Source organism: Salvia miltiorrhiza, chromosome 2, assembly GCF_028751815.1.
Source record: "Salvia miltiorrhiza cultivar Shanhuang (shh) chromosome 2, IMPLAD_Smil_shh, whole genome shotgun sequence".
Lineage (NCBI taxonomy): Eukaryota > Viridiplantae > Streptophyta > Magnoliopsida > Lamiales > Lamiaceae > Salvia > Salvia miltiorrhiza.
In genome coordinates this window covers 58,485,143-58,557,231 of record NC_080388.1, presented here as the reverse complement: position 1 = coordinate 58,557,231, position 72,089 = coordinate 58,485,143, and the positions used below count along the sequence as shown (strand labels likewise).

Here is a 72,089-nt window from a genome sequence, read left to right as displayed (position 1 = left end):
TGGTTCATTTTGTTATCATCATATCGATTACAATACTTTATTATAATATATTCAAATAAAGTATATGTTATTTGACGCTTCTCCTCCAACCAATAGATCGGGAGTTCGAGTCACCCTAGGAGCTAGAGTGTGAATGGGTTTTTTCCTTTCTTTGGTTGTAACAAATTTAAAAAAATTAAAAATAAATAAAGTATATATTATATAGTTTTCCGACCAAAATCCCTGCGTATGTTTCATTTTTTTCCATTACTCACACTATAGTACTTCATTTTCTTATTATTATACCGCGTTTAATAAAGTACTTATTTAATTTTTCGATCCATGTCCCATCATATGATTCATATTTTTTTACAACTTCACTATTTTAATTGAATTAATTAATTCAACTTTAGTTCATTGAGTATAATTATTTCAACTTCGTTATTTACATTATAGTAGTTAATTTTCTTATTATCAAATCGACTTCAATACTATATTATAATACATTGTCTACAAGTATATGTTATATAGTTTTCCGAGCAATATCCCATCGTATTCACAATTTTTTTTCCAACTTCACTAATTTATTTTATTTAATTAATTAAACTTTATTTCTTACTATTATATCGCGTTAACTGCATTATTATAATACTTTTAATCCAAATATATGTTATTTATTTTTTCGATCAATACCCCATCATATGATTCATTTTATTTTTATTTCTAATGCTTCACTAATGCAGTTGCCACTACCGGACAAGGTGGCAAAGTATAACTCACATATTATTGAGGTCTCCCAGGTTCAAATCCACCAAGCACCTTTTTCTTGTATTTTAGATTTTTTTTTTCAAATCATTATCGATTTTTTTAAAAATATTGGAAAAAATATATATAAATGAAAACAAATCTAGGATTATTTCCCCCAAACACCTTTTTCTTGTATTTCATTTTTTAAAAAATAAAATCATCTTCAATTTTTTTTTTTAATATTGGAAAATATATATATATATATATATATATATATATATATATATATATATATAAATGAAACAAATCTAGGATTATTTTGAAGGGAATCTCTAAATTAGTAGAAACAAATAAAATTAACATAAAATTCACAAAATAAAATATAATAATAAAAAAATAAAATAAATGTGGAAATAAATATAGGATTAGTTTAGGAGAATCTCTAAATTAGTGGAATCAAATCTAGGATTATTTTTTGGAGAATGAAAATCTCTAAATTAGTGCAAACAAATTTAGGATTATTTTAGGAGAATCTCTAAATTAGTGGAAACAAATCTAGGATTATTTTAGAAGAATATACAAATTAGTGGAAACAAATAAAAATAACATAATTTTTGAAAAAATATAAAAAAAATAAATCTCCGGAAAAAACTAACATGATTTTCGAATATAAAAATACAAAATTAAAAAAAAAATTCGAAACAATAAAAAAATAATATGTGGAAACAAAAATAAGATTATTTTTAAGAGAATCTTTAGTGAAAACAAATAAATAAAACAAATTTTTGAATATAAATAAATAATTTAATCATCAATAAAAATAAATAATATTAATTTCAGAAAAAAAAACTGGAAACAAATATAGGATTATTTTAACAAGAAACAAATAATCAAAAGAATTCCAAAAATAAACTTCGAATATGATTTATATAATTTTTGAAAATAAAAAAACCAAAAAATAAGGAAACAAAAAAACAATACATAAGGTAACTGAAAAGCAGAAATTTCGGATATTAAAAAAATAAAAATACAAAACAATAAAAACAGTATACTTAATAAGGGATATTTGAGTAAATAAACAATTCTCTCTAAAATCGGCTAATCATGGATTAATGAGAATCTGCCGGTTTTGACCGAGTGTACATGACACTCGGTGTTCAATTAGCATTTCCGAATTTAAAATACCCACCTTCATAACTTATATATCAAAAATACCCACTTTCACAAAACATAAATCAACCATACCCAACTCATAATTAATGACAAAACTACCCCTTAACAAATCCTCTACATATTCATCATGAAACAGTTTCATTTAATAGATTAATCAGGCCCAACATGCTTCCGTAACACTTCAAAATAATTCTTAAATTAAACCAACATTATACCTTTGTCGACTGGTCTTCTTCAGGAGTCGGTCTTGTTGCGTTTTACGGCTCGTCTGCCCACCCGGCACGCACCAACCACACACTCGCAAGAGATGGTTGCAACCCTCCTCCTTCACTAAGTGTCGACTCAATACTTTGTTGGAAAAATAAAGAAAATATTTTTACTCAACCGGAATAGTTGGACAAAAACAAAGTGCATGTTTATAGAGGAATTATATGAAAATTAATTTATTTCATAAAATACTCCCCAAGGGAGGAGACGACTTGTTTAGCTACTCATAGTAGCTAATACTTGTGTACATAAAAATTAAAAGGAACTAAAACTAAAACGAAAAAACTTTGAAAACTAAAATTTAAAATTACAAAGATAATTTTTCTAGAGCGAAGAAGTGGTGTGTGAAAATGTGTTCTGAATTTTCGATGATCTTCTTCTCTCCAGAGCTTGGGTTTATATAGAGGTTTGGACCCCTCTATTATTGCTCGGTAGTTGGCCTTGGATTCCTTCCTCGTGGCCAGCTTGCTTGGATGGTGATAGCCACCTTCTTTTGTCGGCCATTATTGCCGACACTAGTTAGTGCCTTCACATGGATGGAGTTGAACCTTCCTTTATCTTTTTGTGATAATGGTTGGTGAGGTCCAGCAACTTTTCCACCATCCTTGTCTTCTTCTGATGAGTGGAGTTCCTGTAGAATTACCCACTTTGGTTAGTGGGTAGTTGGCCTGTTTTATCATCCGCCCACTTTCGTCGTTTTTCTTTTAGTGGGTGGTCCTCCTGTCTTGAGTCACATGACTCCTTTTTCTTTGTCAGGCCCCTTACTTTTTTGGTGCCCGTGGTGCTCGTCCACGTGGAGTCTTGTGCTCCTCGTACTCGTCTGACCGGAATTTCTTCTTGTTAGGCTTTGGGAAGAAGCCTTTGCCGAACTCCGGTTCTTTCTGCGTTGGACACTCCGTGCAGATGTGATCTGTCCAATGGCCTAAATGAGCCATGTTACAGAACTTATGACGGGTTTCTTTGCTTCCCGCCACTTTGTTTCGCCAGAGTGTCTGCCTCTTTTCTTCAAAGGCCTTCTCCGCAAAGCTTGTAGTTTTTCCTGTCATAGAATTTAACAGGAAAGATCCAAGTCCTGCATTATGAGAGAACTTGAACTGGTACTTTACTTTGTCCATCTCTGTGAGACAGACCCATAGTCCCCATGCATGTCTCGTGGAGATTTGATCCTCCGTGAATGTTGTGACAATGGAAACTTCATGATTGGGTGCCTTAATTCGGTTTAAGGCCTCCGTGTCGGGTCTCCGAAGCTTAATAAAATGAAAAGCTTCATGATTCCCTTTTCCTGCTGGTTCTGGAGCTGCGCTAAGGAAGTATAGCTCCAGGACATCTCCCCGGTTAAGGGACTGGTTGTTCGCCCAAGCATCATAGACCGTCTCTTGGATCCACCTAGGTAGACCCTTGATTTCGCTAAATGTTGGCGAAGTAGTATAAACTGAGGCTAATGCCCCAAATTCATACCACTCTTTGACCTCCTGAGGATTGGCTCCGGTGGTCATCCATATGCGAGGATATTTTCCCGCAATATCAACCCGGCAATAGCTCGGATTGAGTCCTTTTCTGGTATTGAGTTTTTCCCATCTGGACTGGTACATCTGCCAAACAGGAGAAATATCAATAATATAAGTATCAATCTTAGATTTGCCCGTCAGTGGCCTAAGACTGATCTCTCCCTCTTTTACCCCAGAGGTGGAGGGTTGACATGTTGGTTCGGGCGGTGAAGCCTTAGCAACATCTTTTTCTCGAGGATCCGGTTTTAACACCTTAGCCTCAGAACTTGTGCTAGGGGTATTGGAATCCCCTGCTACAGGTAATCCGGCCTGTACGGTAATGCCTGCTTCGATCATGGGAGCCATGATCCCGCGCAGGAGCGGCTTGTGGGTTGCATCATTAAGATTTAACATCTTTTTGATACATTCTCGTATGCGGTTGGTTACTTTGGATTCATCATCCGTTTGTATCCTTCCCGCTTGTTTGGCATGGAGTAAGCACTCTTGCCATTCTTGTTGTAGCATCTCCAGGTTGTCCAGGAGCTGCCTCTGGTACTCCATGATAGAGTCAACCTCAGTTGGCTCCATCTCTTGTAAGGAAATCTGCAAGAACATTTTGATCAGATTTCAAGATGACAATATCATAATCATAATATTGGCATTCTGCTTGCCATCTAAGTAATCTAGCCTTTTCAGGTTTAGATTCAATCTTTTTTGTTAAGAAAGCTTTAACGTTAGTGTTATCTACTTTCAAAACGAATTTTTTAGCAAGTAGGAAAAGCGGCCATTTTTTAAACGCCTTCCGCACTGCAAAGAATTCTTTCTCGTTAATGTGCCATCGCACAGCTTCGTTGTCGGAGAAAAGACCGCTACAGTATCTGCAAGGTTCTTCTCCATAAGGGGTGATCTTTGTGAGCACAGCTGCCCACCAGGAATCACTCGCGTCGGTGTAGAGGACCAAGTCATCCTCGTCTTGTGGTATTGAAAGTTTCGGGAGATTTTTACAAATCTCTTTCAACTTCTTCATACCCTCCCGATGCTCCTCCTTCCATATGAATGGAACATCTTTCTTCAGTAGTGGACTGAAGACTTTTCTTTGTTCTGCAAGGTTTTTGATAAACATCCCTGCAAAATTGACAACTCCGAGAAAACTTTGGAGCTGCTTTTTCTCCTTGAGATCCTCCGGAAATCCTTGGACTTTTTCCACAATATGATCTTGTAGAATTATCCCAGATTCATCGATCTCAATCCCCAGAAACTCCATCTTCTGGGTGGCTATGACTGCCTTCTTTTCAGACAGCACTAGTCCTTCTTGTTGACAAACATCCGCAAAGATCTCCAGATGTCTGACATGTTCATGAATGTTCTTTGATGCAATAAGAATGTCATCAATATAAACAAACATAAACGAAGAATAATCTTTGAAGAGATTATCCATCTTCCTTTGGAATATCTGAGGCGCGTTGGCTAACCCCATTGGCATGACATTCCAGACATAATGTCCTTGTGGAGTTGAGAAGGCTGTGAACTTCTTACTTCCTTCCTCCATGCGAATCTGGTAGAAACCTGATTTGCAGTCGAACTTTGAGAATACCCTTGCACTTCTGATGCAGTTGATAAGGTGTTCTCTACTCGGGATGAAATATCCGTCAAACTCAAGAATATCATTAATCCCTTTGTAATTAATGACCAATCTTGGTTTTCCTCGCTTGATCTCCCCATGATTTCTCACCAGAAATCCAGGACTGTTGTAAGGCGACTTCCCTGGTTCGATCAGTTTCAAATCAAGGTGTTCCTTGATTATACTTCTCATATCCTGTTGATCTTGAGTGTTCATCAGGATAGGTCTGAACCTAACGAACTCATGCTCCTTTCCAGTTTTAACCTTCAAAGTTGCTCTGAGCTGGTTCTTGTCCCACCATGCCAAAGGATCCTCGTGGTAACATTTCTGAATCCTCCTTTTGACGTCGGCAATGAACACCTGTTCTTCTTCCTTGATATCTTAGTGTGATATCAGGGAGACTTTGAGGATTTGAATTTCTTCATCGGAGAGATCTGGGAATCCCTTAGTTCTGCATTTGAGCAAAACTTCTCCGAATCTCCTTTGATCCTTCATTTGGGGTCTCCGGAGTCTGCCATCATCACCACGCTTGCTGCGGAATTTGATTGGCATCGAACGATGAAAGGCTCCATTGAGCCTTTGCACAATGATTTTGTGATCACAATTAGTTGTGAACACTAGCCTCCTGGCTTCATTGTCTTGTATATACCGCTTCTTGTCCGGCTTGGCCTTCGGTCTGAATTTCAAAACCTCCAACCTCCAGAGTTCCGATGTATCGGTTGTCTCCTGGATTTGCCAAATAATACAACGAACTACAAGGAAACTTGTTTTCCCTGTTTGTTGTATCGAATCTTGTGGAAACTTGTCTCCATCCTTCGGGACATTTGAGCTTGATTCTCATGTCCGGAACTGGTGTTTCCTGGATCGCCCTTCTCTCATACGAATGAGAGAAGCTTCTTGTTATAGGCCCTGAAGTTAGCCTATTTCCTTGGAATGATAACCTTGGTGCTCCCAATCTGAGACCCTGGGTATGACTGAGCACCTGCTTGTCTCCAATATCGATGTCGATTTCTCCGATCTGAGGAATCTCCACTCGGTTTGGATTGACAGCCTTGGCAACCTCCTTGAATATTTCTGGAATTTCAATAAATTCCTTTCCCAGAAATAATTCCGTGTGATGGGAATTTGATAAGGCATACGAGACTTGATAAGTCAGTGAGTATGGCCTATTTCCTCCCGTCATAAGCTCCTTCTTTTTGTAGTCCTGATAGAGGGTCAGGGCTCGGCTGAAGGATGAGTCCTGTAGATTATAAGCGATCTGTGGGTAGAACTCGGTTATAATCCTCTTGGCATAGAGATTGCCTGAGAATGCTCCAAGAACTGAAGCTCTAGCATCTCTGATTCTTTTGTCGCAAAGTGCGACATCAATTGGTTGGTCTGTCCCTGGGGAGAGGGACGATTTGATTACCAACTGAATTGCTCCAATATGAATCCATTTCATCGTGCTTGCGACTTCTGGCTTCATTTTCTTAAGATCCTGCATAATATCTTCGGCAGGAACCAGTTGGATCTCCACCTGATTACTTGTAATCTCAATTGGAAGCGCCATTTCTCGGTTTGTGACACCAAAATAGACATGATGCTTCCTCTTGGATGGAATCAAGCTATTTAAAACTCGATTCAATCTCCCATTGGAAAACCCTTGGTATGTCTGTACCTCTCCGGTTTCCCTATTGAGTTTCTTCACGAGCTTCTTCACCACTTCTTCCTGTGGAATCAGAAAATGGCTAGTAAATCCATTCTGATCCTCCTTCTGGATGTGGTGGACCTCGTGTTCTTCTTTAGTCTGATTCGTATCCGGTTGATTCATCGGTCATCTCCGAATCTTCAGAACTAAAGACTTCTTCTTGCTCATATATGCTCTCATCAGAGGATATATCTTCAAACTGATACACGGGTATCAGATTCTGGTAAAAGATAGCATCTTTGATATCCTGTGTGGATTCAAATCTTTTTATCCCTTTCTTCTCGTTGTCGGGGCAATTGGTAGAGATATGCCCCTTTGCACCGCACGACCAGCAGTTGCAATCCTTGAAACTTTCATTTGCTTTGGCCTGAGTCCGCCTGAAAGTTTTTCTTGCCGGGATTCTCTTTTGATTTGAGAATCGGCTTCTTGATGGTCCGCTCCGTTGGCCTGATTTGTAGGAGCGCGCCTTCTGTCTGGTCCACATAGTTCTTGGCTTCCAAGAACTTCTTCTGGACTTTCTTTCATAGGGTTGATACCTATGTTTCTTTCGGCTCTTCCTTTGATATAGCAGTTCAGCACCAATCTCTGTTGGAAGATCAATGTTGTCGCACATCAATGGAGATTTCTTATTGAGTCTCCTCAATCTCTTGAGATTCCTCTGGTCCGCTGCCTTCTGGCATCATTCGGACAGCTTCTTGTGGACATAAGACATCCTCCTTGAAGCACTATCAAGTGGATATCCTCCTGGTGATACATATTCATTGATGAGCATCTCCCTCCATGGACTTGGAAACTTCGGGAAGAAGAGATCCATGGCTTTCTGATCATCAACAACCCCCATATGAACATATAGGGTGTACAGGCGTAGAAATTCATCGAGAGCTTTTGGCTCTAGCACCATCAATCTTAGATTGTAAAGTGCCTGTTGATATTTCTTGCGTTTCTCCTCTGCGGATCCTTCTAAAAAACCCATTCCCAAGAAATGGATTTTTATCTGTTTAGTAGTCTCCTTTATGATTTCATAAATTGACGTGCTACTAAACATTTCTTCCCTTGCTGAGACTTCGATTTTATCCCAGTATTGTTTTGCCATGCCCGCCAAGCTTGCTTCGAAGATTCTGGCAAATTCTTTTTTGTCGTAATCTATTGTGGCAATCACGACATTCAACGATGAAGCCCATTCGTCGATGAGACCCTCCCATTCTTTGAAACTGGCTTCGTCGAGGTTGAGAATCAATCCATATGGATGGATTGGTTCTAGTGTGACCTTTCCTACAGGAGTATCCTGCATCTGAGGCCTCCGTCTTTTGGTCCGCCGGAACTGGCTAGTATCTTCTTGAGCCGGTCCCTTCTTTGACGGTTCTCCTTCTTGAGGCTTGGTTTTAGGCACCTCATCTCCTTGGTTCATCTTTAGATCAACCATATTGAGGTTAGCAAAAGATTATGCTAACTCCTGTAGATCTTCTAATCCGATTCTGTCAAGGCTATTCATGATATTTGCCTTTCATGATTCGGATTATGTCCTTCGGCTGCAACTCCTTGGGTGCTGCATCGAATAGAGGTAGATACGTTGGGTCTTTGGACCATTGATTCCGAATTTTTCCGGAACATGGTTTTCGCCTTTCGATCTCCTCCACCTTCTTCTGGATATCACGCAAGAGGATAAGGATTTCCTCTTGTTTGAGTGATATTCTGCTTAACTCCATCGGTAGATCATATAGCTTTACGCCAAAATATTCCACCGTTCTTTGGATCTCCCGCAAGTTGACGTTGTCGGAAGAATTTGGCTCGATCTTCTGGTAGCTTGGATAAGCTACTCCCGCCTTGTCTTTGGGTTCCATCAAGTATGATATTGATGGAGGTAGGCTCTAGCTTGTCTGTTTGCCGCTTTGGCCACGGCATTCTCCAGTAAGGCATCGAGATGCCCCCGAAAGTCCGTAATGATCTCACGAACAGTCTCTTCGTCCTCGGTAATGTTGAGCATGAGTGCTCTCCAACACCATCTTAGTTCACCCAGTAGGTGACGTGCTTCTCTTTCCAAAATTTGGAAAGATATCCTGTATACAAGACATCTCGGACATTCGTCCGGATCCATTTTTAATTTTAATGGAGTCTCCTCCCACATAGGTTAATCCACTTAGGTTAATTATAAAATAAATTAAAAATTACATAATTCCTCTATAAAAACCCGCTCTGATACCATTTTGAGAAGCGCGGGATCTAACTGTTTTAAACTGTTTTTTGCTTAAAAGTACGTGGCGTTGTCTCACAGTCCAGACCCAGATTACAGAGTAACCTATCGGGCACGAGGAAAGTTTCCAGCCGATATACCATTTAAGCCCAATCAAGATTATTAAGAGAGATTAAGTGTAAGGGTAGGAATGGTATTTCACTATGAAGTGGATATTTTTCATAGATGTTTTATAAGGGTAGGTAGATTTGATAGATATATTATAAAAGTGGGTATTAAAAACCATTTGCCCAATTTAGAATGTGTAAGTGTATAGATACACTTAGGGATGTATTAGGAAGGAGAGCGGTAAGAAGACAAGAGAATGATGGGAGAATAATGATAGATGTGGAAATATGCAACCAACTCTCTCAAGTCTTTTCTTTTTCTCCATAAAAGGAAAAGGATAGGATAGGAGTGACAACCTTGTACACATTCATAGCTAAGCTTTCCAGCTCACCCAACCTCCGCAAAAAGACAAACCAATAATTCATTCTCCTTTTTTCTTCGGAACTCTCTACTCACATATATGTATCTATGATTATCTAAAGTTTCACATCTCAAAATCTATTTTTATTAGTTTAATATTAATATTATCTTTATGTCCTATCGGCATTATTGCGACCGAATAAGAATAAGTTATTTTTTTAGGAACGAATAAGTGAATTTCTATTTACACTTTCATTAGTCAATCAAATATATATTGCACTGTAATTACTCTCATATTAACAATCAAGACGATAAAGCGTAAGTGGTTTAAAAAAAAACAAAACAAAACAAAGACGATAAAGCGTAAGTCTATTGATAACACATTTATATTCTACATTTCTAATTAAAAAATTTAAGGTTTAAGTGTAGGTAAATATTTGTCACTATAAATAATACTCCATCAGTTCACGGAAAAGAGTTTCGTTTTAGGGTGGATATGAATATTAATAAAGTTATTGTAAGTAAAATAAATAAGAATAGTATTCATACAAGAAATTAGAATAAAGATATATTATTAGTTAAAAAATAAAATAAAAATACAAATTATAGCTAAATATAGGAGAGAATGTATGATATGATTGTTCAAAAGTGAAATAGGGCTGCTTTTCGTGGAAAAAATGCGTAAATAAGACTCTTTTTTGCGAACGAAGAGAGTAAAAAATTATAAACGTTTATCATGAAAAAAGAGGGATAAAAAAAATACTACATCATTCTCAATCTAATAGGTCACAAGGCCTCGACACGGATATTAATAATGAATAGTTTATAATAAAAAAAGATAGATAAATTAGCTTTTTTGGAGGGCAAATTTGTAAAAAAGTAGGAGAGAGAAATGAAGATATTATTTAAGTGAAAGACGACATAATTTTGTATGGGCCACAATGGTATTTGGGATAAATAATGAGTTGTGAAGGTGTTTGTTATGTGAATTATGTCTATGATTTTTCATTTTAAGAAGTGGTCTATTAAATTGGAACGTACAAATAAGAAAACATGGTCTATTGAATTAAGACAGAGAGAGTATCACTTTAAATTTCCTCTTTTTTTCCCTTATTTTCTTCAAAAGAAAATTTCACCTTCCGCATTCATCATTTTCAGTTGAAGGGAGATAATATAATCACACAAAAAAGAAAATGATAATACTATCACTTATTGGAGTGAAAAAAAAAAAAAAAGAATGGGAAATGACATGAAATTGTCTTTTTTAGAAAATGAAGGTAAAGAAAAGAGATATTTAAAAGGAGAAACTTTTATTATCCCTCATTTTTCATGATAAATTTATCAATCAAAAGTGTGTTCTCTTTTATGGGAAATTGTGGGATACATATATTTTCTCATTTTTTCCACTCTTTTATTCGAGCAAGAAGGAAAAATTTTCTGGCAACCCCTTTTTACTCCAATTCATGATAATATTATCAAAAATTATAATTGTGATAATATTTTTCATATTGTATATTTTTATAATCTTTCAATTTTATCTTCAAAATTTATTCTATATCTCTCTATCTTACTAAATATCTAATCACTTCTTCACTTTATTACTAAATACATTTAAAATATAATTTTTTTAAATCTCGTGTTAAAAATAAGTTGATCAATTTAATTGGAACGAAAAGAGTAATAAACTTACAGTCAAATAGAAAGAGAACATAAGCTAAATAGGCAAATCTAATTGGAATCGGAGAACATAACCTAAATAGGCAAATCTAATTGGAATCGGCTTTTGTCAAAATAAGGAGATGTGATTTTGGAAAGTTTTTTTTTTTTTTTTTAGAAAGATTTTGGAAAGTTCGTATTATAGATTATACGCCGTTTAGGATTAGATATCAATTAGTATAATGATGCTAATGGTTTAATAGGGACAGATGGACATGCAAACACTGAATTCATGACGCATTCTGTGTGTGTCTATCTCTCTCCAGTTTTTTTTTTTTTTTTTTTGCTTTCTCTTTTAAGTTAGGGGAGATGAATTTGGAAATTGAACTCTCATCAACTACTTTCATAATAAATGTGAAAAACCAACTAAAATAATTACTAAACTGCACAACTACCTTTATGTTTATTGATCTAACTTATACGCTCTCTAAATATAAAAAATAAGGGATAATAGCAAATAAATAATTGAATTTTAGTTTTTTACGCATGTTAATTATATGTTGAATAAGATGGAGATAATTGAAGATATCGGCGAAGCATTCGAAGAGATTCTCAAAGAGAACACTCTCTACTTTAGGATGTGGGTATAGAGGAACCATATGTGGAGGCGAAGGAGCAAACAAAAAATGCGAGTTTGTTTATGCGATCGAGAGAATTATCTCACGTTATTTTTAGTGGGAAAATGTTGTGATAAAGTTTATTTTTTATTAAATTTTAATTTTTCTCAGTTAGCATCACATACATATAATTATCTCACGATAGTAACAACTCAATTCTAAATTAAGGGTACAAAAAAAAGGTCATAAGTTCCTTTTTAGGTTTGAAGTTTATAATATATTTAGTGTAAATTTAGTTATTAGATGTAATTAATTAAATACGATGCTATAAGCCTATTAAGGAGGGGACATGGAGAGCGTTGGGCCCAAATTCAAATTTATTGAGTATAGCATTAAGCCCGACTAGTTGACTCAGAAAAGAAAAAAAATCCTTGCACTTAAGCCTCCTTATATTTTTTTCAAAAGATATTAGCACGCAAATATACAAATTTAGGAAGGTTTTGAAATTACATATGATCTTTGTTTTTAAACATAAATATCCGATCTTTTACTTTTTATTTTGCATACATTTTTAATTGAGTTGATAGTTAAACAATTTAAGGTGGCCAAATCAAAGATGAGAAAAACGACATAATATTAAAACACCGTTGTTTATAATTAAATACGAATTTCTAAATTCATTAAATGGCTTCATTTTCCATTGATGAGCTCGATGATGGTCTTGAAAAATATGAGATCCCTTCAAAAAATATGTGGTCGAATATGAATCCTTTCTCGACGAGTTCAACGATAGTTTTGAAATTTAACCGTCAATCTTGTCGTGAATCCGTTCTTGAAATTATCCTGAATATGCCCTAATAGTAATAGCCTTTAATCGAATGAATTATGAATTTGAAATGCATATTTTAATTACAAACGACGATGTATAAGCGTTTTCCAATATTATGTCATAGTAGTTGACACTTGACAGTAGTGGTTCAGTATATGCATTTAAATTGGGTCTGCTCATTATAATTGAACCTTCCCATTTGGTCCAAATCTGTTAAATATAATTTCAACTTGACAAATGACAATTGGGCTTCAAGAGGATACAGACATCTAATTTCAGTTGGACCAATAATTTTTACCGCTCCAAAGCTGCAATTTTATTATATTTGCATAAACTTATTTAGATGTTCCGTGCATCAATTATAACTGGTACATCCGCCCGTGCGATGCACGGCAAACATAGTTTTGCATCAAAATTAAACGATGTAACGTGTGTATCGGTTAAACGATTAGGAGTTAATGTCTAAAACCGAAGGTCTTGGATTCGAGCCCCCTGTGGCGCGGCCTTTAAATTTCTTTATTTAATCATGTTAATTTATCAAAAATAAATAAAATTAAATGATGTATCAAATAAATAAAAAATAAATATTAAATATAGTTAGAATATAAGTAAATGTAAATTATTTTTTCTTAAAAAATAAAATAATCTACATCAATTACTCAGTAAAGATCCTTAATTTTATTTTATAATTTTGAAAAGTATCATTTTTAATTTTTCATCTATTTGATGGAAAACTTTATTTTCTTCCTTAAAATTATAGAATAAACACATCATTCGAATTAAAAGAAAGGAAGAAACAATAAGAAAAGAGTTTTCACATCACAATATATAGTTTTAAAACATAAGCTAATCATGCATAAAATTAATTTTTTCTAAGTTAGCTCATTACCTATGTCATCTTATTAGAAAAAGCTTCAATTGATAAATAGGAAAATAAATTATATTATTAGAATTTATTAGAATACTAATAAAAGAGTTGAATAATTATTTGATACCAAATCAAAGATCTTACATTCATCTTTAATTTAAGATATATATAGAATATTTTTTATAAATAAAATTTGATTTTTTTTAAAAATCATCAAAATATGAAAAAGAGAATAAATATGAGAGAAAGAGAGAGAATAGAAAATTGAAGAATGCGTGTGATGAAAGAGATGAGAGAAGAGAGAGAAAATATATGAGATATGGGATTTGTTGAGTTTTATAAATACCCTTCAATTGATTCTTTAATTACAATTTTGCCACAAACTGTGTTTTCATATACAAATAGATTATCATTTATTATTTTTTATTAGTTAATCAAATTTAATTATCATGTGTGTTTCCTAATTCCTATATATGGTTAATTGGTTATTACTATGGCACCAGAGGTACCAAAAATGCCCAAAGCCCAAAGCCCAGTGGTTAAGCCCAGAAGCAGCCGACTATTCAAATTGAACACACAACAAAACTGAAAATCAACTTGCTTTAATATTATTTCTCCCTTTTATAATAAAAGAGCCATCAGAGTATAGATATTCTCAATCCCCAACTTGCTTTAATATTATTTCTCCCTTTCATAACCGAACCAAAACTAAAAAACCGACAACAGAACCGATCCCCATCGATTTTTATACTTAAAAACCGAACCGAACCGACAACCAAAAATTCTAAAACCGAACCGAATCGGAAATGATCGGTTCGGTCGGTTTTTTTCGGTTCGGTCGGTTCTATGCTCAGCCCTACCCATCCTCCAATTTAAAATAAAGGTAAACATTCTAATTATTTCATAGACACTTAGAACAATAATTTTAAATACGATCTCTTAATCGAGAATAATGACTATAAGATTAAAACTATACTATTAATTTAATTTCACGGAATATAGTTTTATGCTATTTTCCAGATTACAACATAATAAATAATTTATCTCAGAAATATTTAAACAAGAGAGATCTAATCGAGCATCATCCACACCTTATTGAACAAAACCTCATAAGGTCATAATTGAAAGAAAATAAAAAAAATACTCATCATCAGAGGATAATGCAAAGGGAGGAGCCGCCGGAATCGGCGGCGGAATTATCGCCGGAATTGACGCCGGGCCAGGCCTTGCAGTTGCAGTGTTGACCTTGGGGAATTCGTTTGTGCACCGCCGGAACGTGGCGGCCGCAGCCGCCCCAGCTAGTTTTGCCGCACTTGGAGCAATTCACTTCGTAACACATCTTTCGTTTCTTCTTTCTCTCTCTCTCTGTATATATATTATATCGAATTTTTAAGTCAATTGGTTTTGGTTGACGATAAAAGCAACGACCTATATTGATAGTCTTGTAGTGGGGACGTTCTGTGCACCGGCTTGCATTTACTATAAATTGAAAATTTAATGGATTGTGTTGTTGGATCGTAGATATCAATGTACCATTGCTACCTTAATAGTCCATATATATTAATAAATTAATACTTTCTCTGTTTATAAAAAATATTCTTTTTTATCATTTTGAAATATTTATAAAAATTAATCCCTTCTAATTAAAAGAATATATATATATATATGGAGAGGTTCAAATAAGAACCACTAAATAAAATTAGAACAGAGAACCATTTTAAACCATTCGATCATCAAGATCTACGGTGGATGCATCATCTTGATGAATGAATGCAGATCCTGGGTTCGAATCCTGAAGGGAGCAAAAAATTTATTATTTTCGGATGCATTAAATTTAATAGCGAATGCATAAATTTATATAGTAGATGCATTGATTTTAATGGTTCTTATGTTCTCACGATAAGTGTGGTTCTCACTATAACCGCACCCTATATATATATATATATATATATATATATATATAGGAAGAGGTTCAGAAAAGAACCATAAATAAAAAAAGAACGGAGAACCATTTTCAGCTATTCGATCATCAAGATCTATGGTGGATACATCAGCTTGTTGGTTGAATGCAGATCCTGGGTTCGAATCCTGAAGGGAGCAATTTTTTTTTATTTTTTTGAGTGCATTAATTTTAACAGCGAATGCATTAATTTTTACAGTGAATGCATTAGATTTGATGGTTCTCCCGTTCTCACAAATAATGTAGTTCTCTCTAGAACCACACCCTATATATATATATATATATATATATATATATATATATATATATATATTAAGATTCAATTTTAAATAATACTTGCCTCAAACATAAATTTTACACGTTGAATAACAATTGAAACTATGTAACGCTAATCTATACCTATATAAAAAGAATTTTGTTAGAAAATTGGTTTTTGCCTCGTTATATCCCTAATCTACATTTATTTAATATATTACACTAATGAAGCTTAATATTCACTTTTATATTTCATAACTTTTTCTACAATTTTTTTTATTTATTTAAAGAAAGAGGAACAATGTTGAATCAATAAATCTCTCTATTTACGAGTAAAGTCTTTACGGCTTGAATTTCGAAAGGGACAAATCATACCTTTCTTAATAATGTTGCTTTTTCTTTTTTAGACAAAAAACTCGCAAGATTATAACTTATGATTATTCCGTATAATATCCCTGAGCCACCTAAGGAAATTATGAGTCCACAACATCGGTTGCTCAAAATCTCACGCAGACAACGCTAAATAAAATTTGTGTTTAAGATTTGGACCTAGATACTACCAAAAAAAGGATTTTACCAGATTTTAATTCTCTCCTTCTCTCTCTCTCTCTCTCTCTCTCCTGTATATATATGCATATATAGGATTGCATTTTTCGTAAGATATGAGAACCATTATAACTAATACATCTGATGTTAAATTAGCGCATACGCTATTAAATTCAATGAACTCGAAAAAGAAAAAAAAATCCGCTCCCACCAGATTTCGAACCCAAATGATGCATTCATCCAGCAAAACGATGCATACACCGTAGAACTTGGTGATCGAAAGGTTGAAAATAGTTATCCGTTCTTATTTTATTTAGTGGTTCTTAGAGCATCTCCAGCCCTTTCTTGGAGTGCCAGCTCGAGTCGACACTAATGGAGGGGTGGCGGGCTGGAGTGCCTCCTTGGCTTGAGGGTGACATCATGCTTCGTGCCTCGGCATGAAGAAGACAGAAGAAGGCGCGTGTTTCATACGCGTTAATTTTTTTTTTAAAATCTGAATTAGAGCCTTTATTTGTAGATTTTTCAAACGGTATTTTTTTTTCTTTTGACCGTTGCAGATTTTTTTTTCTTCCTAATTTTTCTTCTATAAATACTACACTTTCTCTTCTTCCTTTTCATATATTCTACAATCTCTCTACACTCTCTCTAAATTTCATCACAATTTCAAGCAATGGGGAAAATTTAATGAATTTTTCAAGAAGTATTTTCAAGATGTGGTCGCTCTGACAACTAATCCGATAATGGGGTTCGCTCATTTCTCTCAAGCGTCCAACGCGTTAGAGGTGGGCAACGTTCCACCCACGGCGAACCCTCCCTCGTTGCCGACAAAGTGAAGCCGAAGGCTACAAAGAGATTCTGTAGTGGCTATACCTCCGTCGATTCGGAACTCATATGCATGTTGTGGGCAAAGGCTACCCACAACTCCATAGTGGGAGATGCTCAAATGGCTACCGAATATTGGGGTAGCATCATGGAAAAATACAACGCGAGAAGGCCATAGGGAATTATTTATCGTGAGCTCCGGCTTATCAAATCACACTTTCAACGCGTTCAAAAGAGTGTTAAAGCTTGGGAGGCGTTTTACAACAAGTGCAAAGCCAATTGGGGAAGCGGGATGAGCAAAGACCAAATCACTGAAGCAGCACAAGAAATCTACGAGTCCAACCATAGATCTCAATTCAAGTACATCAAATGTTGGCACATTTTGCGCGAATGTCAAAAGTTCGCATCTCATGGCGAGAATGTTCATTCCTCCAAGAAGTCGAAGGGATCCGACAGAACGGCCACTACAACATCCTCGGAGCTGAGCATCACGACGCGGCCCCAAGACCAGAAGGACTATATTACAAACAGGTAAGGCTCCATGCAACTAGAATAGAGGCGATATGAAGTGTGATCAAATGCAGATTTTGTATGAGTCTAGTGTGGTTTTTTGCAAGTCCAAATGTTAGTTGTTATATTTAGAAAGTGACGGGATGGAAAAATAGGAAGCTATCCTTGGCTGGGCGAATTACCTTGGTGAAGGCGGTTTTGCAAGCTATTCCGATCTACCAACTCTCATTTTCTTTCATTCCTAAGGCAACAGTGAAGGAGATTAATTCAATTTGTGGTGAATTTCTGTGGGGGGGGGGGACTGGGGAATCGGGAGTAATTTCGTGGGTGAAGTGGAGCGATTTATGTTCCAAAAAAGGGCAAGATGGGCTGGGTTTTAGGAATTTAGAAGATTTCAATTGTGTGTTGGTTATGAAATGGATATGGAGGTATCTTGGGGGGAGGGATACGTTGTGGGCGAGGGTAGTGAGGTTGATTAACACTCATTTTACATAGTTTTTATGGCACTATATCTTGTGATTTATGTCAAACTTGTGCCCATTGTGTGATTGTTTAGAGTTAGTTTCATGTTATTTTGTGATTTCACGTTTGGGTATAGTTTTGGCTGATTAGATGCAGGAATGGGTGTTCTTGGAGCATGTTGAATGAGGAAAGTGTCTAAGAAAGGATGTGAGAGAGAATCGAGCCTGGAAATCGAGAAAAGACGAAGAATTTGAGCTGAAATCGAGAAGGAGCAAAATCGACGGTCAAAGGAGTTGGCCGCTGAATTTCGGCCGTTTGAAGAACAAAAACGGCGACCAACTCGGCGGCCGCCGATATCCCTGGATGAATTTGTGCTTTATGGAGAAAATTCGGCGACTGCCGAATTTATGATGTTTCAAGGGCAAATTCGGCAACCGCCGAACAGGCAGCCGTTTTGTCCGCATTTTTCCGCTTTTCAATGTTATTTTCGAATTAGAACTCTGTGTTTTACTCTAAGACTATAAATAGGTCTTCTTTTGACCTATCTAGGGTTCCCAGCTTTTATTTTCAGTTTCATAGCTTTAGATTTTATTGCTTTCCAGTTCTTAGAGCATCGGATTTTGATTTCTGCAAGATTGGAGATTCAAGCTGTTACATTCATTTACTACGGTTTTATATAATTTAGTTTTTACAATTGCTTTCTTATTTATTATGTTTATGTTTTCTTTTACGATGTATGGCTAGTTCTTTTATCTGAACCTAGGGTTTGTACAAAGTTGATTTAATATGTGTTTGATTTGTTGATATCAATTTGCCCTCCAACTTGTGATTCATGATTCATGGTGCTTGTTTTCTTGTGAATTACCTGATCAATAATTTGCTTGTCTAGCTGTTCAATTTGAGTCTTGAATGCGATAATTGTTCAGCCGATTCAGGAATGCATGATATAGTGTTAGCCTTGAGTCTTGAATGCGACATGTGAAGCTATATGAAGCTATTCTTTGTGTGCTATTTGGAGTTAATTTATTCCTTGGAGTCTTGAATGTGAAAAGGGGTAAATTAATCTACATTCATAGGTGTTCGTTAGAGAAACATGTGAATAATATAGTGATCTTTCATCAGGGTTGGATTAAATTGATAATTGAATTAATAGATTGAATGGATGTGTTTGAGTAACGATAGTACATCCCTAGGGTCAGAGTTTTTTTTTTTATTTGAGTTTTTATCCTGTTTTATTTTATTTTGTTTGGATTTTAGTTTTATTCTTCGTTCTTATGGGAGTTTGCCTGAATACTACTAGAGTTTACTCGGGATTACTTAGAGTGATTCGTTATAATAGTCCATGTGGATACGATACTCGATTTTTTAATTTGTTTCTATGCTACGATTACACTGTTTAGTTGCAGTTTTTGTTGCTATAAAAATAGTGATCAGAGGTCGATTCACGGTGACTTGGAGTGGGGAGAGAAGGGGATGTGGTGTGCTGGGCATAGAAATGGAAAAAGGGGGATGGTGGCCGAAAATTGTAGCTAAGGGAGGGGGTCCGAGTGGTGGGTGGTTCTGGGAGAATCTGACTAAAGGAATCGGAAATGGTCAGAATACTTTGTTTTGGATTGATAAGTGGGCGGGCGAGAAACCTCTTAGGGTAGTTTTCCCGAGACTTTTTCATTTGTGTCTCAATAAAGATGCTTTGATCGGGGATTCCGGGAGATGGGAAGATGGGAAGTGGGCTTAGGATGTTAAGTGGAGGAGGGAACTGTTCGGGAGGGATCTTGGGGAGCTTAATTCTTTGTTTTTGGCTATCTCTCCTTTCTCCCTGAATGCAGGAATGGCGGATCGCTGGAAATGGAAGGCGACCAAGGACGGGGTTTTCTCTACGAAGTCGGCATATTCCATACTGACGGAGACTAGGACCGAACCCTCGATGTCGCCCAATGTCAAGAAAGCTTCCTCCAAGGTGAGGAAGGCCCCAGCGCCACATAAGCCAAAGGTAACTGCTTGGAGGCTGATCAAAAACAAGCTACCAACTTGTGACGAGTTGTTGAAGAGAAATATCCTGCTTGCGATCGAGGAGAGCTACTGCATTTCGTGTGTAGCAAGTAAGGAGACAACAAACCACCTGTTTCTTCTCTGCCCTAAAGCGGGGAAGGTCTGGGATGAAATTCAGAAATGGCTCGGGATGTATACAGCCCGTCCTCAAGGTATCATCCAACATCTCTTATCGTTTTCAAATTTGGGAGGAGGAAAGAAGAGCTGCAATTTTCTCAAAGCACTTTGGATGTGTACCATTTGGCTTCTTTGGAAATGAAGGAATGAATGTCGTTTCGAAGGCAAGGTTTGGGAGATCCAATCTCTGGTTCAGGAAATTAAGGGTAGACTTTGGAATTGAAAGAAAGTTTTTAAAATTATTGAGTTGGATTTGAGTTTCTCAGCTTGGTGCTCGGGTGAGCCGATCTCTCTGTAGCTTTTCTTGTGCATCTCTTTTGACTTTGGTACCTCCGGTACCCTTCTGTTAACTTTTGAATTTTTTGATAAAAAAAAGTTGTTATATATATATATATATATATATATATATATATATATATATGTGTGTGTAACAAATGAATAAGTCAATATACAGTGATGAATAAGTCATATATAGTGATGAATAAGTCAATATATAGTGTTATATAAATAACAAAATTCAAAAAATTTATAAATTTTTTGCTCCCTAGCCTTCAGGATTCCGACCTATGTAAGTCATAGACCTATGTAAATCCCCCTCTCAAATAAATATTAGTCATATAATATATTAAATCAACACTTATAAATCAATCTAAGATCCGACTATATATAAAGGATCTCATTAAAATCATTCTCATCTCATTAGAATCATTCCCCCTCTTTCTCTCTATATATATAAAAGGCACGATCCAACCATAGAGAGGTACCGTTGGAATTAAGAGCACATCATTACTGGCTTTAGTGGAGAAAGAGCAACACCCGTAAACGACATGCATTTCTTGCAACCCCTTCAAAACTATAATCGTTACAAGAAGGTTACAGATTTTAAATAGTAGAAAGGATCTTCCATTATTTCTCACTCACAATATAGTGATTTCCAACATGTTATGCATAACATGATGTTTGAGAAGTTGTTTAAGACGCATTATGCAAATTGGCTAGGGGATTTGCAGCCATCTGTGTGGTTTGGTTTTGATAGAAATTGATAATTGGCCATTAATTTTATTCATATCTTAATTTTTTAACCAAAAAAATAAATGAATGATTTCATTTACCTGGAAATTGGAATGACGAACTTTTTTTTTATTCCTTGTTTTTTTTTTTTGGTAAAATGGTAAACGTTAATTAATTTATTTTTGTACTGTGGATATGTTTGTGAATTTTAGTATATATGAGTATTTTATTAGGCTAACACCTATCATAATTGATTAATCGTTAAGAAACCTTTTTGTTTATGGTAAAGGGCAAATGTGCAGATTGCCCTCTGAACTAGACCTCCCTATAGCTTTTACCCCCCAAACTCGGTCAATGCGCGTTAATCTCCCTGAACTCCCGAAAGAAGGGTGCAAATAAGTCCACCCGTTAAACGGCACCTAAACGACGTTTTCTTTTATTTTTTTTTAATTTCTAGTGGGTCCCACCCCAACCTAATTACACCATATTCCTCCCCTCTCTCTCTCTCTCTCTCCACTAACTCCATGGCTCGAATTTTGGGCGGACACCAGTTCCGGTATGGGTGAGATCGCGGCTGCCAAGGGCGGCGCCGCAAAAAACATCATCGACATCCTCGCCTTGGCCGACCGCACCACCACCCTGTGCTGCACGCTCGTGAATCTCCCGTTGGTGAGAGCCTGCAAGGCGTCGCCCACGAATACGCAAAAGTTGCGCGGGTTGGGTGGACCGGGACCCACAACCCGTCCTCAGACAGGATTTGGAGCCCTGCGACGTTGTTGGATCTAAGGATGGTCAGGATCAGGGGGCAATATGCACCTTTACCCTATGGTAAATGATAATAATTTTTATAAAATAAAACATTATTTTAATTAAAATTAAATTTGATTGACTTCATGCATGCCACATCAGTGGTGGACATGTTAATAACTCGTGTCCATGTTGGAGAGTGAAGCAATTAATTCTGTTGGTAATACATCTATGAAAAATAGTCTAAGACATCTTAAGACACAATTTGTGGATTGCCTATTTTATCCCTATTATATATTTTATTTTAAAATTATTTTACATATTATATATTTATAAAAAATATATTAATTCATTAGATATTACACTAAATCTATGTGATATATTTCTATAGTTATTGATAAGGCTTATAAATAAATATATTCATCCAATAAATTATCTAATTAAAATAATAAATTAATAGATTTTTAATATAATAAATTATCGAATAAAATAACATTAATTACACGTACAACCTACATTCTTTCTGCTAGTACTTACTAAGTACATGTAGAATTAAAATAACGCAAGCAACTACACAATAAACCTTATAGGAACAAAGATACAAAGCATGACTCAGTTAATTACCTCAAAGTTGAAACGCACTCAAATCATCAAACTCGTATACTCGCATATATTTCTCATATTTACACATACTATAAAATTGAAAGAGTAAACGTGATCAGCTGGCTATGGGGTTTGAGACAGAAATATGAGATTTGACATGCAAAATAAGAAATAAATAAAATTAAGTTATGCACACAAAATTAAGACTTAGATTAAGACAAAAAGAAATAGTAGAAGATTGATTGCTACGAAATTACCAAATGATGGGTAGTAGCACTAGCATGTGAGAAAATGATATAAGGTCAGGGCCCCAATCTGTAAGGGCCTTCACCCAAAAAATGGGGTTCCATGTAAAGGGGAGGTGCATTATTGTGTGGGTGCAGCCCATCCATGACCATGAACTGCATATCTTCAGAGGGCTTCCAATGGCGTTTCCTTTGGTTGATGAACCAGTTGTTTATCTGCTTCTGGTCCAGCCCAGTCGACTCTGCCAGCGCCAGCTTCTCCGACTCCGAAGGATAAGGCCACTTGTAGTGCAACTCCCACCAGCTGAGCAGCTTCTGTCGCGCGTCTTTGGGGAGTTTCCCTTTCTTCTTCTTCTTCGACAGCTCCTGTTTCAGACTGCTTAGGTATCCACTGTACTTCTTCAAGAGGTGGTTCTTCAGCTCCCGCTCTTCTGCTCGCGGATCAATCTCCGGAACTTCTCTCTCTCCGCCACTGTTGTCTTCAGATGAACCTCCATCATACTTCTCATCTGTTGTCACTCCAAACCAAACAAAACATGTGAAAATAAATCACTCTCTTTTCTACTACTGCATGTCATATATATTTGATTTTGGATATAACATGGGACTATAATCTAGACAAGGTGCTACTTATTGTAACAACCTCTTTATCACATCCCACATAAACCTCTTAAACAATCAAGATTTTATATGAAGAATAAAAATTAATAATCCTAGAACAAAATACTATAGATAAGAATCCGGTTTCCCCTCAAAAAAAAGAATCCGGTTTCAATAGCTAGCACTTTATAATTAATGGGCGAGTTTTGCACAAGAAATTCAGGATGTTTAGAATTCAAGCTAGCACTCTTAAAAACAACAGAAATTAGAGGATTGAGAGGGAAGGAAATGTGTGATTGCTTTTTTTTTTTCAACTACAACAAAATTGTCCGTAATCCGTCGATAACGCCGCAGTTTTAACTACGGATCTGTTTCCATTTTAATTTCAACTTTTTTTTGTAGTGTACTATTGATACTAATAGATGTGTCACAAAATTCATTTCATCTTAGTTATATATAAGTGTAACAAAGTTTAATTACACACACATATATTTATATACTTTTGTTATATATAAAAATATAAGTAATTTTTGCGCTATCTCTCTGACACACACGCACGCGCATATACACGCTAATTTTATTACAAGTACTTTAATTATTAACATTTTTTTCAATAAAATATTTATAAATACAATAAACAAATTACATTTTGATGTCAGAAAATAACTACACTTTTTAATTATGTCACAAAATTAGCTATCAAATATCACTAAACTATGTGACATGCTTTCCTTTTTGTGATACGAATTATAGTTGCTCAGCTCAAGAAGTTAATATTATCTAGTTACATTATAATATTATAAATGTCACAATATTTTAAAAAGTATGTCACTAATAAAACATTTTGTTGTAGTGTATACAGATGAAAATGAATGTTTAGTTTCCCGACATAGTAGTGAAGAAATGGCACCAGGAAAATAAAATTTCGAAATTTTTGTACGAGTAAAGATTTTAATACAAAGTCTTGGCAATAACCATAACCAAACAAGTTAAATTTTTAATTTTATTAGATAATACACATAACATGGACGAGTTGTAACTCTACCAAATTGATGCTAATTAAAATGAATGGAAATCACTCACATCTTTTCTAAACCGACCCAACACTTTTAGGAAGCGTTTAATTACTTTGCATGAGTGATTATATGTAGAATTGAGTATATATATTTTTATCCTTAAGAGTAGGATATCTTCAATCCCACTATTTTTATGGGATAAGAATCAAGCAAAACTAGCTTGAATGATATAAATAATCAAGGGCATTGAGATATCCCAAAGTTACAATCCATCAAAATAAATAAAGAATTAGTCTTACTATTTTTATCTATCAAGACTAATTCTTCAAAGTAAACGCCTCTTATACTAAATATTATAGAATCTAACTTAATTGCCAAGAATACAAATATCAACAAAAAAACAAAAATAAGAACATAAAAATTGCCAAAGAAGAAAACCTACCAGCATGATTAAATTCCAATGAGGAATACTTTCCAAATTAATGTAAGGGTCACAGACTCACAAATAAGCTTTATAGTGCATATATTTTGCCGTGTTACTTCTCAGTGATTGTACATAACTATAAACAGAAAATGGTGTGTGTCGATTTCCCCAATTGTTTGCATCAAGTGATAGTCATTATTTGTTTTTTCCCCAAAAATAAAATACTGTTATTGACAATTACTAGTAACGATGAATAGAGTATAATGGAGATTGGCAATTAGTGAAAAACGGGATGAAGCAACATAGGGCACATACACAAACCATATTATATATATAGGGTTGAGTTTCATAGAGAATTATTTTTTTGTTCATCATGAACAAATCTATATATTTTACGAATAGATCAACATAAGTAATGAACAGACATATTTAGTAAAAATAGAGAAAAAATCGCCACTACCAGGATTCGAACCCGGAACAAATTATTGTTCATCAAAATTATAGATCTATTCGTTTTTGTTTCGTGAATTCTCTGTTCTCTAAATATTTAACATTCTCCCCCTATCTTTAGTGAGATCTTAGACACGATATCGTGCGTTTATTTTATCAATTTTATGGCTGATATTGTACCTAGATGGTGAATTTTTTTCTCTGAGTTCGAATTATGGAGGGAGCGAAATATTTTAAATTTCGTTATTCATCATTTTATACTTCCTTCAGTTCCTTGTTCATCTGTATATACTTCCTTATTTATCAGAATATATGTCTTATTTATTACCAATTTTTTAAATTTCGTTATTCATCAGTATATATGTTTTATTCATTGAAAAATAAGGGTCTTAGTATCTCACGAAAAATAAGGGTCTCATGTGAGCGCACCCCTATATATATAATTAAATTACATTGGAAAATTAAATATTTTGTGAAATTGAGAAACGTTCATAATAGGTGCACTGCACTGGACAAAAACTTCACAGTAATATTTTTTTTTTTTTTTGAAAGAACTTCACAGTAATAGTATTAACTTATGTTATAAATGGATGTGTAGAGAGAAAAGATTAACCAAAATTTATAGGCGATGGATTAATAATGATATAATGAAATCTGTGTGTATCAAGTAGATAAACATCCATGTCAGAAAAGGCGAAGCCCACGAAATTGGTGAAATCCCAACAGCGAAGAAAAACAGCAATACATACTTTCAAAACGAGGGAGGAAACATGGATTGTGATTATTAAGTAACAGAACCAAATCAAATCTTAGTACGTAAATACGTAATAGTACTAGTATCTTTGTATTAAGCCCTCGTGATTAGGGTTGGTTTCATATATCGTTTTGTTTTATTTTAAAAGACAGAAAAAATATACTAGTAGTATTATATTGGAGTAGTACAAAAAAGAAGCTAGGTAGCTTTTGAGCACTCGTGACAAAGCGTTGGAAAATGATTGTATGAGTCAAAGTTTTTGTTCACTAGCTAGGAAAATAGCAAAGAGTCAGTAATTAATAAATGAAGGTGTAATTCACCCACACACGGAGTCAAACACAATTCGGACACTGCCCAGTTTCAACTACCAGTTTTGTACTGCACAATTATATTTATCACTGCACTAATTAATTATACTTCCATCACAAAGCAATGGTGAATGGTCTCCCATTCCCATTCTGTGTGTGTGTGTGTGTTGAGAGAGAAAGAGTATACCAGTTGATGAGTTATTGGTGAGCAAATTGAGCTGCTTCTCAATGCGTCGCATGAACTCCATGGCTTCATGAATGGGCTTCGTCAGCTCCTCTCTGTACTTCACTAACATATCATAGTACGCTTCCTGAAATTCACATAATTCTTTTCAAAATTCACATTCCAAAGCCCCTAATTCAATATACTCCTACTATATACCATGAACTGGTCGAGTTCTGGATCCTTGGAAACGTCTCTGCCGGCCGCCGCCGCCGCTCGCTGGCTTGCCTCAAACTCCTGCCGCACCACCGCCAGCCGCGCCACCACGTCTGGCGGCGCTCCCACCTATGCACACACACAAACAGTGAAGCCCTATCATCACCGATCAGCAAAATTTTAGGTTTTAGGATTCAAACATAATGCACGTGAATGAAAATTCAAATACATACATCTCTCTCTCTCTCTCTAGAGATCTAACCTTTTGACAGTCCATGTAAGCATCCAAGAGATTTGAATACTGAGGGTGGGCAATAATTTTTGCTTTGATAGACTCAGCTTCTCCGGAACCGTCGTTTTCCTGCCTCCGATCATGGCGGCGGCGGTGGTCCTCCACCGCGGCCGGAGTAATCGCGGTGTAGTGAAACCTCGAAGCGTGATTTCGAGATTCAGTTTTGACCGTCTGGTGCTGCTGCTGCGCTTCCGATTGATCGTAGCAATCTGGTGATTGGAGATGGAAGCTGCTTCTCCCATACACTGAAGAATCTCCGTATAGGAAATTGCACCTCGAATTCGAGTTACCGCTCATCTCATGATTGTACTCCTCCATTAGTATGTGAAAAAAAAAAAAGGATTTGGAGAAGAAGATGAAACCCTAGAAGTTAGCAAGGATTAATCTCTACTATATAGCGAATCGGATCTTTTTCGAGATTTTGTAGCTCAAGTTTGGAGGTGTGATTGTGAAGCAGGTGTGAGACTGTAGCATGATGGAGATTAAGAGCGGCGGAGAGAGGGCGGCGGTGGTTGAGAAGAAGGAGTGAAATTTGGGAGAATTATATTATTGCAAGCTAGGCAAAGAAGAGAGTAGCGCTTTGAGAAGCAGCGATTGACAAGTGAAGCAGTTTTTGTTTTCTTTCCGTTGTTTCCCACTTACTTTCAACAGGTTTATGGATTCATACATTCTAAACTAATTATTAGTATTACGAAATTACCAAATTTCATTCAACACTGCAGTTTTGGTATTTCACTGTACCACTTTTAAGATATTTTGCGTCACAATAAATAAATTCTCGTGTATTTTACAAAAGATATGTTTTAAAATTGTTCTACTACTACTATATATAGATGTAACTAACTAACTAACAATTATTCTAAAGAAAAGGAAAAACTATCAACTAGCTCGACTGTGGGTGGAATAGTCTTGCTCATTTTTGTTCTGGGTCCGCTATTTTTTTTTTTTTTAAGTTGCACTTGCATATTAATTTTCATTTATTTTCAATAAATTGATTAATAGTAAACCTCTTTGCTCATTTTATCCTTCAAATACTTAATTTTTTTATAATTTTTTTTCTTTTGTTTTTGCATGTGTAACAAATGTTGATCATTTCATTTTCTTCTTCTTCTTTTTTTTTAACATAATTAGCATATGATATGCTCTCTATATTCACAATGTCGTTATCACTTTTATTATTTTGATCCGTTCATAATATTTTTGTTATTTTTATTTATAGCAATATGATCCACATTTTTTCTTATATAAGTAAAATTCGTTAAGCTACGCACAAGGGGTGCAACCTAACAAGGAGACAACAAGGATAAGGATAAATGACAAAAAAAAAAAAAAAAACACTATCCTAGAACGTTAAGGCATATAGAGGAATTGCAAATCCAATCGCTGATACTATAATAAGAAGAAAAAAAATGAGAAATTTAGAAATTCAAAACCCGAATTTAACTTTAATATTCTCGACTAAGTTCTCACTGCTGCATGACGCGTCCTAGTCCTGATCTGACCTGTTTTTTCATACAATTAATCTCACATGAGACCAACTTAATAACTTTTATAGCAAATGAAATAAAATATGTGTCTTAATAGGTAGAAATGGTTATATTTAATTTGACAATGCATTTGTAATAATGACTATTCCATAAAAATATGGTAATGCTAAAAATTAAGTGCATGTATAAAGTAACCCTTAAATTTGATAAAATTTGGGTAGAAATCAATGATATTGGGATACTAATTATTTGATTTTTTATTTATGGTCGATAAATTAAGTAATCGTCACAGCTTATCAACTAGACAATCGATTGACTAGTTGATTTGCACTAGTCGTACTAACTCATGACTACTTGATAGACTAGTTATTACTTCATATGTCTCATTAATAATAGTTCATTTGAGAAAACTCTTTTCGCTCACAAAATATCGTGAGATTTCTCACTTTCTATCACTTCTATCATTTAATCAATATTTTTTAATAATTGTGCAAAAAATAGGGAATCATACTTAATAGGATGGAAGGAATAACTGATAATTACTTGATTTGTTAATTCATAAAATAATATTTCAAATAGTCAGTATTCGAGTGTTAAATAGGACGGAGGAAATAATTGATAATTACATGATTTGTTAGTTCATAAAATAATATTTCAAATAGTAAGTATATGAGTGTTCTTGATTTTCACGTAAACTTTATCTCAATATATATACTTTATTATCTTTTCATTTAAAATTGAATATTTTTTAAGTATATTTATAAAAATGACATTTTGCTCTAAAACTCATGTGAGTGGTAGGGCTGAGCAAAACCTGACCAAAATCGTCGAATCGGACCGATTCGGTCGGTTCGGTCAGTTTGGTCCAAGTCTACTTCTCATTTCGGTCCGGGGCGGTTCCAAATTTAAGGACCGATATATATTCGGTCTGGTTTCGATTCTGGAAGGCTCAGACCTACCGAAAACAAGACTGAACTGAATATTCATATATATATATATATATATATAGAAATAAAACCTAATTAAATGTTTAAAACTTATAAACCCTACTACACACACATCATGCACGCCGCGCAACCTTTTCAACTCTTATCTCATTTACAAATAGGCGGCCATAGTAACAGCCCTCTCGGCTATCATCAATCGCCGCCTGTCGCCGGTTGTTCGACGTCAACGGTCGCGAGTCGTCGCTCCACCCCCATTCACAGTCAAGAGTTTCACTGCAGCAGGCTAGCAACCACCCCACTCCCATTCACAACTTCGCCCCGCCCCCATTCACAGTTGCCCGCCTTCTCTTCTCCGGTGTTGCGACCCTCGTCTCTTTTTCGGCGTCGCCTATTGCCGGCCATCTACAGCACGGTTCGAAACCAAGGTTCGAGTTCTCTTTGGATGTTCATGTTCCTTTCCGAATTCCTAGTTGGCAGTAGACCAACAGCAAGACATTTTTTAAATTTGTGCATTTTGGTCAGTTTTGGACCGAACCGAACCGAAACTGATGGTCGTTTCGATCTGGTCCATAATATTACATTGGTCCGGGTCGGTCCGTCAAAAATTCGGTCCTCGATTCTCTCGGTCTCGTCCGGAGCGTATGCTCAGGCCTAGTGAGTGGACATTTTAATCATAAAATATCTTACTCCCCCGTCTCACTTATTTTGGCACACTTTCTTTTTAGTTTGTTTCATTTATATTGGTATTTTAAAAAAACACTCCCTCTGTTCCGCTACAAATGTCTCATTTCTTTTGGGCACGAAAATTAAGAAATATGTATAAAGTAGATAAAGTGGGTTGGTGAAAATTGTTTAAATATTAAATATAGAGAGATAGTGTATTGCCAAAAAAGGAAATAAGACATTTGGAGTGTCACAACCCAAAATAAAAAAAATGGGACATTTGGAGTGGGACGGAGGGAATAGTATATAATCCTTACTTTTTTTATACATATCAAATAAGTGATCATATTAAAATGTAAATATAATAGCGGATGAAGTATTTGACTCCAACAATGCTCCATCCTATTTTCACACTACTCCCATTGGTGACTTTGTCACCAAAGTCATGAGAAAAGACAAAAATTTATTATTATAAAATAAATCAAAAATATATAATTTTGTGTGCCACTTAACTATATATTAATATACTCCCTCCGTCCCGCCCAAGATGCTACATATTCCTTTTTGGGTCGTCCCAACGAAGATGCTACATTTCTATATTTGGCAAAAATAAGGAATTTTAAACACTTAATTAACACTAATTAAGTATTTCTTTATTACATTCTCTCTCCTACTTTATCACTTTATTATCTTCTCTTTCTTACTTTATCACTTTCTCTCTCATACTTTATCACTTTATTACCTTCTCTTTCTTACTTTATCACTTTCTCTCTCCTACTTTATCACTTTATTATTACACACTTAAAACATTAATCTACAACTCCTTAAATCCCGTGCCGAAAGGTAAATGTAGCGTCTTGGCCGGGACGGAGGGAGTATCTTATAATGAAGTAGAAATAAGATAAAAATTGAATTGTGTCTTGTAAGGAGAGAGAAATATATATTTTAATCTAGGGTTGGGTTGAGGAAAGTTACTTAATTAGAATATTAAAATTTACATAAATGAAAAATATAGTGGCGGACCCATGAAAGTAAGAGGTGACATTGCCTATCACTTCATTGCTCCCTTTTTCAGCTTTAATTTCACTCTCTTCTCTTCTCCATCAATACAACCCATTTCCAACTGCTAACCTTGGGTTGAGATGACACCCCCCATGTTTTCTTGTCATTCTCTCTCTCACTCATCACAACTATAGCCACCCTATATGTTCTCTTCGCTTGGAGATCAACAATTATATCTCATTTACTCGCATTACCATTGGCAATTTGGCATATGCAATCAACCATAAACCCCAAAAGTTTTACATTTGTTATCAAGTTCAATTTCAATTAAATTATCAAACAAAAAATTTAGAGTAACAACCTTGTTCAAAAGTTTAAGTTAGGTTAATTAGCATACATCGTGTCCATATACATATAGTATATTGGAATCGAATCAAATAAAAATTAATTAAAATTATTTTCAGGCATTAGGTCATGAATAATTAAGATGGATTCATAATTAGTTGTCTTGGGCTCAAATGAACTTGTAGCCAATGATTTTTTTTTAATTTATCATTTTTTACAACAAATTCATCATTTTATAATGATTCGTAATTTATATTAGGAGGGTTCATTACATTGAAAGCATTTCCTTAGATAAGAATTAAAAATCAAATTCATTGATGATTAAGATAGATTGGATGAATTTGATTAATCTTAAAAAGAAGATATTTAAAATGAGAACTAAGTACTAATAACAGTACACTGGCGTGTAAAGTCACTGCATTTGTTGTGTAATTAACTGCACTTTGAAAAAAATGGAAAAAAAAAGAAGATAAATTTTGCTTCGTTTAGGATTCGAACTCAGATGATGCATTCATCGATCGTCGATTTTCATGATAAAACGGTTGGGTTTGGTTCTTCGTTCTCATTAGAACCTATCCTTATATATGTGGAGGGAATGAGAATAATGAATAAACCAATATATAATGTTTAATGATATTAAAAAAATTAGTAAATTTTCGCTTCCTCCTCTAGTTAAAATTTTCCGCTTCCAGGTAAATAGCAGTTGTATGATACATACCTATAAATCAATCTAATATCTCGCCATATATGAGGAATCACATTGAGACCATTAATTTAAGTTTTAAACTTTTGATAAACAAAATTACTCTTATGTACAGATGTACTATTTTCTTCTCTTGAAATTGCTAAGATTTTGATAATCTTGTTTTTCAAATTGCAATTTATAATCCTTCAAAAGTTTGTTCTATTACAATTGTTATTCTGTTCACACGTTTTGATCAGTGAAGTTCATATGATCATCCTCAAGAAGTATAAACATTCAATTTGCTCTTTAAGATTTTCAGATACAATAAATGAATTCGCTGGGTAAAAAACACTTATGAATACCAAGTTATTTGCTTGTCGGCTGCCTTGTGTTGCGTCATACGATTCCATAAATTCCCTAATAAATATACTAAATTTTCACCCATAAGAAGTCAGCAGAAGTTGTTCATATTACCAATCATTATAATTATATATAGGGATTTTGGTGCAAACATCATATTCTATTAATTGTGAACACAAGTATTATTATAATATAAAAATTAAAAGTATTATCGTAATACATAAAAACATGATTATAAAAAGCAACATTAATATTGTATACATAGAAAAATATTATTAATTATTTAACAATCAGGATTTTCGTTAACATATTCATTTAGGAATTAGGATATATGCATGGTATTGATTCATAAAATGATATTTTATCTTGTATCACGTGATATGTAAAAAAAAATATTTGCGCAACAGCGATTTTCTTTCTACACAGATCGAATAGATTATTTTAAATATAAAAAATAAATACCAAGTCAAAGAGATACTTTGCATCTTGCTAATAAATAACAAGGCAACAAAGAAGTAATTAAAAGTATCTAGCAACGAGATCCACAACTGGCTAATATATCCTACAGCAAAATGATGCATGGTTTAGCATCCTTGAATACTATATAATTAATTATTTCCCCTTAAACCAATTATTTAATTGGTCCAGCTGCTAAGCATTATTAGTTGGCTAATCCAATCCATTTATCCTTTTGGTTCAAGTGATGATTAATACTTTACTTGAACAGGGAAAGACAGTTAAGTCTACAGGAGAATTGACTAAAAATAGGAAGATAACATAAATATATTTAGGAGCTACACCTTTCTATCTAGATTTGATATGATATCAAGCTTAATATAATTAAATAATCCATCCGAATTCATCATTTCTCGAACGTTTTATCGCTTCCCGTGAGTCACTTGGGATCCTTTAATTATTCTGATCTTACTATCTCGCTGTCTCATTATTAATTTTTTAATTATTTTTTTTTATCTTTTTCTTCAGTTTTCATATATTGTGATTTAGTTTAATTTTATAATTATTAACAAGGATTATTAATTCAACTTTGATAATTTATAATATATAAAAAGACACCTTTCAATTTAAAATCAATTTCAAGATTAAGTGGTAATTTTGTAATTATAATAAAATTGAAGGAACCAAGACCTACTTTGCTCAACTCAATTAAGGTAATTGCAGTCTAACTCAGTCTACATTCTCCAAAGTCTGTAATATGTATATACGTCAATTGGTTTATACAAGGGGGATTCTGGTTTTGTTGAAAATGACCTAACCGCCGCCGCCGCATAGGAGGTTCTTCCGCAGGTGGTTCTGGCCGACCGGCTGGTTTTTTCCGGCCGGCGTCATGACGATCCTCACTTCCTCTGATTTTCCTCCTTTACACACCAACGTTCTACCTAGGGTTTCCCTCCAGCCGCCGATCCCGTCTTCTCTCGCGGATCCCTCTTCCGGCGGCGCTTTGCCGTTTGGCTTCAACTTCTCCCGGGATTGCTCTCTGTTCCCGGAAGTTCCCGAGTCCGATATCTTCATGGCAGCAACTAGGGTTTCTTCCGTGGGCCTGGCAGCGCCACTCACAGTGGCTTCAGCACCCTCGGTGGAGACTAGGGTTCCGGTGCTCCCTCCTTCCGTGTCTGTCGCAGCAGGTGCCTCGACACCAGTTTTGGAGTCCAGGGTTCCCAAAGTTGGTATGATAACTGGTGCAGATCAGCGTCTTGACAGCAGCAGGGCGTTTCTTCCTTCGTCTGCGGGCAGTTCCGTCTTTACGTCGGGTGTTCTTCGATCGGGGCAACCGGAGCAGCAACCTTTACTTTTGGAGTTAGGCCGGGGAGGAGATGTTCCGTCCGGTACTCCTCCCGTGAAGTCGTTTGCCGAGTCTGTTAGGCAATCTTCGGGACGTCCCGCAGACGTCCCGGCTCAAGATTTTGCGGTTCTGAAACCCAAAATGGTGAACGACAGGCCGTGCCTTTCTATTTCCTCGGCTTTCCGTCAACGGCAAATCAAATCCTTTCAGCATGCTATTCATGGGAGGGTTTTCCTTCGCAAAGGCGATTCACCAAGATTTGCGGCGGATCTTTTTACTGAACTATCTATCCTCTGGAAAACGTCGTCCCCGTGGTAGGTTATCCCTCTGGGCAAGGGATATTTCACGTTGAAGTTCTCGTCACCGGAAGACTTTGCTTTGGCTTTCGCGAAATCTGCTTGGCGTCTTCGTGTGGGGATTCTTTTCCTTCAGGCTTGGACTCCAAACTTCAATCCGAACAAGATTGTTTCTTCTACTGCTCAGGTTTGGGTCCGAATCTTTAATCTCCCGCATGAGTTTTGGCATCCTGAAGTCCTCTCTGGTATAGCTAGGCATGTTGGAACTCCTATTCTCGTTGATGGCATGTCTGCTAGGGCTTCAGTTGGTTATTTTGCTAGGGTGTTAGTTGAGATGAATGTGGCCCTGGAAATTCCTGAGTTTATTGATGTTAAATGTGATGATGATATTTATGAAATTGAGTTTGGATATGAGAATTTGCCATACTTCTGTAGTCTTTGTTCTGCGATTGGCCATGCCACTGATGACTGCAGGAAATCGGGCATAGAGCCTGCCTCTCCGACTAAACAGAAAGTACAAGATAATAGTTTGCGGGGCAGGAAGCATAGCAATAGATTTCGACAATGGAAGAAAATTAGGAGCCGTTCTCGACAGCACACGATTGCAGTGCCTTGTGCTGCTAAGCTGGATAATCATGAGGAGTCTTCGCCCAGACGTGAAGTTACTGTTGGGAAGAATTCTGTGGAAAACAGAAATAGTTTTGAGGTGCTGGAGGGTATGGAGTTAGAGAATGAAGACATTATGGCAGCACGTAGAGAGGATTCGCCGGTTCAGAATTCGGATGCTCCAGCTTGCAAGGAGGACACGGTTGTTATGGAGGATTCTGTCAGATCCGTGGATGAGGAGATCATTGCAGACGATCGCGAGGCCGCAAGCTCGGCACCGCGACCACAGAGGGAAGACACGGCCGGGTCTGAGGGTTCTACGCTGCAGGACGTTGCGAAGTTTGGGCAGCATAAGGAGGTCATAATACAATCTGCCGTGGTTCCGTCCATGGACATGGTAGATGATTCTGCTTCTCGGTTGGTCATTGAGCCTACACATTCTAATCAGGAGGAGTTGGCTAGTCGTATTAGCAAATTAGAGGAGCAGGTTAGTCAGGGGATGCAAATGCTCGTTGACAACCCTAAGCGTCGACCGGGTCGACCTAAAAAGGGGATGGAACGTCCGCAAGATCCACCGAATCCGATTGACAGTATCAAAAGTCGGCTCAGGAATAAGGGCGCCGCTTCAGACGCAGCTCGAGCTATGTCGGCTGTGGTTTCTAAGAGATGGGGAGATATGCTGGACGACGAAGATTTGTTCTACGAGGACGATCAATTCTTCTCTTAGTCTTGCTGGCTCGCACTCATGTCAATGCCCCTGCTGTCTCAGGCGTTGCTTTTGCTTTCTCTCTGGCGCTTGGTCTCTCTGGAGCTCGATCTCTCTGGCGCTTGATCTCTTCTGGAGCGACTTCTCTGCTCAGGAGCGACTTCGCCGCTCTGGAGCGACTTCTCTGCTATGACGCCTTGACTCCTCTGGCGCCTGGACTTCTCTGGCGCTTCGACTCCTCTGGCGCCTCGACTCCTCTGGCGCCTCGACCCCTCTGGCGCCTTGACTCCTCTGGCACCTCGCCTCTTCTGGCGCCTCGACTCCTCTGGCGCCTTGATTCCTTTGGCGCCTCGACTCCTCTGGCGCCTTGTCTCCTCTGGCACCTCGACTCCTCTGGCGCCTGCGGTCCCGTCTTTTGTTCGTTCTTGTTGTTTTCCTTTTCCTTACGCTTGGGTTTTTTGTCTTTTTCTTGTTTTGGTTTTTCCGGACCTTCCTTGTTTGCGGCTGTGCTCTCAAGGGTTTTTGTTTTTCTTCAATAAAATTTCTATTTCAGCAGTATGTGGCAATGAGGGGTGATGCCCGAAAGGTGGAGTGGCAAATGATTCTTACAAGGAATATTGCACCACCCAAGTTTATATTTATAATTTGATTGGCTATTTTAAGAAGACTATCTATAAGGGAAAAACAGGAGAAAATTGGAATTTATTGTGATAAGGAGTGTTCTTTGTGTAGGAAACTATTGATCACTTATTTTTCAAGTGTTCTTTTTCTGCAAATATTTGGAAGCAACTTGCTGGATGGAGTGGAGTTCATGAACATGTGTTAGATTGGCAAGGGGAGCTGAGCTTCATGGAGACACAATGCAGAACCAAGTCTGGAAGGCAACTTCTCTATAGGTTGGTGCTATTTAATGCGGTTTATTGCATATGGAAGGAACGAAATTCAAGGAAATTTGGGGATAATGTGTGTATGGTTGAGCAAGTGGTTAGACAGTGCCAACTACACATAGTTACAATGAGAACAAATGATAGGAAAGTGATGAGATATTTGTAGAATTAGACTCAATTAGTAGTCTTTGCTTTGTTAGCTTGTAAAGTTTTGCGACATTACTCATTGGTAATAAAACCCCCTCTATTTACCAAAAAAAAAAAAACTGAAGGTTTATTTGTAAATATTTTTTTATTTTCTTATTTGTTTATTGTTTTTATATAAAATTGTGGCATTCAACTAATTATAAAATATTTAATATGAATATAAAATTAAAGATCACGATAAGAGATTTAATTTGATATATTTTATCCACATATTTGATTTAAAATGTACAAAATATATTTATTTAAAGATTAAAATTTTAAAAAATCTCTCTCCTCTCTCATCTTTGTTTTTTTTTAAATAAATCTATTTTTAATTATTTTTCATTTTTATTTTCATTTATTTAACTTATTTTTATTAGATTTTCATCATTTCGATATATATTATTATGATTCTTCTTTATTTTTTTATTTTTTCAATATTCAAATTGAATATATTCAATTAAAATTTTATTTTTATTATATTTATAAATATGATAAGTGAGCTATCAATGTTATATAAATATAAAAAATATATAAAAACATTTCTTTTACATTCTTACATTGCAAGAAGTGCAAATGTTAGTTATTTCTAATATTTAGTTTTATCTTGAAGTCAAAAAAATATTTTTAAATTGATTATTCCAAATTCAGGTATATAATTTTTAAAATTTTATTTTTCGATGTTTTTTTTAGAATAAATTTTACTTTTCAATGTTAATTAGAGTTCATAATATAATAGTAATATAATATTTATTTAAGACTATATATTATTATAATAGTAAAATTAATAGTGAAATTGAGAATTTCATCCATCTTTAAGCACCTTGGGCTTCCTCTTACTTGTCGTTTCCCATTATCGATTCTTATATCATTACAAATATTGCATGTACTTTGATGGACTTTCACTGTTCATACTTTTCAATTTTCATCATACATATCCACTTACATGTGTATGGTTTTATGCGAATTTATGGTGCAAATATACTAGTAAATAGTTATTGCAATATACTCTTTGTTTAGCATCAGATACACTTTGAAAGAAAAACTTTATCTGGCTGAATATTAAGATTTACAATAAGATTTTGTTTTTAAATCATGTACCGTCAAGGAATGAAGAAACATTTGATTTGATATAAATTTTTCTGTCAAACCAAATGCATGTATCAGACGAGTTCAACTCGGCCCTCTTCGACCCACTAGCCGACTCGACCCGACCTGAAAAATTTATATAAGCAAATTAAAAAATTTCATTTATCATTTCTTCACTTTTGTTCTCTTTTCTCTCTTCGATCTTTCACTTTTCCGATATGCTATGTTGAAGTCAACGTCGCGCGATTTTCTTTCTCTTAACTGAACATCGTCGTCTTCAGGCCCCGACCACGGGCGGGACCGCGGGTGCTCCCTATTTTGATGCGCAGTGTTTTTATTTTGATCATATCTCTCTCGTTTAAATTTCGATTTGTGATCATGTTTTCGCACACAAACTCGTATCAAGATCATCTACAACTTTCATTCATATCATTCAACCTTAATATTTATGTAGATTTCATTAAAATAAAAATAAGTATCATATTTTATAAGATAAAATAATTTAAGCATCATATAATCATCAAACACTTAATTTCTTATAAAATTGCATCATAAAAATGTTAAAAATTATAGAAAAATGCATGAGTGTTATCAAGACCAATCTATGTGAAATGGGCAATGGGTAAATGAATTCATAAGTATTCACAAAAATTATGATTTTTTTTTTTTGGAAAATACAAAAATTATGTTATGATGTGTAAACTTGGTATTTTATCAAAGGGGACGAGCATGCATGGGCACGAATCTTTAAGGAAGATGACTATGAATAATGATCACAATGTTTCTTTAATTTCTTTATTTAATATCATGATCTGTGATGAAGAGAGGTGGTGCAATGCATGTGCGATGGCGGAAGAGTCGGTGGAGCAAGTGCTCCTTCATTGCCCAAAAACGAAATAAGTGTGGAACAATCTGCAGCAATGGATCAACATCAAGACAGCAAAACCAAAAGGTCTATCTCAACACTTCTTGTCTTTCATCTCTAGTAGCAAAGGAAAGAGATGTCGAAAATTCTTGAAAGCATTGTGAATTGGTACGATCTAGATTTTGTGGAGATTCCAGAATGAGAGCAGGTTCCAAGGAAAGGTCTGGAAGATCAAAAAAATTCACAGGAAATTAAAGGTATGATGTGGAGTTGGAATTCAATTTTTCATATAGTGGATACACGTATTCCATTCCCTTTGTGGCGCTCTAAGGAATACACCCTGGACTTTCTGTAATTGGGTACCTCTGGTACCATTATACTTTTTGATCCATTAATAAATCTTTCTTTTATTGATCAAAAAAAAAAATCATGATCTGTGAAACATATTTCATAGCTAACCCTTAATTTAGTCTCTTTTGCAAAAATGACATAGAGGGTGTTGACAATAAGTTTTTGGGATAATTTATAAGTTTTTGAAAATTATAACATGTAGTTTCTAAAGAGTTTATAAGTTGTCAAAGTATTTGAATTATTAAGCTTATAAATTAAAGAGATAACTTTTAATTAGTGAAAAAAGATATTTGAAAAGAGAGAGAAAATCGAAAAGAGATAAAATTAAAGTGATATATGATGAAAATCTATATAATATATAAAAGAGGAGTTTTTTCCTCCATTCTTTCCCTCTATTTTTTTTCTCTCTTCTTCCACCAAATTTTTCAATATTTTCTCTTCTTTTTTATAATTTTAATTATTTTCTAAACATCACAAAATTTTATTTATGAAAAAAATATTCAATATGCATCTTAAATTTGATTTTGTGACAAGTTTTTTAATATGGTAAAAAAAAATCAAAAATGAATTTAAAACGAATAAGTTATGAAAATATGTCGTGTAATACTCTATATTTATGTTAGTCCATGAGAATATTTATTCATTTACAAAAAATATTTATTCATTTAATATGTCGTGTAATACTCTATAATAATAATGTGTAATGTTAATTAATTTTCATTACAAAAAATTTGAAATTATTTAATAACTATGATTATCATTGCACATTATACAAAGTTAAAATTTGTAATTGATGAGGTTTATCTTTAATTTATTTTTAAAATATATTTTTGTATTTAATTATAATTTATCTAATATTTATATATTTTTATTTAAAAACATGTGGTTGATTTCGATGTTCGTCGTGCATCGCACGAATGGTCATACTAGTAAAAAATAATAGTTGAGTTGTTTTTGTAAAATGAGTGTTGCTTATAAAATAATGAAAAAATAAGTTGGAGTAGAGAAAATTATTTTTTGAGGAGCTTAATTATTAGGAGCTTATTTTGCCAAATATTTTAAAGAAGTTTATAAGCTCCTAAACATTATATAAGTTATTTTGAAAAGCTTATAAGCTCAGTCAAACACTCTCCTAATTTTAAATCACAAAATCTTGGGTACATCTGGGTGTACCGTACAATCGGGTTGACCCGTACCCAAAATATTATTATTTATATGGGTTGAGTCAGGATATGAGGTCAAATCAAGGTGCATGCAGTAAAGTGTTTTTGAAGTTTCAGTGAAGGTATAACCCAATTGTACGATAAATCCGGGTGTACCCAAGACCACCTCATTTTAAATTTAATAGTTTTTAAGCTCATGTCTAGCCTTTTTAAAAATTGCAATGAATCAAGTTTTTCATACTCTACTATGATGGATTTGGGAAGGTATTAGTTAAGTTTGAAACGAATAATAAAATTAATATATGTGACGGGTTTGGATACCTGCTAACCAAACTCATAATAATAATAATAATAATAATAATAATAATAATAATAATAATAATAATATTTATTAATATTTTTATTAATATGTGAGAATATCCTACCTATTATATATCATCCCTAAGCATCCACATGAATTATTTCACTTCATTTATTAATTTGAATATTTGTTGTTGATTTCTCCATAGATGATGTCAATCTAGAGATATAAGAATAAAGCAAAAAAAAATGTACGAGTATAATTTAAAATAAAATCCGGCAAATTTTTTTTAAAAATAAATTAGAAATTATCTCATATGTATCTATATTATACATTTCGAAACAAATAATTAAGAGTTGTTTATGTTGGAAAATAGATAACTTGTTTAGGCGTATTACAATAAAACAGAAATATAGAGGTAATTAGATTACGAAATAACAAATTGAATTGAGATTACAAAATAAAGAACCCGTAAAATTAGAAGTATGAGTCAAGGAGAATCCTTTATCTGTAAGATGTTTTACGCTCCGGTAGTGCTCTCGATTTGACGTGTCGTCTCCAAAAATAAAACGACTTCGTCTCGTGACAGCACCGCAAACCAACGAGCTCCGATGAACTGAAACGAGGCAAGAACATAACTCTAAAATATATGAGTGCAGGAATGCATAAAGTGCTTGTATGCAATTTCAGTTTGTAATGTTCGATGCATGGAGTGACTGTCCTATTTATAGGCATAGTCCATCAAGGGAGAATTTAAAAGCATTCCCTTTCGTCCCATAATGACGGGAGTCTCATATTATGGGACAGTTTTTGAGTAGTCTTTCCATTAATCTCTTTTAGGGATAATTTAAAAGCACTCTCTCTCGTCCCATAATGATGGGAGTTTTATATTGTGGGACAGTTTTTGACGGCCCAAAAACCAATAATGACAGGAGTTTAAAGTTGTGAGACAGTATCTGACGGTCCAAATACCAATTGCCAAGATCCAAGATCCAAATACAAGTCCACGCGTGTGGGCTTTACAACTCATCACTCGTGCACACGATTTTATTACATGTACATATGTAATAACTTATATATTGGATTAGTTAGTGTTCACTAATCAATGTGGGATAAGCATTAATATTTCTTTAATGCTTATCACTTTCTCATAACTCCATATTTCAAGTACTCAACTTTAATTAATTATTCCCTCCGTCGAAAGAATTTTCTATTTTTTCTTCTCTTGGAATTCCACAAAAGAACTTCTTATCTATTTTTGGACTATACCCACCACATATAAATGTCTCATTACTCTTACTTTTCACTTTATCACCACTCTCAATACTAATTAAAACATTTTTCATCATTCTCAAATCAACAACCTTTACTCCACTTTTAATATACTCAATAACTTTTTTATTAAAATATACGTCACTCTCTTCTAAAAAGTTCTTTCATGGACGTTGGGATTATTCCTCACTCACCGAAAATTAATTTTGAGTAAATAAATATATTACAATCAACTACTTGAAACATAGTTTGATTCTGCATCATTTAATTTTGTTAAATTAAATACTTCCTCCGTCCGTCAAAAGTGGACCACTTTGGCTAAGCACGGAAATTAATAAAATTGGTGATAATTTTGATGTAGTGGAGAAATGGTCCCACCACTTTATGAGATGTGTGGTTGAGATTGAATTTGAGGTGGTTTTTTTTGTAAATAAAGAGTGTTTCATAAAAAATTAAAGTGAATGGTGGGACAATTTCTATAAAAGGAAAGTGGTATACTCTTTGCGGACGCCCGATTTAGTAAAAGTGATCCACTTTTGAAAGACGAATGGAGTTTTATACTATAAAATTAATTAAATATTGATCAACTCATGACTAATTTCCGACCGTTTAATGGTGATGGTCCTGATGGACATACATTATTCTCTGTTGAGGGTGTAAGATACAATAGCTTTAAATGCTTAGGGACATACCTGACATTCACATGTACAAGTGATTATGAGTAGGACTCATGTTTATAAGCACAGAACAAATTTGCAATGAAAGCTTAAGAATGTTGATCATCATTAGAAGAAGAGAAAAAATAAGCGATTGGAAGTATTTATTAAAATAATATAATTAGTGGGAGTGGGTACAGACGAAGTACAGAGCGAAGAGTGAAAGTGGGAGTGGGACCCACCTTGCAGGCGTCGAGCGCGCGAAAACAGCGCGGGAGCTGTCCCCCAACTGGCAACACCAATACCATCTTTATCTTTTTCACTAAAAAATATTTAAATCATCTTTTTTTATTATCGGAGCAGTATCGGCTCACGATCGGATGTTTTTCATACCAATAATAAAAAGGGTTGGAATTAAATCTACCCACATCAATAAAATGTCTTGCAAAACTACCCACTTTGAAAGTCAAAGCCGAAAAGTACACTTGATGGTGATGGGTTGCTTGGTTTTTTGTAAAAGTTCTTACACTTTTCTTACACAAGTACAATTGTGTAAGAAAATGTGTAAGATAGGTAGTTAAAAATGCACAAAACCAGATAAATGTGCAATTATTGTAAGATGATTGACGTATAATGCCCTAAGTTTGAAAATAATGAAGGTAAGTTTGTGTATAATAAAACAGTAATACGAGGATGCAAAAAATTGTACTTTAAGTATATTTGGAAACAAAAAAAAATTCTAAACCTAATGTATACATTATCCGCCAGTAAAAAATAGCCGCTCGAAATAGCCGCCGGGTTTTTTATCCTAGCGGCTATTTCTAGCGGCTATTTTTTACTGGCGGATAATGTATACATTAGGTTAAGAATTTTTTTTTGTTTCCAAATATACTTAAAGTACAATTGTTTACATCCTCCTATTACTTTTTTATTATACACAAACTTACCTTAATTTTGTATTCTTTTTTTAAAATATATTCTATGAAGTAGAAATACATAATAGGCTTGTATTTAGACAAATTTGGATCATAGTGGTGCAATAAGTCTCGAATTTTTTATTTTATTTTATTTAACATGAATTAATATAGCCTAACACATAAAATAATAGAAAATGTTGGATAAAAAATATATATAATCATATATTATGAAACGGTAAAATATTAGAGATCCTACCACATATGTATCCGCCAGTAATTCGTATCCTCTAGAATTAGCCGCGTGAAAGAAACCCTAAGCGGCTACTTCTAGTGGATACGTTTTACTGGCGGATAATAGTACCATGTCATTTACAACTAGTTTTGATATCACAATATATATAAATTTTATTTATTAGAGTTCATATTAATGGTTGTTGTATTTTTTTCAATTTTGAAGAGCTAAAGCTAATTCAATTGTGATTGGACAATTCAACCGGCAACTCTAGTATGGGAATCTATAGGCTTTGCAGAAAAGTGTAATTCACGGGTATTGGAATACTTTGGGCACGGCTTTTGTGGGTTTCTTTGACCACATTGAAGATTTGATAAGGTCGAAAATCTTGGGTAGGGCCCATTAGGGTAACTTTTTATGTTAAATTATGGTAGAATTTTTGAGAATCAGCCGCACCATCACCACATTCTAGCGGATACTGAATTTTTTCTTCGGAGAGTGAGAAGCAGCCGCTGTTTCATTTTTACAAACGAGTTCATTCGGTCTTTCTTCAAATCCATTCACGCCATGGCTTCTTCATCAAACCAAGTAAGTATACTACATTTTTAAAATAATCACGTTTTTAAAATTCACGGTTTACTGTATTATGCATTAAATAATAACGTTTTTTAGGTTATTCAGAATTTAAAAATTTATAACATATTAATTAAAAAATATAGAACCATAATTAAGTAATATCCGCCAGTAATTAAGTTTTTTAAGAAGTAGCCGCCGGGTTTTTTCAAACCCAGCGGCTACTTCTTAAAAATATTATTTACTGGCGGATATTACTTAATAGTGGTTCTATATTTTTTTATTTAGGTTTTTAGTAATTTAATAGTTAATTATTCATTATTATTAGTTGATGTTTGTTAATTCATTATGTTTTGTAAATTGAGTTATTCATTATGTTTATAGTATTGAATTTTGTTTTGTACTTGTAAGAAAATGTTAGATATATATGTTAGTTATATATGTTTTGTATGTGTTAGATACACTTGTTGAATTTATTTGTTTTGTATTTGTATAGTATTGAATTTTGATTTAGATATATAGTATTTATATAGTGTAGTTGAGTGTTGTTACAAGTTTGAGTATAGTTTCAGTGTTGTTAGAATTTTTATTTAGTTGAAGCATATTTAGATATATATAATCGTCTATTTAGATCATTAGGGTAATTTTACTGTATTACGCATAAAATAATAACGTTTTTCGGCTTAATGACCTCTCCGTCATCGCGTATTCTTTTTTCCACATAAGCTGCAACCACATTCGAATGTGCCTTTATTCGTTTCAAAATGCCCAACTCCCCTTCGCAAGAGTGCTCTTTAAACTTATGCACTCCCCACATCCCTCCGCCGTGACAAGATGCACGCACATCGAACTTGCACTTATCAGAGTGCTTGCACTTGTAATAGAGGCGTCCCTGATCTGAGCGTACAACTTTTGCCTCAGCCCCTTGCTTCATATTCCAGAAGCCAACAGCAAGGACCAATTCTTCTTTACTGTTGTAAAAAGAGTTCTTCCCCAAATCAGCAACTCTGGACAGCTCACTCTCGCGAGCAACGAGCGAAGTCGTGGCGTCCACTGGAATCAACGGAACTATCCAATTAGATAGATCACCGGTCGAGTCCGTCGGATTTCCGTGCCGGGTTCTACTTTGTCGGATCCAACCTGCTCGCTCGGTCGCCGTGAACTCTATCAGATCATCGTCTAATAAATCCTCAGAGGCGGCAGAATCTGTGCCCGACTCATTCGTTGGATCGTATTCTTCGTCTTTTTCATCAGAATCGTCATCAGGTTGTTCGGCTTCGTCTTCAGGTTGTACGGCTTCATCCGTCCGCACCTGGTTGAATCTCCCGCACATTTCATTCAGATTCCATGCGGATTCGTCCAACGATTGCCCATCCCATGAAAAGTACTGTGTTGGAGGCGCGCTCTCGCGAGCATGATACGACGTCTCATACTGACTAGATTGTGCTTCATCATATCCGTATCCCGAAGCCTGGCCAAAATCAAAAGTAGGGATGTACGCTTCTTCGACCGGGTTGTTGTTGTGCTCAACGTACACCATGGGATATTCTGCAGTTTTCAACAAGCCTTGCACATCATCGTCGTCACTTATTACGCATTTCGTCTCCCTTCCAAATCGATTGGTCGCCAAATAATACAATTGATAGTTTGGGCTCAACGAATGCGTTGTCAGCACATTGTTGATGCTGTATATCAGGCTCGCAACTGTTTCATTTAAGAGGGGAAGGACCTCCGTAGCCCCGCCAACATAGTGTATACCATCGACGACTCCGTTGTATCTCACATATATGTATCTCACGAATTCCATCTATAAAACCACATAAAATATAGTATTAAAATACGCTTAAAAAGTTTAAAACATCACAATAAGCTCGAAAAATAAAGTATCCGCCAGAATATTGTTATCCGTCACCAGTAGCCGCTGACCTTGTCGGCGGCTAATGAAATTCTGGCGGATAGTTTAGTTTTTTTGTTCAAAACATTCAATTATATTAGAAACAGGTTTAATATTTCTCTAAAAAGCTTTTAAATGTCAGATAATAAAGAAATTCATTAAAATAATGTAAAACATGCTCTCAACGTTAAAAACAACATACGATTAAACATGCAAACTATAATTTATACAAACAATACAGGAGAATCACCTTTTCGGGCTGAAATTCAACACAAATTGCCTGCTCTCGCACAAAACCACTCAAATCTTTAGAGTATGCCTGAATTTCTGAAATTCAAGGTGAGTATTTCAATTTGTGTTTTGGTCATTCACAAATGCAGCCTTATAAGGACTAAACTTGATTCCTTACAAACGTTTCACGTGAAGTGTAGTGTTCATTCAATACGGCTTCAATCTATTATTGCATGTCACCTCACACATGCATAAAATTAGCATTAATGCCCCACTACAACCAAAATTTTTGCAGAGTCACCTTCTCAGTATGTACTTTTAATTTTTTACTATAAAATTAACAAAAAAAAGCAACAAATACAAAAGAGTAATGCGTATGTTATATTTAAACATTCATAACAAGCTGAAAAATTAACAATTATACATATTTTGACAAAAAATAATATTTTCTTCCTCACAGACCCAGTATCCGCCAGAAAATCGTACAAAAGACCCAGTAGCCGCCATATATGTTTTATTAGCGGCGGCTACTGATAAAGAAAATAATTTAATGGCGGATACTTTACTTTTTGGCTATAGACTATTATTTCATTTCCGAATATATGAATTTCAAAATAATTGGTATATAATTTCTTATTATTTTATGTGCAAGTCTATTATTTTATGTGTAGTCAAATCATGCATAAAGTGAGTGTTATTACCCCCACTATAATCCAAATTTTGGCAGATTCACTATCTCTCATATTTCCCATCCATGTGTACTTCTTGTACTGTAAATATTTCACTATCTCTCATATTTCCCCTTGTAAAATTAAATAAAAATCTAAAAATAACGGTGCATATGTAACAATAAAAGATCACGAAGGATAAAAATTCACAATCATGTTAATCATGAAAAAAAATATTTTTTTGCAGCGAATAACACAAGTATCCGCCAGTAAATAGTAGCCGCTGAATAGTAGCCGCCAGTAACAAACTTCAGCGGCTACTGCGGCCGGCTACGAATTACTGGCGGATACATGGTTCACTGGTTTCAGAAAAAAAAAATTCTTAAGAATTGACATATTTGTGATTTTTTTGGCCTTCTTATCAATGTTTGTAACATACAAACGTCCGCTAATTTATTATAAATTTGCAAATCTATTTAATCTTATAATGCATGAAAGTGACGTGAGTTGACATTTTCTCAGATTTTGTACCAATTTTAACTGTTTTCTTACACAACTCTTACACAATTTCCATCATCATCAACTTTTACACAAAAAATCAAGCAACTCATCACCATCAAACTTGCTTTTCGGTCTTTGACTTTCAAAGTGGGTAATTTTGCAAGACATATTATAGATGTGGGTAGATTCCCCTATTAACACTAATAAAAATAAGGGGTTTGTATATTTTGTAATTTACTAAAAAAGTGAAAATAATCAGTTTTTCTAATTTAAAATGTATTACTCCATTTAATTATACGTAAAATAAGATAAAAAGCTTGATTTGCCTCAACTACAGTCTATTTATTTTGTTCTATTGTGTAGATCAAAAGTTTCTTATAAGCCCTACAGCTTCAATGCTGATGAACTTGAGACTAACAATAATTTAATTTGTCATAATTTTCTTCACGATAGACTGACAACTATAGCGGACAATATAAAAAGAGTAAAAATTTAAAATGCCCACTTCTTTATCTTTTTTTTGTAAAAATGCCCTCTCTTATTATACAAAACATTATATGCCCTATTCTTTAAACTAGTATTTGCCCACCGTGCCATGCACGATCATTATATTATATTAAAAAATAATATAAAAATTAAAATGTATAAATACATAAATACAAAATTATGAAGGTAAAAAATAATGTAATTTTAAAATTAATTTTTTATTAAAACGTCTAAATACACGTAGTGGTATTAAGAAAGCATAATTTTATAACATTTATTATTATTTTCATTATTTAATTAAATAGAGGTTAAAGAAAAATAAATTATGTATCAAATTATACTCCTACAAAACAAAATCATAGAAGTAGGTAGTCTTGTTCAAAAGAGAAAATAAATAGGAATGTACGGGCCCGCACTCCTCATATCTAATCATTCCTTGCAGTTGTAGTAAATTAATCAATTTATCTACCCTATTTAAGTTGATTGCAGAATTAAACTGTAATACTATTAAAAAAAAGTAGTCAGGTTAAAATATGAAATAAGTAACTTATTTAAATCTTTTAATCGTAATTCAAAGTTGAAAAACTAATATTTAAGTATTCATTTTAATTAAGTAATTAAGATAATATCAGTTATATGTTATAACTTGATGATCTCTACTTTATTTTAATATCATGTTGGGACATTTAAGAATATTACTCCATCGTGTGACAAAATATGTTTTAAGTGTATTATTTGAATTTTTAATGTATAAACCTTGTTTATTATTTACAATTGTCATTACCTAACACATATATATAGTTAAATTATGTTTGGCTATTGTTTTTTTCACAATTGTGAAAAAAAAAATCAATAATGTATTTATAATTTAGACGTTGATATTTGTCGGCTTATATAACTTATTTTCAACTTTATGAATTATTAATATTCCTTACCTAAAGACAAATAAATTTAAATTTTCAACATTGTTAATTTGAGAGGATTGAGTCGCATTTCTTTGTCTTTCAAAATATAGCATAACGTTGAGCAAAATAATTGTTCAGAAGAGAAAAATAGCAAAACACAAAACAATACTACTATATTTTCGCTTTATTTTTAAATGGAACACAAAGCTTATGATGAATATAAATTTAATATTATATATTCACGGTTTTTAAGATTTGTTGTGAGATGATAAAAAAAAAAAAAAAGGTAGTGGGATACACGATTTATCACCAAACGACAGTTTTTTTTTTTAATGTTCACATTACTGCTGAAATTCTTGCTCTTAAATTAACTTTTAATTACAAAATTGCCATTAAAATTGATTTCAAATCAAATTGAAATTAATTTCAAATTGAAAACTCCCGTTTTAATATAGTATAGATATCCTTTGATTTGATGGGTTTGCTTGGTTTTCTGTGAAAGTCTTACACATTTGACCGATTTGACAGCTATCAATCATAAAAGTCAACAATTTGACAGCTATCAGTCAAGAATACATATGAACAATGGGTGGCTAGATCATGTGTCCGCCCGGACGAACACATAATTTCACCGGACGGACACATTATTTTATCAGTCGGACACATGATTTGGGTGGCAGATCATGTGTCCGGCCGATAAAATGATGTGTCCGCTCGGTGAAATTATGTGTCCGCTCGGGCGGACACATAATTTTACCGGGCGGACACATTATTTTATCGGTCGGACACATGATCTGGGTGGCTGATCATGTGTCCGACCGATAAAATCATGTGTCCGGCCGAGCGGACTGCGGACACATGATCTAACCACCCACCGGTCATATATACACTTGACTGATAGCTGTCAAATCGTTGACTTTTATGACTGATAGCTGTCAAATCGATCAAATGTGTAAGACTTTCACAAAAAACCAAGCACACCCATCAACATCAAAGGGTAAAATAGGTACTTCACAAAATTAGGGCATAGAATGCTTTGTATGATACCTTAGGGCATTTTTACAAAAAAACTTAAGGAAGTGGACATTTTTGCCTATTAACACATATAAAAACATGTGTTCATACACCACTTAAATTATAAATTATACATCCTCGGTTTACGAAAAAGATTTTTTTATTTTTATTTTAATCTACAAAAAAAATATTATTTCATTTTTTGAATCATTGCATCATACATTTTTTTATTATATTTAAGAGGTTATGGCCAAAAAATACACGAACATTGGAAAAAATTATAATTTTCAGCCTAACTTTTAATTAAGTTGAAAAATACATAAATTTACATTTTTGTTGCAATTTTCACGTGAGATTGATTTTCGGAAAGATTAGAATTTAGTAGTGCTTAATCGGCCAACCAGGGATGAGATCCAGTGTCCCACAATTTTATGTGTGCCATTGTGTCCCATTCTTATATATATTATTTTAAAAATATTTTTTATAAAAATAAAATTTAGTATGATACTATGAATTATATTTAATTTTTATTTTAAAAAATTAAATTTTTTAAAAAGTATATAGCATGACTTTGAATTTATTAACCTATTATTAACTAATAAAAGTGAAATTAAATGATAAAAAATAATTATATACCCTAGATTGATGGAATAAACCCTAGTTAATAATCACAAAATTAAACTAAAGCATATAAAGTTGAAATTGAAGAAAAAATATATAAGAAAATAAATAAAATTGAAAGTGGGACACAAAGTGGGACATAAAGTGTGGTACACTGAATCTCATTCCGGCCAACTAAGCTCTAATCTCGTTAAAAGTCAAACTTAAGTGAAAATTGCAATAAAAATATAAATGCATGTTTTTTTTAATTTAACTGAAAGTTCAGGTGAAAATTATACTCCCTCCGTCCCATAATAAGTGGCCACATTTCATTTTTCGTCTGTCCCACTATAAGTGGCTGCTTTCTAAAAATGGCAAAAGTTTACTTTAATTAAGTCAACAATTACTCACTAATTTGGTCAACAATTGTAGGCCACTTTCTAAAAATGCCAAAATTACTTTAATTAAGTCAACGATTACTCACTAATTTGGTCAACAATTATAGGCCACACTCTATTAAAACATATACTGTAACACTCAATTTCTTAATCTCCGTGCCGAAAAGAATGTGGCCACTTATTATGGGACGGAGGGAGTAATTTTTTTCAAAGATCATTATTTTTTTGGCCATAATTTTTTTATTTAATTATAAATTATATACTTTTATTTTATTTTTCAATGAATAATGTATTTTTAGTTTAGTTTTTTTGTATTAACATTGTTTTTATAAATTGTTATTGTACATTTTTATTTATAGTAATTTTAACAATTTTATTAAAATATGTGTTCACTTTCGAATGAAACTCTTCCTAAGCAGTAAAAGCCTTGTATTTAATTAAATGTTTAATGGATTTTTATCATATCGTATAATATAATATTAACCAACTTATTTTTATATTGTGCTATCATTTCAAATCAAAAAATTATTACAACTATTGATTTGATGGTGGTGGAACCCACACTCATTTTGTGAGTTCCAAATGATCTTTACGTTAGCACTCAGTATATATCTAGACAGTACTTTTAATAAAATACTATATTGAAGGTAGTAAGGATATAGATGAATATTTTTTATTTTGAAACCGATATAGATGAATATTTCAACATTGCATGCTACCTCTGTTTCAAAAAAAAAAAATTACTAGTATTACTTTTATGTTTTATCTCAGTCTCTCAGAATATGATCTTATATAAATATCTAGTATACATTATCACATCTCCTTAAAGATAATGAGTCTTTTTCTTCATTCAATGTATTATCTATTAAATATTTTATTAAAATTCGTGTATTCTCCAACTGATATTCTATTACGAGTCACTGTTTTGTTAGCTACAAGACCTGAAAATGTATTTTAATTTAGAAAAGATCTATATGATAAATGAAAATCTAAAAAAATATTTTGTAATATTAATTAATTGAAATTGTTTCTACAATTTATGTAAAAAAAATGTATGAAACAACATACACAACTACTACTATATAGTCTATATTAATTCGTGTTAGTTTCGTCATAAATGATTAAATGGCCCCTGCAAATGTAAAACTAATTAAGGTACAACATTAGTTTTTTTTTTTTTTTTGACTTGGGGCAGTTGGGGAGGGGGCAATGGAATTTGAACCCGAAACCTCATTATTTACACACAAAAGGTCGCACCGTCTGGTGTACCATTGGGGACACGTTTGTTTAACATTACCATACCTTTATGCATCTTGAGAGTTAGTTGGAGTTTCATAGCTCTAAATTTATTGCGCTATATATATATATATATTTTTTTTTTCTCTTTAAAAACATGAGTTGAAAGCTGGACTTGATTGATTTTGATTGGACAAACTCTTTGATTTAGTGTCAGAATATTTGAGGTTGGACCATAATATCTGAGTATTTTTAATAATTTATATTTCATTCAAAAGTATTCATATTCAAGATTTATTTGAGTTGCATTCACTGTCTAAGTTTATCGGCTTAGATTCTCTCTCTCTCTTGGAGAGAATTATTTCTACAAGAAAATCGATTAAATCGTTGAAATATAAGCTTAAACTTATGAGCCACATATGTCAAATTTGAGTTGATCTGGTTGAGAAGTTAAAAGGAATTCCATTATATAGATTATGTTCCTCTTTAACCTAACATATCCTCACAACAAAGCTAACTACAAATAATCTTCAACGAATAATATGTTCAATATCAACTAAACACATTTTACTGTGCCCACGTTTAATTAGTACTCTAAACATGCAGTATTAATTATAGAATCTATTTACTGACGATCCTATTAATTTAATGCCAGATGAGGTACAATTTTTTCCATGTTTAGATTATTATTTATATTTTATTGTTGTTTTTTACGTCATATTTTATTGAGTAGTAGTTGTTAACTTGTTATGTACTATTGTGAATCCGTGATTTGTAAATATATTGCACAATACCTTTCTTTCACCTTAGTAATCATGACTGAAGAGTTATTTTTATTTTTATTTTTATTTTTTGAGACGGAGTAACTGAGTTAGTTTTATTATACGTAGCGGGTGTATGTATTTTAAGAAAGGAAAATAAATGGATGGTCAAATGCCATATAAGTGAGCTCTTAAGTAATTTAATAATAAGTTCGATCAGAATCGATCATCTACCGACTGTGGACAATAATAACGTGCCCACCACTGATGTGACAATGTTAATTAGAAAGGAAAATTAATAAATCTTACTCTGATTAAAATTATCTTACTCTAATTACAATTGCCACATCAGTGGTGGACACATTATTCTTGCCCACGGTGGGTAGGTGACCGGTTCTATAAGTTCGATATAGTGCATGGAGTATTTCAAATTTAAGGGTTAAATGTCCCAAGTTATTTAATTTATTTTATGAGGGCTAAAAGGTAAATTAACTTGTTAAAGCATCTAGGAGTTCTGGCCTTGGACATTAACCAACTACTGTTAGGCCGACACATGTATTACACTTTTTTTTTTGATAAATTACATAAGTAAATAAAAAAAATTTAAAGACCGCGCGACGGAGGACTCTAAATTTTCATTCTGAGTAAAATGTCCCCTAGTATTTTCAATATTCTTATGTTTGTATCAAAATCACACTCGTAAACTATTTATTTTATATTAAATTTGTTGTGCGACCAGACACGTTGCATGATGCATCGATAAATGTTTCTCTCTTTGTCCACAAAGAATGTGGGGTGAAGTGGAGGGCACAAATTTTAATAAAATAGTTGAAAATTGTGATTTTAGTGATAAAGTGTCCCATAAAGGGTAGTATTGGGTCCTAAGAGTGAGTATTTTATAAATATTGAGTGTGAATGGAGTTTAAAGTATAAATAGAATTTCTAGAAAATGAAAACACACGGACAAACGAAAATAGTAGTAATAAACATAGAATCTTTGTGGACAGATAATTAAAATAGAAAATACTAGGCATTGTATATTTTCAGATAGTATTATATAATCAATCACGTCCAATCAAAAGAGGTTATTTCTTTCTCTCTTTTCTAGAGAATAAAGGGATTAAGGAAATACAAGTAAAAATGTAAGTAGAATAATAGTAATTCAGTAATCCCAGAGAAGTTGTATTTATTTTGTATAATTTTGTATTGGGTAGTAATCCTCAATTACTGGCCCATTTCTGCTTTGGCCCATCTTTCGCAGATTTTTTCGTTTTTCAAAATAGTTAGGAAAAAAGTGGTAATTAGTTGATTTTTAAGTTAAGTTAATAATTTTGATATATTTTGGATTCCGTGAATACTTTATTTCCACTCTCAAATGAAGTGAAATTACTAATATTTCGTGGTACTATTAAAAGTACTGAAAATATTTTATGATTGTTAGTTTTATCGCTAGCACATTGTCGGGAGAATGATGTTACTTCATGCCTTGTGACTTATGTTTACTTTTATTTTGTTATCTCTTGTAAAATTAAACGTGGATTGGTCACGAATTCCTTGATAGGACATTTTAGTTGAATTTTCAACTTGCACTTTCCTCATTGGACATGTTCGGAAGGGCGTAATATAGCTAAATAAACTAAAGTTTTATTATCACAATAATTTCAGAATAATTCTAGATTTCACTATTGTCATAATTTTAGAGCAAGCCTGCTGCACTACTTGAGTTCACTACGTGCAATAACTCAACAAATCATATGTTATGTAAACATTTGAAGGGTGTTTCCAAAGAGCATGTATTTGCATTATTACTTAAAATTAGCAATTTCTACACAAATCTGCTTCATATTTAGGTAAACCACATCTAACCAATCCTCAGACCTATTTTACTTAAATGAAATGAATTGTTGACACTGAACACAATATCTCCTACTGTACAAAGTAGAAATGGGTCTTTCTTTCCTGCAATTCCTCTTCCAGCATTCTTCCCAGAAATTCATCACAAAGAAACCGGCTTGCAATAAGGTCGCAGAGCACTTGTGCTCGTCATAGGGATGTCGTTGTGGAGGTGTGATAATTGGAGAAGTCACAAAAGCATATGGGTTCACATGAAGTTATCTTGAATGGTCTTCTTTAACTCTTCCAGTTTTTGGATAACCTTTGGGTTCATCATGTCCCTGGCTTCTCTTATGAGTGTGCCCTCTCGGCTGAAATGGTACGCATCAACCACTGTCCCAATCCAAGTGTGCAGCTGCTCCGGCGTCCTGTTAATATCACGAATTTTATGTCACATGAAATAAATTTACGATAGAGCAGAAATGCTAATGCAGCAACCACGGGGCCATAAGTACTACACCAGAATACCAACCAACACATAGCAAAAAATAGAGCAGCAGGGGTTCGGTTGATATACATACGTGTAAAGGCAGTCAACATCCATTCCTTGAAGTTCTTCTCCTGGTGTAAAAGCATCGTGCAATGCACTCATACGCACTTCAGGGTCTTCAATTGTTAGTAAATACTTGAGTATCCTGATTTCTTTAGGCATAAGCCTCTGGAGATTACCTCTGGCTGTTTTGTATAAATGAAATAATACGTCTTTTACCTGAAAGGAGAAGTAAAATAAGTTAGTGAACGCTATATCAGGTCCTCGTCCAGCAAAATTAAAGCCACCCGCTTTATTTAAGATTGGCAGATTGGGCTGCAGCATAACCATTTTAATGATTGATGAAATCCAAAAGATTAACATATATATTTAAAACAAAATTGTTAAAACTTCACTCTCAGATCTGCATACCAACTAGTTCTAGTACTATGACAATCTAATTTCTGGAGGGCAGCTTTAAAACCAAGAATAATCTTTTGAAAAATAACAATTTAGAAGGAAATTTGATACTGCAAAGAAAGTCAGCCTAATATTGGTGGCAGGAAATGTGATCAGCAGTAGAGAGGAGAATGGTACAGAGCCACGAGTATAAGAAATGGTTACAACTATAGGGACTAATCCTATTTCAATAAGCTGTATTTTTAAAGGGTTTCAATATGCTGTTTTTTAGTTCTAACATTGATGAGACATCATGTCATGTTTGACTATTTTCAGTGCTCCTTACAAATAAACGAGCTACAGCTATGCAAGCCAAGTAAATCTGATAACTGCATTTCAGCTCACAATCAAAATGGCGACAATCCTGGATAACTCTTTTCTCTCTCATGTTGCTAGGTGGAAGCTAAAAATAACAAAATGGTATATCTTACAGGAACAAGAAATATACCTCGTCTTTCATCATGTTTGACTCTTTGGCAGCAGACCAAGCTTTTGTAATCATGAGGACGAGTGCTGAATCAAGTTGATTTTTTTCAGCCAAATTATCAATCTTCCGGCAAGCAGCATCAACAGAAGGCGAGTTTATAATGTCTTGAAATTTCAACTCTGCAGAGTTTAGCGCTTCTATACTTTCAGTTGCAGTATCATATGCTTGCACGGCAGCTATGCATGTATTCCCAAGCTTTGCCACAGCTAGTCAACCAAAAAGAGAGAAATGTTAACAGCTTGACTAATACAGGAAGTTGAACTATCCAGTCTGCTATTGTCTGTATCAAAAAGTGACATTGGCGGGAGCATTACTAATAAGCTTGAACACTTCTAAGAACTAACTGAATTGTGAAAACTTTCATCAACTTCTTGAGTAATATGGAAGAGTCACGCTAAACTCAGAAACTTAATCAAAGACTTACTACAAATATCTTAGCAGGATCTTTGAGTGTCGTGTAAAGCTTTAGACTGAGAACTTTCTCTTATCTGAAGAAGGAAAAGACTAAAACGTTTACTTAGGTAGGAAAGTGCAACATACATGGTAATATCTGAATTACACCTCAGAATGTTAGTCATGGGATGATGTTATGTGCTGATTCAATGTGATTCTCATCAGTTAAGAATTATCATTCACAACACCAGGTAAGTTGGTAACTAGTCAATTTATAACAAAAGTAAGGAAGTTAAAAACTTCGCGAGGAATAAGAATAAGTCTCACCATTTTGCTCTGTTGGATTGTCATGGTATGATTCTGCCACAGTATGAAGATGGACAAAAAATTCTTTAGTGAAGTCTTTACGGCGCCTAGATACAATTTCGCCAACTTCAGATGGTGACTTGCTAATTGCATCAAGAAGCTCATCATGTCTTTGGATATCCTCGTCTATCTAGATGGAAGTATTTGAGTTAATGTCCAACATAAACTTCAAGATAATCCAACAGGCTGGATCTCAAAGAGTACAAGCCACACAAGGAAAATATATCAAAACATGCTCAAATATGAATACTTAGAGCACAAGAATTATAAATATATCTAGTACAACTCATAGATCATATAGTTAACAATTGTTATTAACAGAGCCAGATCTCATCAATGTCTCTTGAAATCCTCAACCAACTGACTTATGATGTGAAAAAGAACTATACCTCTTTCAGCTTCCTTGCAAGCCGAAGTAGTTTATGCTTCATTCCAGGATCATCGTTATTGTCTGCTCGGTCCTGACATCTCTTATAAAAGTGGGGTCGAATATTGTCCCATTCCTTGCTAAAAGTTAATAATCTTCTCCAATCAGTTGGTGTGGGCTTGTCAACCATAAAGACTCCAATTAGTTTGTCGCAGATGCGTATCATTTTATTGTCATCCAATTGTTCAGTAGCCACACTATCTTGGTGTTTCCTATCATTTTTATTAGCAGTGTCATCTTCTATAATATGTTTCTCGGCAGAGGACACATGTTCTTGAGCTGATCCACTCGCTGCAGCTGTTGCATTATCAAGACCAGCAGCATGGGACGAAGACGAACATCTAACTTTCTCACTTGGCAAGAGAAAGCCTGCATACCAATAGGAGCAAATTTTTCAAAAATGAAAACTTCATTCAAAGCTTCATATCTCCTTACTAAAATATGTATCAATCTCGGTATAAACTCATTAAACATGGTACATAACCAATCTAATTATAGCTACTCGATCATATTTTAGATAGCATATATACTAGAGGCACAACATCATGAGTAAACAACTCTGTCAAAACCTTTCTTACACGGATTTAAAACTTTAGTCAGATACCAAATAAAGATGTTTTCCACCTCCAACCATGCTACACACTTCACAACGTAATCACCAATATAAATGACTAATTCTATCCTCATTTTCAGACATTAAAACCGAAAAATTAATAGTATTAAGAAGGAGAAGAATAGAAATAGCAGGAATGAACTTATAGGATCTAAATACCTTTGGATTTAGAAACGAAACGAGATGAATAAATCTCTGGAAAGGTAGCTTTGATAATAGGAAGGGACGAAGATGAGCTTCTGGCGGCAGATGCCGGTGGTCGTATAGGCGAAACGGCGTAGTAGGAGCTGAGATGAATGGAAGCCAGCTCCATTTTGAAGGCTTCAGGTGATCAAAATCTCGAACAATTACTGCAAACCATATAGATAATTTCTAGGGTTCAATCGAAACAAAGAGGGGAAATGAAAAGGAACGACGTCGTAGTCCTCTCAAAAAAAGAAAAGGATATTAGTAAGTGAACACACAAACTTTGGGCATACTTGCTTCCTTTTCTAATTTAGATATACTAGTACTATTTTTTTTATTGAGTTAATACATTAAAATACTCCATCCGTCCACGAAATGAGTACTCATTTGTGGACGGCACGGATTTTAAGAAAGTTATTGAGTGTGGTGTTAGTGGAATAAGGGTCCCACTTCTTTAGTGTATTAATTAAAGGGATGTGTGGAGTACACTTGCCTAAAAAGGAAATGGGTACTCATTTCATGGACGGACGAAAAAGGAAATATGGGTACTCATTTCGTGGACGGAGGGAGTATTTATTTTTATGTAGCAAAAAATAAAAGATATTCACTTAAAAAATATAAAAATTAATTAATTTTTGTCAAAAAAGATAATTTTGTTCATACCATTAATTTTTCAATACAATAGTTAAATTCTATAAGCTTCTAACAGCGAATTATGTGTTCTTCATTCTAAAATTTGAAATTTGCTTCCAAAAGAGTGAATTTTGCATTATTCTTTTTCCTAAAATCGTGAATTCCTCTTTGTGGTGGCAGCGTCAAAATGAATTATTCTTTGTGGTGGATGCATCAAGGTGAATTCTTCTTATTATTCTTTCTAAAGTTTGAAATTTTCTTCCAACAGTAAATTCTGCATAATTATTCTATCTAAAGTCGTGAATTCTTCTTCGTGGTGACAACGTCAAAGAGAGCGGCGCCGTCATTATCGAGCACAGGCGATGGCAGTGACAGGTGGTGCCGGTTACGTTTGCCGACGACGACAGCTTGTGATAGCAGTCAAGGCATCATCGTCGATTTCTCCCTCGACTCAACTATGTTCGCAATTAAAGGCAGAGTCAAATACTGATATTTGACTAGAACGAGTTTCTCAACTGAAGAATTAGTTATTACTGATTCATCTAATGCTGGCTACATGGAATCAGCGGACTAATACTAAAGTGAAGTATCAGTTAACATTCTTCCTCAAACTGAAACTCCAACGTTAAAAGGAAGCCACGCAATCAAAGTACAACCGCATTAAATACAGAGATACAAAGTATCGTCCTTTCTCTGCATAGCATTCCTTTTTGGTGATTACCTTTTCAGAGGCGCCTTACCTCCTGTACTTGAGTACCCGTTTCTCACCAAACAAGGAACCTCGAAGATTGAAGCCTCAGCAAAATTCGAATTATTCTCCAACAGATGAATTTTTGAAGACCATCTCCGCCAACGGATCTATTCAAGACCTCTTCTATAAATAATGCTCGAGGATCACTTCAATCTTCACCGATTCAAATACATAAGCTGAAACGCTGCCGAAATTGCAACTCAGCCAATCAAAGCCTTCCAAAGTTTGAATCGAAGAAGAGAATCACAAAGCCAAAATCAGTCCATTGCTGATTACATATATTCTCTTATAACCTTAGGCAAATATTGTTTATCCAAAGCCTAAGTTACTGATTACAGAGAGCTTGTTCTCTGTGATTTAGTTGGTAGTTTTTGAACCTCCTTTCAACTGAGCGAAAAGAGTGTTTGAGTTGTGTGTAGTTCAGACCAGTGTTCTGACTCCAAGAGATCTTAGTGCCCAGTGCGCACTAAGTGTATTTGAGAAATCCAACCCAGTGTGCTGGTGCTGAAACGTGTGGTTTCAGTTCAAGGTTTGCTGTGCACCCGTAAGCATAAATCCAGAGTGTTTGTCAGTGTGATCAACTGACCGTGGACGTAGGAATTGGATTCCAAACCACATAAAAATCCCCTTGTCGTTTATCGCTTTCAGTTATACTTTCTTATCTGTGCTCAAACGTCTTTAACTGAAACTGATTAACTGCAAAGTGAAACATAAACCTGACAACGTGTTAATCACAAAGACTATTTCAAAAGAAAAAAATTACGTTGCCAGTGTTATAAGTTTAACTGATAAATCTTTTGATAGTCAGTAAGATTCATAACACTCATTTGTTTTATATCTAAGACTGAAGCCTTGCTCATATTAATTAAAGTCTTGGACTTAACTGATATCTCTTTACTGAAGAGAAATTCAGTATCAGTCTTCAACCTTTGGAATCAAAGTTTTCCTTAACTATTTCTTTAACCAAAAAAGTTGTGCTTGTTGTTTGAAAAATAGCCTATATGTGTATTCTCTCATCCCCATACACTCATTCTAGACCTTCCGGGACCCAACAAATATTTATGATTAAAATAGACTTTAAGATATTTATTTATTTATTCTTTCTTGAATATTTAATCAACATATGTAAAACATTTGAAATTTAAGATTAATCAACCATTATGATTGTGTATCAATTATAATCCTAACAAATTAATTATAACATAACTATAACACTATAATTATTGTATTAGTAATTTGTAATCTCTTAAATATTTTATAGATAATAGTTATATTACATATATAATTTTTTTTGATGAAATATGTAATAATATATTTTTGTATAAAATGATCGCACGAGTTCAGTAAATGTAAATAAAATATTTAGTAGGTATTAGAGATGTAACAAATGGCGGTGATAATGATGGTTATGCACCTATCAATCTCCTTGAATATATATTGATTGAATCATATGAAGCTCCAATAAGAGATATCATTTCAAACACTTACTCGTTCTACTCTAACAACATTCACGATAATTTTTATTTGAAAGAATTAGCAATAATTATTTCTACCCATATATTGTACAACATAAAAAAAATTAACATCCATATAATTAACATTAATAAATAATTAAATTTTAAATATAAAAAATACTTTAAAATAATAATATTATTAAAAAATACTTCAAAAATAATATATATATATATATATATATATATATATATATATATATATTTCCCTTCAGGATTCGAACCCAGCACCTGCATCCATCCACCAAAATGATGCATCCACCGTAGATCTTGATGATCGAATGGCTTAAAATGGTTCTCCGTTCTTATTTTATTAGTGGTTCTTATTTGAACCTCTCCCTATATATATATATATATGAAATGGGAATCTCGGTATTAAAAAATCAGACTTCACAATTTGTAAAACCAATACAACAAGTCGCACCTTGCTACTAGAGTTAAAAGCTAATAAAATAATTCGATATTCAATTTTTTGTTTGTATTCGATAAATATTTAATTTAATTAATATTTAAATGCGAATACTACAAAACAATGAAGTTGGTACGATGCATGCACAAAATCAGGTAAAATTTACGAGGCACACGCACTCATAGCATAATTATAAGAATGAGCCCATACTGGAACGTGGCCATCGTCATATGATATAACCATACGCACTAATTCATCCCTCAAAATTTGTCCACTTTCAAATGCAATTTTCACTTTAATATTCATTTTTATTCTTAATTAAGAATTAGAAGAAAAAAGTAAATTTCACTTTCTTTCTTTTTTAGAGAGAAGTAATTTTCACTTTTTTATGTGGAAAACACTTACTTGATTACTGAAGAAATATATAAATTATACTAACCCTGTCAGCCAAAATTATGTAACTCTATCTTATGAAAGTGATTATTGCTCTTTTTATTCTTAAATATTATGAAAAAATATAAAGAGCTACGCAATGAAATATGACATTTATTTGGAAATGGGTAAAATGTATTTGAATGATTGTATCCATAGATAGATAAACAAATGTAGGATTAAAATTGGTTGCAAAGAAATGTCAATTCTGCGTCACAATCCAGCTAAAGAATATTCAAGATTTTCAAAGAATTGTGTGCGTGTGTTGGCCAAGCGGTAAGAGGTTAATGTCTAAGGCCAAAGGTCTTGGATTCGAGTTCACGTGGCGCGGTCATTTAATTTTTTTATTTAATATTATAAATTTATAAAAAAAAAAAAGATTTTCAAAGAACGAAAACGACATGATTTAGAGTTAAGATTAGCAGCATGATTGCAGCAGAGTACAACCTTGACTTTCTTCAAAAATTCCAACAGAAACATCTGATACTTCATCTTTGTTTCTAATATCAAGTCGGACAAGTACACACAAATTTTGTAGAAGCAGAGAAGCAAGAACACAGTGTGCGCTCGGTGATGGAGAATAGAGGCGCAGAGGCTGTGGAAGAGCAAGAGAGTAAGAAATTAGAGATGGATTTGGAGGGAAGAAATGATCTGAGCAATCAGAAGAAGAAAAGGTACTCGTGGATCCCGAGATTTGCGTGTGCCAGATTAGACGACGGCGATGTTGCGGTGGCGGAGAAGCCGGATGCCAGAGGTTTCGACGTTTCTAATAGGAAGGATCAATCGGCGACGCATCTGATTCTTATGGTCAATGGAATTATTGGAAGGTTTCATGTTATTATACAGAAAGTTTAGTCAGTTGCAGTTAAAGTGTTTGATGAAATGACGATTCTATGCTTAAGAGTTGAGATTCATTACCAAGCTTATTGCTGAAAATTTGTGCAGTGCTCAAAACTGGAGATATGCAGCGAAGCAATTTGTGAAGGCTTATCCTAGTGAAGTTGTTGTGCATTGTGAGTTTGATATTGTCTGATTTAACCTTTTCTTTTGTCTGATTATATGTTATTACCAATTGTTTGCACTTGTTGTACATTATCATAAAAAAAGATACAAGCTCTTGATCAGTTATCTGGTTATAGTTTAGTTTCCAAGTCTGAGGTCTCCGGGCTGAATGAATATTGCATAACTCTACTTGTGGCTTAGAGCATCCGCATTGGTGTTATATGATAACTTACATGATAGCTTACTTCATGAGGGGGGACCACATGGTGTAAAGAGGCTGCATTGGGGTTACATGATAGCTTACATGATAGTTTTAGTTTTGATTTTTCCATTTTTCATTTAAGTTTAATTTCATAAATTTAAATTACACAATTTACTTCAAATTTAAATTGCATTAATTTTGATTTTTCAAAATTTTCATTTAAGTTTAATTTCATAATTTTTTTTTTTAAAGGCGCGTGTAAAACACGCGCCTATTTTCAACGGTTGTGAGGGCTACACGTTAGAACGTGTAGCCCTCGTGTAAGTGTTTGCTGCATCGGTTACACGATAGCAGCCTTACACGAGTAGGCTGTTATCGTGTAACCGTTGTAGATGCTCTTATGTAAAGAATGTGGTAAATTGTGCTTCTTGATTTATCTCAAGTTAACAGTACCATATGATTGATGAGGTTTCTTTGTTACGAATAACTATCTGAGTCGATACTGGAAGAGGTGTTACGATCAATTTTGTGACAAGTGATGTCAAAATGGAAAAGTATATTGGTCTCATCTATGGTGCTTAAGTTACTCTTTGATACAATATGTGATGCAAAATAATTGTGCACTTTTGTCTTCCATATGGGAAGCTTATCTTCTTTGGTGCTTTAAAACTTCCCTAGATGTGATATGACTGCTAATAAAAATCAGAAATGTCGGTATATGTTAGTGCTAGTGCTCTCTCTTGTAACTTAGTTCTATTCTCTTGTATGCCCCAAAATTGTTTCAAACGTGAAAAAAGCTAAGTCTTTAACTATGTTGCTCGAGCTACGTACATCTTAATGCTTGTGAGGATTGCAGAATTCTGTATAAGATTGACCTTCATTCATCACAAGTTTTCATTTTTAATGTACAAGTCATGGCGAAAATGTAGATGAGTGAACCCAAAAGCTTTAAATGTAATCAGAACTGTTTTTTAATCAAGTTGCTATATCCAGGCAGTGACTCTAATTCTTCATTGTTAACACTGGATGGAGTTGACGTTATGGGGAAGAGATTAGCTGATGAGGTAGACTTCTTTCATTATATATCATAATCTCCTCAAGAAGCATGCATACATCCCTATAGCCTCTAGTATATCAAAAAATACAGCTTAAATCTGCATTTAATTTAGTGACTAAATCTCCAGGTGATTTCTGTTGTAAGTCGTCATTCAAATCTTGAGAAGATTTCTTTTGTGGGTCACTCCCTCGGTGGCTTGGTAGCAAGGTATGCTATTGCTGTGCTTTATCAAAAAGATTTGACAAGAAAAGATTCTGACGAAAATGGCGAATGTGGAGGAGATGAGCTTGTCAAATCCCCTTTAGAAGAGAAAACGAGAGGGAAAATAGCTGGACTTGAACCTATGAATTTCATTACCATTGCAACACCTCATCTTGGGGCTAGAGGTCACAGACAGGTTCTCCTCATTACATACATGTCTTCTTCTCTTTCTCTCAGAATTGATTTATTGCAATTGCCATGGACAGTGTCTAGTCTTATGCATCAGTTGGCCTCGTAAGCTTGCAGGATTGCTTTTGACAACGTGTACTCGATATATGTATGATCTGAAATATCAATCTCATGTTTACATTATCTTTTGTTTATGAGGAATTATAATAAAGATCACATGACTTTCACTTTGATTATTTGATCTATCATTTAGCTTTTTTTGCATAAGATCGTCTGCTGCTTCTATGTATATGCTCGAATCGTTTCCTTTTCTGTGGCATAGTTTCTCGTCCGTTTTAGTTATTTATGGGGCTTGATGATGATCTTGTTGCAGATCCCGGTGCTTTGCGGTTTTCGCAGCTTAGAGAAAGCAGCGTTGCATGCTTCGGGTGTACTGCGCAGGACAGGGAAGCACTTATTCTTGAGGGACGACAACAATGAAAAACCTCCTCTTCTGCTTCAGATGACCGAAGATTCTGATGAGCTTAAGTTCATGTGAGTCGCCTTTCTTCCCGAGTGATGAATTGTTGTATAAATACTGAAACTTCTGATTCTAAATCTTGTTCCAGATCGGCATTGCAGTCATTTACGAGGCGTGTGGCCTATGCAAACATCAGCTTTGATCGTATCCTCGTTTTATTCTAACCGTCACCATCTGTTTAATCTGCTATGAGTTTCAATGAATAATGCAGCATCAACAAGTATATGCAACCTTGACATGTTTTTCATAGATATAGTTGGTTGGAGCTCATCATCACTGCGTCGCCTCAACGAGCTCCCAAAGGTAAGGACTTTGTTTCCGTTCCTCGGAATACACATCACATGCACTAACCATACATTTCACAAACTGCTCTTTCCCCTCAGCGCCGGAATCTTGTCAAAATTGCCAAGTATAAATACATTTTTGCTGAAGACACATCAAAAACTGCCGATATTCGTGAAACCAAGGTCTCCAGAGGGAGGATAAGTGAAATGGAAGGTTTTGTCTCATTCACTATGTTTAAATTTGCCAATCACATTTCACAAAATCTTGTCTCAGCATTGAAAGTTAAGTTCTCTATATATAATTTTTCTTTAAATTTGTAGAGGCAATGATCGGAGGGCTAACAAGGCTCAGCTGGGAGCGCGTGGATGTTGATTTCAGTACGAGTATACAAGGTCCTCTCGCTCACACAACGATCCAGGCATGTATCGGGCTCTATCATGTGATCTTGTCGCATATATTGTTTCTTGAGCTAATGTTTTTAGTGTTGTCACTCTTGTTTCACTGTGTAGGTTAAGACTTACTGCATCAACTCCCATGGAGCCAACGTGATACAACATATGATTGATAACTTCCAACTATAACGACTATTAATGTTGTTCAAAAGGTAATCTGTAGTGTGATAATCAAATTTAATTTATCGTTTTGGAAGACCATCTAAAATTGCTCAAGGTTCTTCCTTGTTTAAAGTTGAGAGGCATAAATAGTATCTAATTCATAGTCAAAATATTCCTTAATCACTATGGACATCTCTACATATAGGTAGTTTAGGTACTAGTTATTCATAAATTGTAAAAATATATCCATAAAAGGTATGGAAACATTATTTCAAAGGATTTGGTGTAAGAGCTTTGGAATTGTATTTGCAAATCCGAAATTTCATCAATTTTTTTTGTCTAAAGGTTCAGTTCTTGTTTCAAAGAAAATTGCATCTTGCATTTTATATAAGCAGCAAGTTTTTAGTGCATAAACTAAGAAATGAAAAATAGTGAGCATCTCTTTTTGTGTCAAATGTTGAAAAAGGAATGAAACATTTAAAGATATAAATTTGTGTTATCTATCATTTTTCATGGATAAATTTATCCATCAAAATAAACACAGCTTGATGAGAAAATGAGAAGAATAATTTCGATCTTATGTACGAGACATTTTAGATACTCCATGTGATGTATAATTTAATTAGGATGTTTTAGAATATTTTCTATTTTTTATTTGGGTTTTCCACCTCATCACGTAGTCACATTAGTCGAAGAAAATGCCAATAAGTGGTTCCATCACGAAAATATAATTGTATAGATGTTAGATTTTATTAAACAGTACTTGATAGTCCAGATATTTCTGAAAAATATTTATATATTATAAGACGTTTTAGATAATAAACGAATAGGTGCGACCTCCTGTGTGTGAACAGTGAGATCTCGGGTTCAAGCCTCACTGCTCCTCTTCTCCAACTCCCCCAAGTGAAAAAAAAAAAACCAAATAGTTTGAGATATTTCAAAATATTTCATTACCATGGTCCATAATTAAATTATTTTAGCTAACTAATCTTCTTACTCGATCGACTCATCACTTACATGCTATATAATCTATTACTCTCTCCGTTCCATGAAGCATGACACACTTTTTTTCGGCACGAAAATTAAAAAAATTAGTATTTTATGTGTTAAGTGTGGTAGGTGAAAAAATGAAAATGTGAATAAAAGGTAAATTTTTTGTCATTTTTAAAAACGTGTTAGTATGTTTTATGGGACAGATCAAAAAGGAAACTGTGTCATGTTTCGTGAGATGGAGGGAGTATTGATTTAAGTTAATCGTCCAATCTAGGGGTTCAACCCCTAAGTCCAATTTGATCGGGATTGTATATGAACCACAGGACATATTTAATTATAGTAATAAATACAGTTGTAATTATTTGTAAATAAATCGAATATAAAATTGTTCAAGTATATAAGTGAAAAATATGGCGTGGAATTGTAGACAAAGATAGAGGTCCACAGCCTACACACTACAGTACATGCAGGCTACACCTACATCTATATATATCTATCCACACTCCTAATTTACCTAACTTCACCATTTTTCTTGGAAATTCAGTAAATGCAACACTCCGGAAATTACACGCCCAAAACGAATAAACCAATTAACAGAAAAATATGCAAATAATTTATACGTACAAAAATCTGATGGAAAAACCAACCTCAACAGTGATACATACACTGATATGAGGGAGACAGAATGAAGAGTTTGAATCAATGGAAAATGAAAGCGAATAATACTCACTCCACCCACCCTTACCCTGGCCTGCACTAATACTCACTCACATGTCCCTTTCTCAAATTAAATAAAAAAAAAATGAAAATATACATGCATCTTTCTTTTATTAAAACAGGACTTCTCAAAATAAAAACATAACGTTTTTAATTATAAGATGGTTTAGGGTGTGAATGTGCATTTCCCTCCGTCAATAGATTAAAGTTTCGAGTCAGTAATAAATATGATGATGTGCATCTGAATTGTATAATAACTCTAATAAAAAACATTTGATATATATAATGCAAGTAATAATTTACGCGCGTCGTGTTTTTCTTAAGCTTTTGCTTCATTAATAAGAACCAAGTTAAATATGAGGCTTGTATTATAAATTTGGTTCACATTCACTAGTATCTTAATCATCGACAAATATCCTCTAATTCGGATCCTCTATCGTAATATTATAGTAATTGTGTCTCGCTTGTGTCCCACTAATAAATAGAAGTATTTTTTTTATTATATTTATATCAAATAAAAGTATCGTAAAGAATCCTAATTAACATTGTATATACCAACAGCTAGCATTTACACCCCATGCAACACATGAAAATGCTTTTTATATTTCTATATTTATATAAAATTGATACTAATTATTATCATATTTAAAATATAATAAAAAAGTATTTCTAACTTAATATATTTGAGATGAATATTGAAAAAATAAAACAAAGAAGAATTCACCATAATAAAAATTGATATTATGAAAAGGCAAAAAATGAAAATAGAAATAAAAAGAATTTAAAAAATAAATTTATTCAAATAAAGATGAGAGAGGAGAGAGATTTTTTTTTAAATTTTAATCTTTAAATAAATATAACTTTTACATTTTAAATTAAATATTTACATAAAGTATATTAAATTAAAGCTCTTATTTTGATCTTTAATTTAATATGCATATTATATATTTTATAATTAGTCGAATTTCACAATTTTAAAAAAAATAAACAAAAAATAAGAAGATAAAGAAAAAAATTAATATATATATATAATGTACAAATAAACCTTCAATTTTATTATAATTATAGATTAATTGAAGTTTAGAAATCATATATCCTAGTATATATTATGAACAAAAATTACTAAAAAATAATTTTACATCCTAATTAGATATAAATCATATAATCAACACGAACAGAAGTAATTACAACACTAAGCCGGAATACCAAAAGATAAAATTAGAAAAAAGCTACATAAATAAGACACTAATTAAGTGTGACAGGTGATTTCAAATAAACCATCTTATAAATCTCATTCCAGATATAAAGAAAAAATAATGATTAATATCGACTTATCTAAATGCTCAAGTCCTGTCAAGAACTCTAGAACCTAGCTAAATCCCCAAAACAAGCCAAGCACAAATGCTCAATCACTATCTAAATTTCCATTTCCTCAAAAAAATACACCCTACATACAATTCGTATATATTTTAATTATTTAGGGAAAAATCCAATGTAAAGGTATGGTTGTTTTAACCCATTGTTTGTTGGATTGGAAGTACATATGCGATATATCTCCTCTTCTCTGCAGAAAACACAGAGCCTTTCTCTCTCATCTTCATCTGGGCTCATCAAACGAGGTCCATATTTGAGAAACGTCTTTCCCTTTTCGACCCTTTTCTCAAGTTCCTTTCTCTTTGCAGCCCTCCCTTTTTGCCTTCCTCTCTTCAATCATTACTTAATTCCCTTGCCTTCTCCACATTACCATGACTGCACCTTCCTTCTCTCTACATTAATTCTCCATTCAACAATGGCCTCCAATTCCTCTCTACTTAGGCATTTCATCGTTTTGCTACTCGCTTTTGCTTTTCTCTGCATCTTCATGGCTCAAGGTGACTGCTTTTTTTATACTACTACTACTTTTTCTTTCTATCATATCGCAATAATGATGACCTATCTCTCTCTCTCTCTCTGCATGTTTTTATCAGGTAGACAGTTCCCCAATGCGCACCTGGTAAGATTTTTTGTTTCCCTTTTAATTTTATTTTTATGAATGAACAAATAATTTTAAAGATCACGCAAGTAATATTAGATTCGATCAAATGCATTAATTACCGCTATAGTAACACATGCACACAAGTATTCACCCTTTATTTTGGCAAAAAAAAATATATTTTTTTTAATGTTAGAAACCCCCAAAATATTGGTTGGGGGTGAATTAATGACAGATGAAAGATGAAGAAATTAGTGCAAAGATGAGGTCAATGATAGGATCAAGGCCTCCAAAATGTGATGAGAGATGCAGGAATTGTGGGAGGTGTGAGGCAGTTCAAGTTCCAATTGCACCAGCCATCAAACAAATCTATGGAAAAATCCCAACAAATACCATTGAATATTCAAGAGGAGATGATGTCTCCAGTTACAAGCCAATGTGTTGGAAGTGTAAATGTGGGAATTTCTTCTTCAACCCTTGATTACATTTTTCCACACCACAATATTGAATTTAAGAGGACCTACACTTTATTTATTTTCAATGGGGATTCATAATAATTTTTCTTTTTCTTTTTTTATCCATCAAGTGTAGTCCTTTTACTTTGTACAGAGCGAATGTCGTGTTCTGCTATGGTTAAGATATGATGACTGAAATTTTGGCCATCTTATTTCCACTTAATATTCCTTTTCCAATCATTCATATATGTAGCTCAAAATTGTTTCTTGATTTTGTTTTGATGCATGGAACACACTTTATACATTTTTACAGTGAGGGTAAGTTATCTCTTCAGTTACCAAATAAATGTTCATATATAATTGCCAAATAATATACATGAAAAAAGTGGGGAAAAAAAAAAACTTTTTCTTGCCCCCTAGTTATTGTGGAGAAGTAGAATCTACCAAGTTATGGTAGTATTTTAAAATTAAAACGAGTGAATCCGATAGTTTGACATAGTTTTCATATAGAATTTTGAAATACGACGTTTGTTTGAGAATAAATAGTATGTGCTATAATTCTATATTTTTTCCAAACACAATATTTGATGCTTACGTTGGTATACATATATAGGCATGACAAAGATCATATAGCAATAAATTAATATGTACCAACCACATATTTTTTTGAGGGAATATGCAACCACATTTTAATTTTAATTTTATGTATACACTGAATGCTGCAATTATTACTACTTGGTTTAATAGATACTCACTGCATCTATTGAGAGGGAGAGAGTATGCCGCCCTAGTGTATTTTGTCTGCCTGGTAATCGAATTGGATGAATCATAACAATCATTTTTCGTTAATTTGGTTGCGTATTGAGGAAAGTGATGTAAGAGCCATAACTCACTCAACAACAACAAAGAAAAAAAAACAAAAAAAAAACGAGGCAACAGGTTTTGGTAATTCCAAGGAGGAAAAGAGAATTAATTACGAGTGCAGAGCACTGTAGATTTCAGTAGGTATTGCTTTCCGTATTTTATAAGATTTTGATAATCAATAGATCTATGCATCACCACTCACAAACTAGCTAAATAAATAAAAATAAAATTATTTGATTTATTTTTTAAAATAAAAATAGAGTTTAAGTATTTTATTATTAATTAAATGCGAATTTATTAAAAAGAAGAAAAAAAAAACCTAAAGAAAAACCCTTGAAAGCACAAACGGAGCAGACTAAGGGTCGGGCCTCATTAAAACCTTTTACGGAAAACCCAGTGGGAAAAACCGTAAAAAGGAAAAAGAGTGCCCGTCTAAAAGAGAGGAGAGAGCGGAAGGGAAAGTTTTCGGAACTCCAGCCTAACCATCGTCCCCAAACAATCCCGGCTCTCTCCCCAAAAACGTAGAAGTAAAAAACTTAGAGGGCTGAAAAGTCTCCAAAAAACCAAAACAGAGAAAGCTAAACGGCCGGTTAGACTCCATCGCCGTTAGCACCAACCAAAAAACCCAAACTAACACAGAAAAACAACACGACCGGTTATACGCCGTCGCCGTGAGCTTTCCAAAACTAAGATGCTCAAAAAACACACAAAAAAGGAGAAGACTCGGCCGGTTATACGTCGTCGCCGGTTTAACCCCATCAAAAAAGACACTCAAACGTCCCCAAAAGCAACTCCCGGCCGGTAAAACGCCGTCGCCGGAGTCAA

At 34.1% G+C, this 72,089-nt stretch overlaps 3 protein-coding genes across 6 annotated transcripts; 1 reads left to right on the top strand and 2 right to left on the bottom strand.

Moving 5' to 3' along the window:
* Window positions 1-22,892: 22,892 nt before the first annotated feature.
* On the bottom strand, window positions 22,893-27,841 carry LOC131010657 (homeotic protein knotted-1-like). Of its 2 annotated transcripts, none has more exons than XM_057938294.1 (4): window positions 27,111-27,841; window positions 26,852-26,977; window positions 26,657-26,780; window positions 22,893-23,426 (listed from the first exon to the last, which is right to left on the bottom strand). In XM_057938294.1, exons 1-4 carry the CDS (start codon window positions 27,456-27,458, stop codon window positions 22,975-22,977), a joined length of 1,050 nt encoding a protein of 349 aa, XP_057794277.1. In that variant the 5' UTR covers window positions 27,459-27,841; the 3' UTR covers window positions 22,893-22,974. The 2 variants fall into 2 exon arrangements, with proteins under 2 accessions (XP_057794277.1, XP_057794276.1); XM_057938293.1 differs by having other exon boundaries at window positions 22,893-23,435; window positions 27,111-27,797.
* Window positions 27,842-55,001: 27,160 nt separating this feature from the next.
* LOC131010656 (uncharacterized protein At4g37920) lies at window positions 55,002-58,795 on the bottom strand. The gene is made up of 6 exons (XM_057938292.1): window positions 58,491-58,795; window positions 57,681-58,087; window positions 57,253-57,421; window positions 56,494-56,738; window positions 55,639-55,826; window positions 55,002-55,485 (listed from the first exon to the last, which is right to left on the bottom strand). The coding sequence occupies exons 1-6, from the start codon at window positions 58,642-58,644 to the stop codon at window positions 55,326-55,328; spliced, it is 1,323 nt and encodes a 440-aa protein (XP_057794275.1). The 5' UTR covers window positions 58,645-58,795; the 3' UTR covers window positions 55,002-55,325.
* A 3,769-nt stretch (window positions 58,796-62,564) lies between these two features.
* On the top strand, window positions 62,565-70,293 carry LOC131010655 (putative lipase YDL109C). 3 transcript variants are annotated; one of them, XM_057938290.1, is made up of 12 exons: window positions 62,645-63,080; window positions 63,199-63,266; window positions 64,451-64,521; window positions 64,642-64,911; window positions 65,278-65,438; window positions 65,513-65,568; window positions 65,675-65,727; window positions 65,808-65,922; window positions 66,030-66,127; window positions 66,219-66,313; window positions 69,941-69,966; window positions 70,181-70,293. In XM_057938290.1, exons 1-10 carry the CDS (start codon window positions 62,827-62,829, stop codon window positions 66,288-66,290), a joined length of 1,218 nt encoding a protein of 405 aa, XP_057794273.1. In that variant the 5' UTR covers window positions 62,645-62,826; the 3' UTR covers window positions 66,291-66,313; window positions 69,941-69,966; window positions 70,181-70,293. The 3 variants fall into 3 exon arrangements, with proteins under 3 accessions (XP_057794272.1, XP_057794273.1, XP_057794274.1); XM_057938291.1 differs by lacking the exons at window positions 69,941-69,966; window positions 70,181-70,293 and adding an exon at window positions 69,544-69,844; XM_057938289.1 differs by lacking the exons at window positions 69,941-69,966; window positions 70,181-70,293 and having other exon boundaries at window positions 62,565-63,080; window positions 66,219-66,592.
* Window positions 70,294-72,089: the final 1,796 nt, after the last annotated feature.

Bases quoted from the DNA above. Each gene is read 5' to 3' on its own strand.
- LOC131010657 (XM_057938293.1), bottom strand. From the start codon at position 27,458: ATGGAGGAGTACAATCATGAGATGAGCGGTAACTCGAATTCGAGGTGC. The intron at 26,978-27,110 runs GTTAGATCTCTA...GTGTGTGCATAG, and splicing joins CTTACATGGACTGTCAAAAG to GTGGGAGCGCCGCCAGACGT. The intron at 26,781-26,851 runs GTATATAGTAGG...TGTGAATTTCAG, and splicing joins CAGAACTCGACCAGTTCATG to GAAGCGTACTATGATATGTT.
- LOC131010656 (XM_057938292.1), bottom strand. From the start codon at position 58,644: ATGGAGCTGGCTTCCATTCATCTCAGCTCCTACTACGCCGTTTCGCCT. The intron at 56,739-57,252 runs GTGAGACTTATT...TTGGTTGACTAG, and splicing joins CAATCCAACAGAGCAAAATG to CTGTGGCAAAGCTTGGGAAT. The intron at 55,486-55,638 runs GTATGTATATCA...TGATATTAACAG, and splicing joins GATGTTGACTGCCTTTACAC to GACGCCGGAGCAGCTGCACA.
- LOC131010655 (XM_057938290.1), top strand. From the start codon at position 62,827: ATGGAGAATAGAGGCGCAGAGGCTGTGGAAGAGCAAGAGAGTAAGAAA. The intron at 64,912-65,277 runs GTTCTCCTCATT...ATCTTGTTGCAG, and splicing joins GGGCTAGAGGTCACAGACAG to ATCCCGGTGCTTTGCGGTTT. The intron at 65,728-65,807 runs GTAAGGACTTTG...CTTTCCCCTCAG, and splicing joins GCCTCAACGAGCTCCCAAAG to CGCCGGAATCTTGTCAAAAT.